General features: G+C 36.2%; 3 protein-coding genes and 1 pseudogene across 4 annotated transcripts in view; 1 reads left to right on the forward strand and 3 right to left on the reverse strand.

Moving 5' to 3' along the window:
• Positions 1-3,550: 3,550 nt before the first annotated feature.
• Positions 3,551-13,780, forward strand: LOC129262769 (uncharacterized). 2 transcript variants are annotated; one of them, XM_064100591.1, is made up of 3 exons: positions 3,551-3,835; positions 6,614-6,787; positions 10,966-13,780. In XM_064100591.1, the coding sequence occupies exons 2-3, from the start codon at positions 6,632-6,634 to the stop codon at positions 12,163-12,165; spliced, it is 1,356 nt and encodes a 451-aa protein (XP_063956661.1). In that variant the 5' UTR covers positions 3,551-3,835; positions 6,614-6,631; the 3' UTR covers positions 12,166-13,780. The 2 variants fall into 2 exon arrangements, with proteins under 2 accessions (XP_063956661.1, XP_054756758.2); XM_054900783.2 differs by having other exon boundaries at positions 3,728-3,831.
• Positions 13,781-17,226: 3,446 nt separating this feature from the next.
• Positions 17,227-38,415, reverse strand: LOC129263638 (b(0,+)-type amino acid transporter 1-like). Its single transcript, XM_064101290.1, has 12 exons — positions 38,242-38,415; positions 31,506-32,256; positions 29,710-29,955; positions 29,158-29,283; positions 28,450-28,555; positions 28,108-28,152; positions 27,622-27,745; positions 25,529-25,632; positions 24,484-24,580; positions 23,000-23,149; positions 21,703-21,871; positions 17,227-21,117 (listed from the first exon to the last, which is right to left on the reverse strand). Exons 2-12 carry the CDS (start codon positions 31,732-31,734, stop codon positions 21,032-21,034), a joined length of 1,482 nt encoding a protein of 493 aa, XP_063957360.1. The 5' UTR covers positions 31,735-32,256; positions 38,242-38,415; the 3' UTR covers positions 17,227-21,031.
• Positions 38,416-56,771: 18,356 nt separating this feature from the next.
• LOC135154368 (uncharacterized) lies at positions 56,772-64,222 on the reverse strand (annotated as a pseudogene).
• Positions 64,223-66,612: 2,390 nt separating this feature from the next.
• Positions 66,613-72,089, reverse strand: part of LOC135154369 (uncharacterized) — a 6,002-nt gene continuing 525 nt past the window's right edge. The window contains exons 2-5 of the mRNA XM_064100509.1: positions 71,554-71,682; positions 69,894-70,056; positions 69,503-69,545; positions 66,613-68,859 (exon numbers count right to left, since the gene is read on the reverse strand). Coding sequence (XP_063956579.1) covers positions 68,502-68,859; positions 69,503-69,545; positions 69,894-70,056; positions 71,554-71,682 — 693 coding nt within the window. The 3' untranslated portion in view covers positions 66,613-68,501. The remainder of the gene's footprint in view (positions 68,860-69,502; positions 69,546-69,893; positions 70,057-71,553; positions 71,683-72,089) is intronic.

Here is a 72,089-nt window from a genome sequence, read left to right on the forward strand (position 1 = left end):
AATAAACCAACATATACAGGGCCGTAGCTAGAGGGGTGGGGGGGGGGTATGGGGGGTGTGACATCCCCCCCAACATTCATGGCAGTCGGCAAAATCATGTACCAGTTGGCAAAATGGATGATAGGGGAGAAAAAGAAAGAGGGAAAGAAAGGAAGAGAAAAAAAGAAAGGAGAGAAGGGGAGAGAGAGAGAGAGAGAGAAAGAAAGAAAGAAAGAAAGAAAGGAAGGAAGAAAGAAAGAAAGAAAGAAAAAAAGGAAAGAAAAATAGAGGTATCAACTTCGAAGAAGGTTACGACTTATGGAGTAAAGACAACCAGTTGACAAATCCAAGTCCATGTAGCCAGGCTTAGAGCCCTACTAGTCAGCAAAATACAAAGGAAAAAAACAGATGGAGCTATAATAACGCACAAAGTAAGCCCCCGGTCCTCCCCTAATATAAACAAGCTTGTGAGTTTGCAAATTATACCACAATTATTGACGATTTAACATACACATTAGTTTTGTAAAATTAGAGGCAAGAGTACTGCCCCGTTTCAGAACTGAAAAGAACAGAACACAAGACTTAAAAAACTGGTAACTCTGCAGTTGGCAAATTCATGAAGACAAGTGTACAACTTGTAGGCTTGTCTACAAGTTTGCAGTTGGCAAAAAACACAAGTTATTATTGTTTTGTGTAGTGATATATACTTTTTTCATGACTATATACTTGAAATTACTGCCCCCTTTTAAGGCCGTAATATAACACATTTCCAGTCTGTGTTTACGTTCGCATTGGTGTGGACCGATATAGGTACCGGGCTGGTGTTAAATCAACACCGGCGTTTTTTTTGCAGTGCACAAATTCCTAAAGACAGTCCTTAAAATGTCCCTTTTTCTGATCTAATTATAACAAATTTTCAGTTCGCGCTTCGCGCTCGCATCACTTGATTAGTGAAATAGTAAATTCCTACAAACAAGCCATAGAATGCCCCTCTTCAGGTCTGAATTTCAAAAATTGTCAGCTCACGCTTCTCGCCCGCAATATTTCATTAGTAAAATACGTATCATGTTCATGATTACAATGACCACAAAAAGTGCTTCATGTGCTTAGGTGTAATTATAACAAAATCAGCAAGCGATTGGCGCTCGCATTAGATGACTATGATGAGATACGTACGCACTTCATGAATTCCAAAAGATAGTCCTTAAAATGTCCCTTTTTAGGGTCAAGTTATACAAAAAAAATCCGCTCGCGCTTCGCGCTCGCATTGTTTGTTTTGTGAGACAGGTACATATCATGATTACAAAACGTTGCTTATAATGTCCCTTTTAGGACTGAATATCAAACATTTTCAGCTCGCGCTTCGCGCTCGCATTATTTGATCACTAAGATACATATCCGTTTAATTGCATAGTCCTTAAAATGTCTCTATTAGGTCAGTATACCTGGCAATTGCGCGCGCTTCGCGCGCCCACTTAATGACTCAAAATTTTTGCTGGTCCCCCCCCCCATGCCGCGACCCACGTTACGCCAATGTTAGCAGTAAGCACTCTTGAAATTTTAGTTGAGACATCTTGCACAGAAGGTCAATACAAAATTAACAAATCTTTGATTTTGATATTATTAATGCATAGGGTATATCATTATACTGCAAGTTAGCAACTACGGCACACTAGCCTTTCTATTTTGATCCAAAATGTTTATTTTTACAGTGAAAATATCTTTGTATAATTTACCTTAAAGTATTCACCAAATGCCACTAATTTAAATCTAAAAATTCAAAATCTTTTGGCATGTGATTATTGTAGGGGGGGGGCACATCCCCCATCAGACTCCCCCCCCCCCCCCCCCTGTGCTCACGTTGGCGCTGTCACGCCAAATTTAGTTGGCAAATTTAGCTGGTACACCCCCCCCCCCCCAACAAAATGCTTCTGGCTACGGCCCTGAACATATATATTAGGGAGCTTCTAGCATGTTAAACCAACATGCAAACATGCTAAGAATCATAGCTATGCATGTTCCTATCAAATTCGTTCTTCTAAAGTCGTAATCTAGGCTGGAATTAATGATTAAAAATTGAAGTAGAATATATCATATTTGGAAGCTTCACGCCTGTTACATAAAAATGTCAAACATGGAGATAATCATAACTATGATTCACTTTAATTTGTTGCTATCAAATTCATGTTTTAAAGCAGTATTCAGGCTGGAAGTAATAATCGCAAATCGAATTAAATCGACGAAATCGCTCATAATTCCATTAAAATATCCATAAAATACATTTTAATGCATAATCAGCATTTAGCAGTATAGTTTTATGCATGAGGTCATCAATATGTAAAAGGTGTATTGGTGATCATTATCACCACTTTTCTTTGTTTAATTTTTCTTACATGAAAGCAAAATTATGTCATATCTTTATACCTTTCATGGATCCTATTTTCTCAAGTTATCAGTGTTGATTAATTACTAGTTAGTAATTTTCTATATCCATTCTTTCCTTACAATTGAGGAAGTCTCCTAGTATTTGAACACTATCATTCCACAACTCTTTATACCTCAGTCACATTTCTCCTACGGCGGCCGCTCGTTTGTTGTTATATTAAAACCACCTATATGTAGCTGGTAGGAAATGGGCCGTACGTCCGCCGTGTAGGTGAAGTGTGACTGGGGTATAACAGCCCGAATGTTCGTTATGCTTGGGTTGAAAAATACATGTTAAAACCTTTCATCGTGACAACAACATCGTGGATCTAGTTACAGTTACGATCTTATCCTATTTCGATATTAGTTTCTATGCTAGAGTTTTCAATGGTGAAAATGTCATAATCTCTGATTGTATGACAAAAAAACACGTTTAATTTCCATAAAATCTGATTGATGAGTATTTATATATTCATAACGCGATTTGCTAAATTCGTTTTAGGTTTCATATGTAAAGGGAGATTGTATCATGATTCCACTTGGAAAATAATGAAAGCAAAATAGCACACTTCATTTAACAATATTAACAGACATCGTGGCACCCTTGCAAGATACATGCAGCCTAGGAATAGTTCGTATATTTATTGAATACAGATATATTTCTGATAACATGAATAACCAAAGAAAATGTAATGTTGATTAATTTTCTATTTTATCCCTGTATGTTTTCTCTCTATTACTTCTACTTTATTCATCCCTCATGAAATATGATCATTTACCTTTTGCATGCTTTCATCATATCATTATGTTTCTACCCATTGTAATTAGTTCATCCTTGGCTATTGCATCTATGTCTCCATTTCCGTTCGCCTATTACGTATTAGTAATAACCTTGTATATTTCCCTATTCGCTATTCGATGCCTTCTTTCTTTGACTACAATAGCTATCCACTACCTCTCCCGGCGATTACACAGTCTCTAAAATCCCTTTGCATCTCATTTTCCCTTTATGACGTAATCACTTTAACATCTTCATATGCGACGCCCAGACTTGCCTTGCAGCGCTATTGCCACGCACGCACAACAAAACCCACACCCACACGCGCAATCTTTATCACATACACACACGCATAACCGAGCGTTGTGTGCCATACACGAAGCCACACACATAGTCATCATATTGGCGTCACGTATGCATTTATCTGCGCAAAAAGCTTTAGATCGGGGTATTTTGTTGGACGTTAAATGCATTGCCTGTTCGCTCTTGCTAGCATTATTCGACCCTGGGAAAGGCTTATACACGCTGGGTAAAAGAGGTAGAAGCGATATTTTGCTTAATTCGAAGCAACCAGGTCTGTCACTGTAGCATTTCACTGTGTGTCTACGGTAATTCACAGTTACTCCAAGCATCCATTCTTTACTCCGAAAGTAGGTAATTATTGTCACAATTTTCATTATTTCCTCTTTTGTAGTATCTAATAATTTTCATTTTTCACGTAAATTTTCTAATTAATGTTGATATTTTATTTTCTTTCACTATAACAAGTTCATTTTTCTGATTCTTATTCATTGTCGTGCCGTCGTATTTCGTACTCCTTTATGTCAGATGAGTTTGGTGTACAGTATATTTCAAAATTTTAATTATATTTCATAATTATTAATTTCACTTCCTTCCGGTGTTGTTTTTTTTTTTTGCATTTTTATCTGTATTAGCAATTATATCAGCATTACGAATTGGTTGGTTGGTTTTAACCTAAACAGCTGATATATGTTTATTTAATCGATCATAGCGCGCTGAATGTCAAATAACTCTTTCTCGTCGAAATCAATTAAATATCAAATTTTGTAGGAGTGTTTTTGTGTCGCAAATGCCCGAAAGTAAAGTGCCACATATATTCTAATAATGTATGGGCAACCTTAGGCATTAACCACTGCGCTATAATTACGTATTTGTAAGATTCGCATATCATTAATGATAATAATAAAAATAGCTGGATTCATAAAGCGTTTTTGCCTGAGGTTACAAAGCTCTGCTATTATTACCCCGGCTTTAGATCGAGCTACCATCACCGGCGCTCAGTGCATTCAAGGAAATAATCCTACCGGGTACCCTTTCACCTCACCTGGGTCGAGTGCAGCACAGTGTGATTACATTTCTTGCTGAAGGAAAACACGCTATGGCTAGGATTCGAACTCACGACCATCTGTTTAAAAGGCGAGATTTGATGATAATGCTGGCATATATACTCTGGTTTGATCAAGCGTGGACCAACTCGGCATGAGATTTCGAATAGAATAAATTAAATGTTTATCTTAATCTTGTTTAGATCTATTTCAGAAATTTAGAAAGTAATCCAATTTAAATGGATATCTGAAAACCTCATTTCGGTTAATAATACACACAAAAAACTAATTTGTTTGTTTTTGTTATTTGTCATCATCTTCGCTATCATCATTATCACAGTCGTCATCATCAACACTTAACAAAATTGAAGCATTATCATCATCACCATCATCATTATCATCACCATTATGACCATCACAACCTACACATCGTAATTTCAACATCATCATTACCATCGTCACCATTATCATCATCATCATCGTCATTATTATTATTATCATCACCGTCATCATCATCACCATCATCATTACCATCATCACCGTCATCATCATCATCGTCACATTAACGTCGTCATCATCGTCATTATCCTCACCGTCATCATCATCATCGTCATCATCATCGTCATCATCATCAACATCATCATCACCATCCGAGATAGAGTGAGAAGGTGAAATGATCTAGGATAAGCTAATACTCACCACTTGTCTTCTTCTGCCTGAGTTTGCTTCTATGCAATGAATCATTAACCTTACACTAGTGGATTACTTAATAACTAAATTATGAAAATATTGTGTTGCATTAGTGACTCAGCTAAAGCGAAATATCATATCTGTATAACGCTTGTAAAGGTATGTGTACGTAGATCTTGGGATGCATTGAATGCATGACTACTGGTGACTGTATTATCATTAAAACTAGTAATATAATTTTCATCACCATGTTGCGGTAGGTAAAACTAAAAGTTGCTGTAGAAGTAGTAATAGAAGTAGTAGCAGTAGTAGTAGTAGTAGTAGTAGTATGTAGTAGTAGTAGTATGTAGTAGTAGTAGTAGTAGTAGTAGTAGTAGTAGTAGTAGTAGTAGTAGTAGTAGTAATAGCAGTGGTAATAATACTATAATGACACTACTAATAGTTAAAAAAATGATAATAAAATGATGACAATAAAAATGATTCTAATGATAATAATACTTTTGCTACCACGACTGTATGTCATTTTCTATTGCATTTTAAATATTGCCTAATCTGCTACATGTTCATACCAAAAAACAATGTTACTTCCGTTTATTTTTGTGTATATGTGTATAGCCCTAATTCATATACACGCGCCAATAATCACCATGTGAATACTCGCCCTATACATGCTATATCCATGATATCAGACAGATATCTCTTCTCTTTTTTTTTCTCGAATATATCATATCCATGTGTATGTACTATAATTAATTACTTGACGTTGATTGATTCCAAGGCTTGCAACCTGTACCGACCTAACCAATGAATAACAATCCTTTCATCGCGTCTCTATTTTCAGGATTACTAATCATTTTAGAGAGAAATTTGGTTGATGAATTTTCAGCCCCTACCCCTCCCCATGAAACATAACTTGCTCTTCCTCTCTGAAATTATTTTCTCTATATTTCTCTCTTCTACCCCGCTCCCTTCCCGCCCCTTCCCGCCCCTTCTTCCTTTTATTGTAGCAGTTTGATATCAATAAAAATGAAATAAAACGAACAATCATGGCAATTTCTACTCATGTTTCACGGGACTGTTATCTTCTAAAAACCATCTCTATTCAGAACTGTTTTGGGAGGGAACCTCAACTTAGTTTTATTGCCTTTATAATTCCTTTTGTATTTCATCACACCCATTTACACTTTTTTTTCTTTACAAGGTAATGGGTATATTGATTTTGCCGATAACGTTATTACATATATCATAAATAAATTGTAAATTACAATATATATTCGAAATGCGATTGACCTTCTCTCTTAACAAACCTTTAAATAACGAACGAGTAAATTTGACATTGCACTTTACCTGTATATATCATCATGACTTCCATTTTATATCTCATTCAATATAATAGAACGCCCTAGCTGCTCCGATGTCAATGATGACGGAGGAGAAGACTGCTCGATATCTATCACAGATAGGAAGATGTAGCGACGAAGGCAGAGCAAACTTCGAGAGCCTGGTCGAGAGTATTACATCGGCTACCGAGGAGGACGTCGATAATGTTGAAAAAGAAGCGCGAGTTCAGGTTTGTATTCACCCCGGGTATCGACAGGGGTTTATTTCCAATTCGTCCACTTGCCAACTCCTCTACTATCATCATGATCATTTGGTCTACCATTAGTTCGTCCACTCACCATATGGTCTGATGTCATTCCGTCTAATGACTAGTTGGTCCATTAGTCATTTAGTCCATATATCATTTGGTTTAATAAAATTAAAGTGCTAAATGTGCAAAATGAAGGAAAAGATGAATGGGTATTAGACCAACTGTTTATTAGACGAAATGGTAATAGAAGAACTGGTGATTAGACGAAGTGATTATTGGACCGAATGGTTATTGGACCAAATGGTTGTTAGACGAAATGTTGATGGACGGAATGGCATTAGACTAAATGAAGGTAGACCATAAGGTGAGTGGACGAGTTGGCAGTGGACGTATTGGCAATTTACATTCACAGGGACGCTCTAGGCTCCGTCTTATTAAGAGTTAGGATTGATCCAATCAACCACAGCCATGGAAATCCAACAACGCCAGCATCTTAAATGAATGTCTGTTCAAAATGTTTTCTTTAATACAGATATAGATATGATTATATGTCCACATGTTTATTGTTGTCTGGATACTTCAGTATGCTCATTTTTGTTAACAAAGGACAATTTGCACATTTCCTGTATAAAACATTGACATTGATGGATTTTCATGTAGTTGATATTGATTGGATTAATCGATACTCTTTGTAAGACGGGATCCAGTTTTGTATTTCCCGGGTATTCAGCAATCATTGGAAGTAGTCGTTCATTCATGGTTGCACGCAGCGAAAAGTGTGGTATTCATTGGTTTAAATAAAGGACAAGGCAATTTACTTTGGTGTCAAATTTTATTAATAATAATAATAATAGGCATTTATATAGCGCCATCTATCTAGAAACATTTTATTCCGAGGAGCGTTGTTATTATTATTATGACCCCGGTTTTAGCTCGAGCTGCCTTTCAGCGCTCATGCATTAAATGAATTAATCCAGCCGGGCACCCATTCACCCCACCTGGGTCGAGTGCAGCACAATGTGGATAAATTTCTTGCTGAAGGAAATTACGCCATGGCTGGGATTCGAACCCACGACCCTCTGTTTCAAAGTCAGATGACTTATCCACTGGGCCACAACGCTCCATTAATAATATATTATCAAGAGCTATTTGATCACTAATGGTTGTCATAAGAACACCTCGAGCACGCATTTTGTTGTTGCTGATGTTGTTGTAAAAAAAAAACCATTGAAACTTGGGGGGGGGGGCTAACTGTTTTGGGGAGAAATTGCTCCCTCTGATTTTTCAAGGGAAAATTATAGATTAATTTTTTTATAAATCAATGAAAATATACAAAATTCATAGCATTTTCCCTTTCTTGATTGTTTACTTTATTTACGGATGGGTCCCCACCTGTTCCATCTCTTTTTCTTAATACTTTATGTTACACACACACACACACACCCTCACCCTCACACACATATATATATATATATTACATTAACCTAATTTATTTTTTTTCATTCACAACATCTTTGAATACAAGAGTTGCGAAAAAAGTTGCACATGTATAATATCAAATATATATCTAATTTAATATAGATCGTCCTTGCTATCTCAATTCGAACAGATAAGCGAAAAGGTACTAGAATCCTTAAAAACGAGAATTCCTGAAAGGTCACACGAAATTGAATTAATATTCCTCATAGTATAGTGCGAGATGGATCTTGATATGATTCATGAAGCTATTTCACTTGCCCACTGTAACAGAACTATCTATAAATGGCTATGGAGGTTAGAGGAAGAGGTTAGAGGAAGGGAGATAAAGAACTAGAATCGCAATAGAGGGATGAGTAGAGATGGTAATGAAGTTGCAGGCGGAGACAGGGAAAGAGCGGGAAGAAGAGAGTGACAAAGAGTGAGAGAGAGATAGAGAGAAAAGCGAAAGTGCTTTGCATATTTCATGTACATGATGTATATATCTTTATAGCAACGAATTCTCGGCGGTGCTATGATAGTTTGACATAAAAAATAGTGAGGATGTATTATTCTCAATTATGATTGCATTGTTAAAAATACTAGTAATAATAGAGAAAATACAGGATGTATTACAGACAGACGACATAATGACTATACAAACTAAACTTATTTATGCAGTGAGATGTAATGTAGAATTAGAAGTTAAATGCAAAACAAAGTAAAATCTAATAATTTTGGTAAATATAACGACGAACTATCGTGTTTTTACCTTGATTGCAGTGCATCTATCGGATAAAGCGTGTTTGTATTTGTAAATTAACGGCGAATTTTATGTTACGTGAGTTTTAAAATGGCGGGTTGTTTTAATATACAGTTATCCAGCTTTTTTTTTCATTTTCACAGCCCATCCTTAATACTTTAATTGTTTATACTGTTTGTGAGTCCCAGCTGCCATTAATAACTACTGTTTTTTTTTACAGTTTTATTTTTAACAGTATGGTTATTAAAAAGATTCTTTAAATAGATCTCATCGTCTCCATTATAAGGGAAATAGCAATCAGTAAACAGAAAATTGTTCATTATATATTTTGTAATATCCATAATCGATTTTCACATTTGCAGCTGGTTTTTCAATTACTAAAGGAAACTCATTCCGAAAGCCCGGATGCTCAGATAATGAGGAGTGATTATCATATGTGCTATCTTATCTCAAGGTTTCTAACCCCACACTCGACGTTTATCAAGATTTCATTTTTTAATTACATGGGACAAAATACGATGATTACAAATAAAGCAAAAGGCCATTACGAAATCGTTTTTAAAAACTCCATGGAACAATCATTCTATTGAAAAGGAAAAGGGGGGATCGATCGAATTGTTAAAAAAAATCGTAATAATTATTTACTGATGAACTGTCATACATTTGTGTATACATTATTTAGATATATTTCCTCTCTTTGTTTGTTTTTGTATATGATTTTCCATTCTGTTGTACAATAAATTATTATTTTTTTATTTCTTATAAATGAAGGGAAAACAAAATAAATGATAACGCCGAAGTTACTGGTCCTTAACTAGCATGACAAACGTAACATGAGATTGATTCAATTGACAAGAAAAATAGTATATGTCATCTTATATATGCGTAATATTGTAGGTTTGTTGGCGGAAATTGGAAATGATATGATATGAAATGAATCATCCATGCAATCAATAAAAAAAAAAGAAATCATTTATTATCGGTGATAATGTTAGTGATTTTATTGTGGGCTCTCTTGAACTCGATGAAAAGCGAAATATCATTGTGAGTATAGGTCCATGGTATGATCGTCACGACCATATACATGATGTATTAATTCTATTTCCTAGAATAAACACCTTCTTTGGGATGAAACCCATTTTGTTTTGTCTATTTTTTTTCCGGGGGGGGGGGGGGAATGGGGGCAATGACCAAGATGTGAAGTTGAGGATGTTAAAGGCCTGAATACAACGCCCGAACTTTGTTGGAGCGTTCCTTGAACGATAGAGAGGGGAGGGGGGCGAATTTCGACAGCGCTCGTCACCGCGCACGAAATGGGTGAAAAATATCGAAAACACGGGCGTTGCCTTAGCGGTGCCACGTTCGAGATTTTTGCGTTGGCCTATCGGACCCAAGTGTCCACGAACTTGCGTCTAGCGGTGCCAAACTTTTGGAGCGGTGGTGAACTTTGCCGGAGCGGAAATTGCCTGCTCCTCACCGCTCGCAATATTTTGTGCAGCTCAAAAGATTCGGAGCGGTAGGAGGGACCATCAGCGGTGGCTGATTGTACACAGTGTTAACGGGGGCCATCTTAACGGTGGTTAACGGTAACGAGCGGTGATGATTTTTTTTTCACCGCTCTAGGACCGCTCAAACAAAGTTCTAGCGATGTGACCAGGCCTTTAGTTCGATTTAAAAAATAAAACATTATAGATATTGAACAGTAGACGTCTAAGACATACCTCTTAATTATTCATTAAAAAAAATCCGCTTAATGAGTTCCATTTTCTTCCTATTTTCCTTTGCTCCGACTATTCTTTTTAAATCACAGTGACGGGTAAAGTAAATGTGGCTAATGTACAAGCCTCTCTTCTTTCATGCGCCACGTCTGACCTGTCGAGCACTTTATCATAGAGTGCGTAATATTATTTGATTTTTTTTCTTTCCTTTTTTTAAACAGGCAAGTCGAGCAAAACAAGAAGCAGATGATGCCATCAGAAAGATTTCGAAGGAAAGGGATCGCCACATCCGAGAAATCCACCAAAAGACCGAACAGAAGGAAAAACTGATTCGAGAACGAAAAGGGTCTTTGCTTGCCGAAATCAGCAGACTACGGGAAAGCTTCGAGAACACGATGAAAGAGAGACGCGGTCGCATTGAAGCACAGGTAAAGATGCGGTCAGGAGCTAAGGCCAGCCTTACAGCGGTCGAAGAAACCGAACCATGCGACACTCTGCAGAACGTCGCCAAGGATAGTCTTGATACGGTGCGCCTCGTCACAGCCTCGTGCAGGAAGATCAAATTCACCCGACAACAAAATGACTCGGAAGATCTCGTGGGGACACTCAATGGAGTACAACACTCGTGGGAGTTGCAGCGTAATATCCCAATACCCACAAACATATCTTACCCAGAACTCCTTGCAAAAACCAAAGGCAACAGCGGTGTAATCATGACGAACGAGGTTAGATCCGGGCTCTTTGAAATAAATACCGATACCGAACAAGCGCGCACGATCATTGCGGACGCGCAGTTCGATATTTGTGACTGTGCATGCGCGTACAATGACACACTCGTTGTAAGTGACTACAATAGTAAGACTATTCATATTTATGATTTGACTGGTGCATCGGTGAAATCAATAGGCATCCCGTCGGCCCGCGCTAGGGTAGCCGTGACAAAGGATGGCTTGGTGTTGGTCGGAGATGAACTCAACGGGAAAATCTATTTCCTGAATCCCAGGAACGGGAAAATCATCCGAACCTTACCCATCGACGGGAAGAAAATTAATGGAATATATTATATGAGCCGTGGCTGGATCGTAATACAAACCGGCATTACGGTAATCAGTGTATATGATGATTTAGGAGTCCTCAGGGAGACGATTCAGGACAGTACGTGGAGTGAGCTGCGATGCGCAGTGAGTCGTGACGTCATCTACATCATGTATAAAAAACAAGATGACCCAATCACGTACGTCGGAATGCGTTCTCCAAATTCAGGTCGCATCGAGGTGATCGTCCGATGCAAGATATCGAGGTTCCTGCTATCGGAATTCATTGTGACGTCCTCTGGAAATATCGCCATCAACGGTGATAATGAGATATTGGTATTTAACCAAGCACCGGGGTACGAAGCTGTTTTGAAGAGGTTAAAGTAGTATATTAAAAAAAAATGATAAACTTACAGTGGCAATATAATTCGGACCCGTTGCTTTATACGACTTTCTCTCTCTCTCTCTCTCTCTCTCTCTCTGTTTCCTCTCAATTTTTTACACGATTTCATTATTGTATTAAAGTTAATAGCCGCATAATATCTACCCACTAATCAGGTCTTATCGGATTTTTATGCGACAGGCACATGGGGCCCGTAACACAAAGCTTAGCAATGATCGTAGAACATTATTCTACGATCGATTGCATTGACTACAATGTACAGTCAATTGTGAGAATTGAGTTTACGATTAATAATTAATCTTTATTTTACTGCACCCTGGAAACCATCAACTTGTTGTAAACTACGGTCTACAACATTCATGTGCAATATCAAGCTTTGCAATGGAAATGTATGAGCAATATCGATTTAAAAGAGATATATTGAGATTATCGTGTTTTTTCATGTATATACCAGATGTGATGAGATTCAAAACATTTTGTATGCAATGCGATACAGGTGGGTGTTTCATAAAGCTGTTCATAAGTTAAGAGCGACTTTAAGAAAGACTGGTGATCCTTTCTAGTGGCAAATGGTAAATGCACCAAAAATGTTCATTGGCGACGTTTTATTACGTAAGAAAGGGTCACCGCTCGGTCATAAAGTCGCTCTTAGCTTACGGACAGCTTTATGAAACATCTACCCGGTCTGTAATGTTAAATTAGTTACAATTAATCTGTTTTTAAGTAGTCTTTCTCGTTTGTGTGACCTCAAAAAGGATAGGTTAATTTCAACAAATATCACTTAACCAGTATATCAACCCATACTCTATTAAATTCCACACTGCAAAAATACCGGTGCTAAAAAATACCAGCTCGGAATCTATATAGGAAAACAACAAAGAGGTGTTGAAACAGCACTACTTTAACACCAGGAATTATTTAAACAACACTAACGTGTTAAACCAATATCGACTTTATTCTTTACTGGTGTTGTTTCAACACTTCCCTGGTGTTTTCCTATATAGATTCCGGTCCGGTGTTAAAGCAACACATGTGTTTATACAGTGTAACCAGTAAATTAGTTGATTTGGGTCATTTCTTTCACATATTCACTTACAGACTGGTTACTTTGGCCAATCCTTTTTAAGAAATCATATTTATGAGTGATGCCAAAATCGCGTGTAAAAATTATGTGTTTTCCATATTGTGTGCAGTGAATAATCATGTCTATGTTATTGGGGCCGTCGTGGTCTAGTGGTTAAGGTTTTCAATCTTTCAATCCGTGGGACGTGGTTTCGACCTATAGGAAGTAATTCCTCAAAACGCTGCATAGCACCAAAATCTGTAGAAGGATACGTGGGCTATATGAATTCTGTATTAGGGCTATTCTATCATTGTTATTGGGGCTATTGTAAATTTATTTTATCAGGTTTGGGGTGTAATGCAATTGCTGATGGGTAAGGCTAATCAAAGTCATTTCATTTTTTTGGGAACAATTACAACAGTTCCAATGTTTTTTACTAAGAAATTTTAAGAAAATGTGTTGTATATTATTGGTTTGCCTGCGTGGTTATAAGCATGATAAGTAATCATTTTCATGTAAATAAAAGTAGTAGTAATGTCATATATCTTTATGTTTTTTCAAACTGTTTACTGTATAGACTACAGAGTCATTGTGTAGCAATTATGATATATTTCGTTTTTTCTATATCCTGGCGCCGGCCGTCCCTGTTAGATTTTATAAGTAATTTTGCCTGGTTTGTAGAGGAAAATTAGGTTAGAAGTAGAATCAGAATTCAGCAATGATGTTTAATCTTTGAATGTGATTCAAATGTTGTTATTTAAAATCATCTTTTTTTTTTTTTTTTTTTTTTTTTGGGGGGGGGGGGCATTTTACGTGTATATGATTTATTATCATGATTAGGCTCTACATCAGTAATCATGTTTATACAGGGAAAATCGTTTTGAAAAGGAAATTCGGCTTTTTCAGTCAAAATGCGTTTCGGGAAACATAATTTGTACTTTTCTAAAGAATTGTGTGGATTTCAAATGTGTAAGGTGTGGGTTTTTTGTTTTGTTTTATTTTGCATCATTTGTTTTCTCTCAATAGCGAGCCGCTAGTGTTTTCATACTCAAGGCGAAGCGGAGTTACTCCTGAGTAACTCCGGATAGAGTTGATATGCTTGTACTGCGGACCGACATTACACCCCCTTTCAAACTGGCAAGCTCCGCAGCGGTGTATCCGAAGTCGTTTCCGTGGTTGTGATGCGGCGGAGTCTCCCCCATGCGGAAATGAATGAAGTTACTCGCGATATAGGCGATACAGCACTTCCGGTGCGGACTAACTCCGTTTGTAACCCTCTTCACGAAGTGGGTTGAGTACGCCCGCTTTGGACCCGGATCGAAATAATCCTAAAATTTGCATACTGCCCTCCAAAGTGGAGTAACTCATTCTGGACCCTGGAGTAACTCCACTTCGTCTGTCAAATTGAAAGTGGTATGAGAGAGAGCCACAAGTTGAACCTTAACGAAACAAAAATTAACAGAGCAAGAACACACCTTTGGGTCCATTTCAAACATTTAAAAGTATTCCAAAAGTTCAAACACGGTAAAAGTTCCACATTTTTCCTCTCTTCTGCTGTACTTTTTTTTTACGGGTGGGTTTTTATGATACCATAATACTGTTTTTTGTGTCATGGAGTACCTTTCCCTATAGCTTCAAGCTCATGTTTGCGGCGCCATACATCAAGCTGTATCCTTATCTGTTTTCGTGAATTTTGAAGTGATGTGGTCTATAGATCCTATGCATGGTGAAGTCATAATTGAGTATATGAATATAAAAACAACAAAAAGCCCAAGTCAATAGGAGGTCATTTTGAGGAAATAAAAAAATGATATTATTATTTTTAATTTGGGCAATTAAAGTAATTTGGCCAAAATACATCAGAGAACATCCTAAAACAAATTTAAGTGTACATTTTTTTTATGAACATTAATATTCACTTTTCTTGTGGGCGGGGCCTTTTGTCTGGTGGACTTGTATCGTTTTTAGAATCATACGGACTTGGGTCATTCTTACATTTATATACATGGTAGACTTCTGCATGTGTATGTGTGTATTTGATTTTTGTCAGACGTGTATCAATCAGATATGATTATTTACGTCTGGGCCGACCTGTAGTAAGTAGTAGTAGAAGTAATAAGAGAGGGCGCTATGATATCAATGTACGAAAAGTCCAAATCCTGGACTTGATCTTTTTTTACACACATACCAGATTTTCCTCATTTATTAAAGGCATTTCTGAGATGATTTCAGAATTATCATTTATACACAAGTCATTGTAAAAGGAATTTTCCCCATATTTAACTAAATTTCGCCCCAATTTGGACTAGGGTCGTTTTTAATATCCGGATACTCAATTTCAAAGCGCCCTCCATCAGGGGCCCATTGCAGAAAGAGTTGCAATCAAACGCAACTCTAAAAATAAAGCGCAGTCTCAAATGCGCGCTGTTGATTGGTTGAAAATCGAGTTGCGCATGATTTTTAGAGTTGCGATTGATTGCAACTCTTTCTGCAACGGGCCCCAGATGACATAGCCATACGCGTAAACGGGGGAGTTGTCGGAGATGCGTCAGCTGCATATTATCACCAACGCAAGGAGGGCAATGGCTTCAAGCTCCAAGATGGCGGCGTGATGACTAATGACGTCATGTGTCTATTCACTTGATTCTGCCCATCAGCTTGTAATCAGAGTTACGTGTTCTAAACGAATATCAAACTGCAGAAATTACCGTCCATCAGCAAGACCGTGTTGACAACAGTTATAAACTGGTTAAAACGGTATGGTGTAATAGTGAATTAACTTATATAAGCACTTACTGGAATGCTCCCCAGGGAGTAGAAAGATGAATTATCAAATGCATACGTAAATCAGACCAATAACAGGTGCAATAAATTAATAACGTATATGTAAAGCTCGTAGATTTTTTTTATTCGTATGATTATAAATTTGAGGGTGAATGTATAGTTGAGAGATTTGTATTGCATTGTCAACATTTCTACCATTCTTAGTGAAGAATTGTAAGCCAATCAGCTCGACAAAGCTCGATGTCAACGCTTGTTTGATGCTTGTGTGTGTGTGTGTGTGTGTGCTTTTTTTAATTCTTATTATTTGAGGAAAAATAATAAAGTTCATATTAAACCTATGTGCAAACCCCCTCATTGATTGTATTTCATTTTGATTTAAAATTGTCCATGATTGATAAAACATGGTATGGCCTAATATTTATATTTACATTTCTAAATCTTCACATGCTTTTGTTAAATCTCCTTTCTTAAAAAAAGAAATGTTACTTTCCCATGCCCGATTCGAGGGGCTTTTCTTGGCTTTGATTGTTTTGCTTGCCTGTTTGTCTAGATCTCTCTCTCTCTCTCTCTCCCTCGGTCCAATAACCATTTGGTCCAATACTCACTTCGTCTAATCACCATTTTGTCTCATAACCAGGTTGTCTATAATCAATTTCAATGTCATTCGTTTCGCCCAATTAACACCTATTCCAATTAGACCAAATGGTATGGACTAAATTGATATTGGACCAACTGTGTATTAGACGAGATTGTGAGTGGAGGAAATGGCAATTAGATCATGTGGATAGTGGACGAACTGACGGTAGACCAAATTGAAGTAGACGAGCTGGTAATTAGACGAATGAGAATGAGACCATTTAAAAATAAACCCTCTCGGCTACCCCCCCCCCCCCTTTATCTCTTTATCATAATACACACTCACTCACTCACGGTATGCTTGGAAGACAAGGAGACGTGAAGTGGTACATGATGTGCGCGAAAAAAAGTTCTCTATTTCAATTCCCCCCCCCCTTTATTGTATCACGTTAATAATACCCTTTCAATCATCACCTTTCTTCTCTCTCTCTCTTATTTATGTACATGTATATCTGCCCCTCCCCCCCCCCCCATTCCGTCACTCATATCATCATGTTGTACACTATTATTACCACGTCCCATTGCATTCAAACATTTCTCGCTGAGCAGACCAATAAAAATATATTGTACTTTGTTGTCCGATTGACACAATTTTATTGTGAATCAAAATAATCTTTTGATTAAGGAGCACAATCAATGTGTACATTATATTTTACCATACACCAATTTATCGGCGATCACATCAAGTTTCTTGGAATAAATTCCCAACAATTATTGCTTTAACATACATTCACATGGAGTTACATGTATTCTTTCAATTAAATTGATATTGATTTAAATCAATTATAATCATTTCCATGTTTTACTGAATTACTTTTACAAAGGCATCCATCTCCCATCATTGATTACCACTTATTCGCATTAATGCAACAAAGACATTGTTATTGCACCAATTGACCAATATACAACCACAATACGAACATGGTTCACCCTTTAGGTACATACCCTGTTAAGGAAGGAAACACCTCGTACGATTCTATATTACATAAAACGACTGATCAATATGAATGACAAGACGTTAGTGATAATAAGTATATGCATCGGTTGTTTTTATGTGTATTATGTACTGCATTTTACATATCGCGGGATTACTTGGAAGTATAATAGTTATTCAGAAAATGCGAACTAGCCAATATCAACATCATATAAATAAGTATTTTAATGATTTGAGCATCCGTTGACAGTGTGTCTGCGGAACGCCGACATCACTATGAAAATGATAATAAAGAAACAACTCACAGTGATAACTCACAACACGGAGGAAAACGTAAACGCAGGCAAGGTATCGTTCTATTTACAGTTTTTGAGCGTTCCAGCTAGACCTATTTCCGGTCCAATTCAGTATCAGACTTGGGCCGATAACAAATACAGTTACACAGAATGAAACACAAAAACTTAGTTATTCAATATAATATAATATAACATAAACACGAATATTTTCAGACAAGGTGTTCATTAGTTACATTTTTTTAGTTTGATCTTTAAATTCAAGTTGCTGCATGACGCGTTCGAACTCACAGCTACCCATGAACAACAACATGACATATCAGACATCTTAGAGCCAGTATTACCCTTGTTGAGTTTAGCCTATAAATCGAGCGCCGCTCTTTTATTTAAGACACTCGTCGATTTGTCTTTAACAAGAACTGGTGGGTGTTTCATAAAGCTGTTCCTAAGTTAATAGTAACTTTAAGAACATGGTAATTATCATTTACCACAACAAAGGATCACCAGTCACTCTTATCTTAAGAACAGCTTTATGAAACGATCCCCTGAAATGCATTCTTAAACGATTACTAATACAGCTTAGATGAGAAGTTATATCATGCTTTCTTTTCCAAGGTAATTTCATCCTGATTAACAGTTTCATTTACATTTACAAAAAAAAATGGAAGACGGTTTAAGAGTGTTCAAAATAGACCAAGAGATCTTTGGCGCACCATACACCCCATAGCAGAGGCTGCAACATTCCATTATATTTTAGCTTTAGTACAGTTCAACACCCCACCATGGAGGCAAGCATAACAAATCATAATGGTTATCATTCATAAGACGATATTAAAATTTATACCATCTTATTTCCGACCTGTTAAATAAATCAAATAAAGCAACGCAATATATTGTTTCAATTTCTCACCCTGTGAAAGAAGCTGTGCACTTCTCATAACAAATGTATTCTTTGCTATATATATATTATAAATCTGTACGTCATTATCGCTTTCAGCGAAATCAATTTCAGGATAACAGTAGCTGAATATAAATAAACCGGAACAATTTTCACTTGAAACGCCCATCATTGTCATATGTACAAAATAATAAATTAAGCATTTCAGAACACCAAGCGATATATTTCAATTATGATTATCACATTATTATCAGACTGATCAAGACATAATATATGTCGAATACTTTCTTTTCAGTACGCCTCATATTTACATGCATTTATTACAGCCTCTGAAATGAATAAAACCATATTCCTTTAGATTCAGCGAAGAATACACGGAATGGATAACCAAAATGAAATAAATAAATATTACCTTCTTAAATATAAATTCATCTCCTTGAACACGTATAATTTGAGCTGCTTTTCAAATTACATTTACATTACATTACATATGTAGAAATGATATCATTTATATATATATCATTAAATAAATAAACCATTAGACGACTAGACAACCCAACAGAGTGGCCAGTTGAACTTAACAAAAAATGTGATGCAAATTAATGGAAAGAAAGAAAGCACTTTCGAAGTAGGAGAACATACCATTTCTTCAAGGGGGGTAGTATATGCTCACACATGCTTTCTCGTTTCAGGACACTAAACTTTGGTTTTCAGCGTAAAACATGCTAATATACTTATATTATATTATAATATAACTTAATCAACAACAAAATGGAAGTAACGAATTTACCAAGGACTCACATTGCTTTGATGTATTTGTCATATAATTCATTCAATAACTCAATAATTATCGCAATGACATGACTTAGTAACCCTGTTAGGAATTCAGGCGAAAAAGAATAAAGTAATCATGAACATTTCTTTGAATTAAACGGTGAAAAATATCATATTGCTTGATCACGCCATACCTTCAAATGGGACAATTATATACATTATCAAAATATATCTATTTCATCATTTAATATTTACAGGACGGAAAATGCTCAAAAATTAAGAACAGATTCACGGCACATAATTACACGGTGGTATTATCAAAGAACATCACTGCATACCTTCAGAAATCATGCAAGATTCCTTTGACAAAAGACAACACATTATCTTGTTCACTTTTTAGTTTATAATCATTCCATTACAGAGTGAACAAGAGGAGAAAGAGTGAATATATTCTTCACCCTCTCTATCACATGAAATTAAATTGTATTTTTGCCTCTCACAATCCTTTAAAACCGAAGGGGAAGCAGGAATATAGATTAGAAAGCGCTTCGATTATAAAGAGCGGAGAGGCAGCGGCGTGGATAGTTACCCTGTTCATCCATTTCCGCAACTATCTGCACCTCATCTTCAGATTCGGGGCAAGGTTATCTAAAAAAAAAAAACAACAAAAAAACGCGGCATTGTCCCTCTGATAGGCTGTAGAATACAAGCCCTGTGAGAAGTAGTGTCCATGTCCTTGCACGTATAAAACACAGGGCATTATTGTTGTGCACGAAATAAATCCCAGTTCAGATTGGAATCATCATGCCCTTCTTCGGAGAGGAGTGATATATTAGACCCTGTAAAAGGAACTCTCACCGTGATTGCACGTTTAGAAGTTCAATCACGCATTGTGTAGCTTCTGTAATGGTGCAAGGACGGTCAACAGTTTCACCAGGACTGAGTTCTGCACATTGCACCGTGTTATGGCTTCCACATGCAGAGATTGTTCTTCCCGTAGAATAGTGTTCATCAGAAAGGATGAAGAATCGAGTCACGAGGGGAAGAACATTCACAAGGAAACGGCCAAAGTAGACCCTATAATCCATACATGGAGAATCTCCATTTCAGTTTGTTCATGGAGCCGAGACTGCTTGCTGTAACTACCGAAGGCAAGTCATTGTTCTCTGATCGGCTCTTAACAACCTTGCAAATAATCATCTTTACGATTAGAAATTGTTTATCCATATCTTGTGAGTCGTATATATGATAAAACGTTCTGGACCCTAATTATCTGAGCTCCAATTCAGGATCACCGTAGGGCAATAGAAGGTAGGACTATCTAAAGGTTTAGATGAAGCTACCATGGCTACAAGATTGTGTAACCTGCGAACGTTGAAGTGTATGCTTCATACAATACAAATATTGTAATGTTTACTGATCGTGGAATTTGTCAATGTATTTGAGTGTTCATTGATTCTCTTTGGTTTCAGAGAGGTGTCTTCACTTCGTCTTTCTCTTTGTAGCTGGTAGGTATAACGAAGAACAATTTCTGCAGAAATCTTGTCAGGGAATCTGAGAATTCAAGAAATAGATGAAAGGGGGATGTCATATTTAGCATTCAAGTAGGCTTTTCATTTCAAATATGCCAACTAATAATGTTTGAGATTAGACGTTCAAAGTCTTACAAACAAAATCTAAATTAAAACGTTGAAAGGTTGAATGCGAATTGCAGTTCTGTCTCTGTTTACTTTGTTCCTTGTTCTTCCATCATTACCCCCCCCCCTCCCTCTCTGTCTCTCTCTTTCTCTCTCTCATACTGTCTCTCCCATCCCCATTCATTCCCAATCCCTTTTTTTGCTGTTGCTTTATTGGTTTGGTTCTGTTCATAATCGAGGGGACTCCAAGCTTCCTTTGTTGTATTTTCTTTACTAAAGTACAAGTATATTTCAATAAAATAGGCTATACTTAAATAATGACTCTGAAAGCTCCTGGAACAAAGTCACCAAAATTCGTGAACCCCACCAGAAAATGAACAAAATTAAAGTTTTCAAGTTCTGCCATGTTTAAGTTTGTTTCTCAACATTAAACACTCAGCATGAAGAGGTACATTGTCGGGTGGGGTTCACTAACTTTTTAGCACCACGGTATAATACTCACTCATTCCTCGGAGCTGCAGCTTATGCCAGACAAAGAGGAAGTAGACTGCAATGCCTGATATGATGAAGATGAAGGCATAGAGAAACTCCAGGGCAGGTGAGTTGATGATAGGAGCGAAGATAAGATACAGAGATGCGCAGAAGAACAGGATCGGAACTACCAACGGAACCTATGAAAGAATAGAGGAAAGGATGTTACACTTTGTTTTTAAGAAATTTAGTGGGTATTCCATGGACAGTGGTTGTCTTGACAAGTTGCCGGATCTGACAATTTTCCTTGATTGTGACTGAGAAGCACTTTTAAATGACTTTCATGAAACACACCAATGGACGGTCTCAAGCTATATATGCAAGAATATGTATACGTGTGTGTATACAACAAATTAATGTATAAACTTATGAATCTCATTGGCTGAGGGCAACTATTTCAATGTAAATCGGTCAGTGACAATTATAATTATAATGAAATGCCTCTAATGAAGTATCTCATGAAGTATCTTCAAAGAGAGAAATACAAATGACTACCAAAACGGGGCAGAATACCATACCTAACATAATTGGGAGATCTTCCTTGAGGTTAAATGTCAGAAAATAAATATTTTGTCTTATTTTGTTTCTCTCTGGGATAATCCAAGGTTGATTGTGATTGTCAAATTCATTAATTTGCTAAGCTATTACTTTAAAAAATGCTATTTTAAATGAAGAAATTAAGCATTTTTTAATCTAAAAAACACTAAATCATGATAATTAAAAAAATCACAGAATGACGAAATTGTAAATAGGCTCTTTCCAAAGAAAAATCTAACCAATGGAAATGTTAACATTGCTTCTTGTTTATTTATATTTACATTCTTTTTTGGATATTCATTTTCAGGCATGTTTTTCTTCAAAGACAAATGGTTACCATACATTTTGGAAATTTCGAGATGCATTATGATTTACATGACATACTACTTTTTATTTCCAGAAACATTAGGGTATCTTACACGTAGCAATCAATTCGTAGACGCTTACTATAACGCACATAATCTTTTATTAAAAGCCCTTCATAACGAAGCACCATTTGTCGAAAATCGGTGAATCAAAACAGCAGTGTCGTCATGGACTCTGGGCAAACAACATATTTGATATAATTTGCCCTGTTCGAATCTTCTTAAGAAGAAGATATGCTGTCCTGATCAACCAATATTCAACAATGACCTCTTTATGTGTCCATTGTGATTTGATGGGCATTTTCAATAGATTCTGAACGTTGCAGAAAGCATGTGTGAAGTGGATGCTAACATGCGCTGATATACCTTGATGGGACGTTCCCAGCTAGCATGTGTATATCTCATTATAATCAAAGCCAATACGGTAAGACTGTAGAAAAGCCAGACAGCGAAAGTAAAGTAGTTGAGGAGACCATCGAAATCCCCAATGCATATCAGAGCCATTGCAATCGCCGACTAATGTAAAAAAAGATAAAACAAATAATGTGTAAGTCATAAAGCACATTGTGAACAGTGAATGAATCAATAACATAAAATTATAAATCGTATTTTTATGATTTAAATATTACACGAAAATGTTATAAAAGATCATGGGCAGCATTGCAATTACATAGTTTAAGTTATGCTGAAGAGCATAAATGTAGCAAGCAATAATATAAGCAATTCCTATTTGAAAGAAAAAATGAATATAAATTCAAAGAATAATAAATTAAAACGTACATATGCATGCCAATTAATACTCAATGCTTTTTTTTTTACACAAATACCGATGAATAAATTAGTGTAGTGATAGGGCCATTCACATAAGTAGTAAATCATCGAGGAGTTTTGTGCGGGCTTTTCTGGATGAGAACATAAAAAAACCGTACAAAACTCCGCGATGGAGAACGCACGGAAACATTGCGAGTCATCTTGCGGTTTTTCTATCATCGCGAGTTTTCTCATGTGAATCCAATGATCCGAAACTCCACGATGTTTTGTTTCAATTTCGCGGGTCCATAAAGTTCGCGATGTTTTGCTCCAGTTTAAATTAAGAGGAAGAATGATTGCGATAAGCTCACGAAAGTCAAATTATCGCTGATGGTAATGATGATAATGACGATGATGGTAATGGCGATAATGATGGCAATGATAATTATGGCAATAATAATGATGACGATGATGATGGTGATGATGATTTTTGTAATGACGACGGCATAATGATAATCTTGACAACAGCTGTGACGACGGTAAAAATATTAAGTATGATTATGATATTAGAAAATAACAATCGATTTTATCATTAAGTTTAGCTATTATGAATAGGAGCAGAAGGAGAAGGAATAAAACGACATCCGAGGAAAACAGGAAGAGGACGGCGACGATTAGGAGGAAGAGGATCAGACAAGTGAGAAAAGGAAGTTTACTGGGAACCCCGGAAGAAGAGAATAGAAGAGATAGATATAATAAGATAAGATTGATAGGTAGAAAATGAGAAGGAATGGTTGATCAAGAAGATAAATATGACATGAAACACGGGTGAAAAGTGAAACCCTACACTGCAAAAAAAAAACGCCAGTGTTAATTTACACCAGCCTGGTATCTACATCGGTCCACACCAGAGACGTGTTGAAGCAACACCGGTTTTTGCGTTAGTCTAACACCAATTTGGCATTTAAGCAACACCTATTAGTGTTAAACCAATATCGATTTGACTCTTAAATGGTGTTGTTTCAACGCTTCTCTGGTGTGGGGCCCATAAAGATACCAGGCTGGTGTTCGTTTTTGCAGTGTATAGATGGATAACTTACCACCGACATAACGGCAGGTTGAGGGGTAAGCCTCTTAGCATGCACCATTCCTAAGATCTGGGCAACATGGCCTTCCCTTGCTGCTACGAAGGGTAACCTGTCCCAATCAAAATTCATATAAACTTTCTCATACATGAAATAATGTATAATCCATACTTTCATTTCATTTCTTGGTTTTTGCAACATTTTTCATAACAAAATTCTGGACAAGAAAATACATATCTGAAATTTGACATCAAGATAATGAACAATAGTTTGGTATATAAATCATTAAAATATATCATACATAAATTAACAATGTTAAGCGGTATTTTCTGTTAAACAATAAATAGGATGGTTGCAAGGGTCGTCACAAAAGCAAAGTTTGAAAACGTAACACCCCTGGAAAATAGCCCAAATAAATAATATCTGTCATGAAACGTGCAAGACTATTCTAGAAAGTGGTCTGTCTACTCTTGACATTGTTTATTTTTGTTATAATTGACTATTATTTCATTTTTTTATTACAGCCTTTAGGCTTGTATTTATGCATATTCCAACTGGAAGAGAGATTACATGCCGACTTGATATTAGTACGTCATTCATTTACGATAGTTGCGTATGACTTCCAAACAATAATTCTTCAAAATAATACTAGGATCGTGACACATTTTTTTTTACTTTCTGTACGCGATTCCATTAAAAAAATATGTGGGACCTTCCAAATATTATTTGTCTCTTCTTTTTATACAGATTTCATGGAAACTTTTGAGACTCTCAAATGATTATCTCAGTGGGTAGCCCTGTCAAGAACTGCATAAACTTGAGCAGTTCATGCAGTGACAGAAAAATTGAGAAAATGGGAGTCGGATTTGAAAATAGGGTCGTTTAAAGTAGGCCTATTATGAAATCGCCTTCGTACAACTCGTACATCATCCCTTTGGAACAAACAAATTCATCCTTGATACTCTATTAAAATGGTTGGGAAATACATGTCAAGTTAGTCAACCATGATATATATCAATAAATGTGTTATTATCATCAAGTAAATCTGCCCTCCACGTACCTGCCAGCTGTAAACAGGGTAGCGTTCGCTGCTCCAAAGGTCGACATACACACACCAAGCGGAACGATCCAAGCGAAAGATCCCATTGTGCGGTGTGCAAAAGTCTGTGAAGAGGACAATAACATGGATTTCAATTTATTTGAAGAGAATGCCCTGCACTATTTAATGCGGTGACTCTGAAATATGTACACAATAAGCTGTATATCGACATGATAATTAGTGTAAACTTGCACCGCATTCCGACGTCGCGTCCTGGAATAGCATTCCTTTATAAACACACACTTTTGCATTCCCTTGTCAAAATGGAATCACATTGTGTGGGGAAGCTTTGTTATGGAGACAAAAAGTGCAGTCTGGAAATGTGTATTCATTTCCTTTTCAATAAATTTGTAAATTAAGTCGATTTGGAGTTGAGGAAAAGGTAAATTATGACAAATAAGCAGAGACGGTGACTATTGTAGTTGCAGGTGTCGCCGAATAGAGAGAGACTCCCCAGAATAGCACTGTTAATGAATATAATTATGATGTGTATGTCAATACAGTGTACGGATAACATGACTTGACTAAACGAATTCACACTGAAGTATCACAATGCCAGCGAAAAAGTGTTCCCTTGACAAATTTTATTACTCTAGAAATACACTGCGCTTGTAATTTATGAAAATATATCAACAAACAACTATGCTCAACTTGTTTTAGGATTCTAGGATTTCCAATTATCTAAATTATTTGGGGCGTACCGTTTTGTCCTACTTTTGATATGTTGTTCAGAAACCTGGTATGTATGAAGATATCCCGTACTTTACTCATTTTTATTTTATTTTAGAAAGGTTTATTATTCATATAACAAAATAATTATTCTATTATACATATGATCATCCAATTTTCTCCTAATCACATAAATAAATTGAATAAAATGGTCGGGATGTTCATTTTACACCAGAGCGGACGCTATATATGAACACACCAGAGAAGTTTTAAAACAATACCATTTGGTTTTGGGCTTAAACCAGTTAAGGCCTGGTCACACCGCCCGAACTGTTTGGGAGCGTTCCTTGAACGGTAGGGAGAAAAGGCCGAATTTCGACAACCCTCCTCACCGCGCACAAAATGGAAACAAATACACGGGCGCTGCCTTAGCGGTGCATCGCTGAAGCTGGCGTTGCTTTAGCGAACGGTAGCCAGCGGTAGCTTGCGTTGGTTTAGCGATGACGCGAGCGTTGATAGATCGACGTTCTGCGCATGAGGGCGTTGGCTATGCAGGGGTTTAAAGTTGGTTTAGCGGTGACGCGAGCGTTGATAGAACGACGTTCTGCACATGAGGGTTTAAAGTTGGTTAAGCGGTATACCGCTTTTGACAACAGAGCTGAACGAATTTCTTGATAGAAGTTCTGATACATTCAAAATGAGCTCTTGATCAATTTCTCCCCGTATTCATAGCCAAATAGTGGTCCCGCTCCTCCACACCAACGACAGAACAAAGTTCATCACCGCAATGGATCTCTACTTCAACGCCTGACACCGTTTCAGCTATCCCGTGACCGCTCGTAAAACGCTTACAACCGCTCCATCAAAGTTTGGGCAACGTTTAATCACCGCCTGGCAAAGCTGGCGAAGCAGCGGTCGTCCAGCGTTCAAGATTTCTGCGTTGGCCTAGCGGACCCAAGCGTTCACGAAATAGCGTATAGCGGTGCCAAACTTTGACAGGGCGTTGTTGGAGCGGTGGTGAACTGTGCCGGAGCGGAAAATTGCCCGCTCCTCACCGCTCAAAATATTTTGTGCAGCTCAAAACTTTCAGAGCGGTAGGAGGGACCATCAGCGGTGGCTGATTGTACACAGTGTTAACGGGGGACAACTTCTGATAAACGGTGGTGAACGGTAACGAGCGGTGGTGAATTTTGTTCACCGCTCCAGGAACGCTCCAGCAAATTTCTGGCGGTATGTTCAGGCCTTTAAGGTGTTTATAGAATAGTATTGAAATATCATCACTTTGATTTCCAACTGCTGTTCCAACGCTTTTCTGGTGTGGTCATATATAGATTCCGGGCTTGTGTTAAATCAACACCGGAGTTTTTGCAGTGAAGTATACTTACGACAGCAACTGCTTTTGCTGCAAGCATCTCATCTGGAGTAATAACGGTGAAGTATGAGATATTCATGGCAATATATACAAGAGCGACGAAGGGGATGCCGACCAGCAAAGAAATCGGAAGATTTCTGAGGGGAAAAACATATCAATGGGTAATTTAAAGAATTCAGGCAAAAGGAAGGACAATTATGCAAGCAAATCGATAGTAGACCTATCCAACTCGTGGACCATTCTCCTTTAATAATATCAGAAATATATACTCTAAAATACGCTAATTTTACTGGGTGTTATATTAGAAAAAACATATCGCTTTGTATTTTATTTTACAGAGCAAGATAAATAATCAAACTATACCGCATTTTCTAAGTAGAGGTGGTGATTAAGACGTTTATCTCTAGTGGTTCTTTTCTTTATATATACTGTAAATTCGATGTAAGAACCTATGTTAAGCATAAATAAATATCTGAAGTTATAAACAATGAAAGCTTACCTTCGTGGGTTTTTAATCTCTTCAGTCAATGAATTTAGGAAACCCCTGAATCACACAAACAAAAAAGAAACAATGAAAACAAAATAAAACAAATATTGAGTAATAAGCTCCTACTATTGCAAATTACCAGAAAATACTGTACATGTTTGTATTCGTTCATAAAATCTTTTAGGTTAAAGTTATTTGGATATTAAACATCACGTTTTGCGCAATGTTTCTTGATTCAAAAGTAGTTACAGCAAGGAATAAAAGTACTAGTCACTTTATAAAAAAATTAAAAATGATACTATGCACTGCTAGCCGTTCATTATCATTATTATTCACTTTTTTGTGGTTACTTACCATCCTTCATACGCCCAAAGTCCTTGATAAAAGGCTAAGGCATAAGACAGTCCATTGGGCGAACTATTCATGAACGACGTTTTGGGTGTAATGAACTCCGTATTGCCTGGTTATGAAATATTTTAGAGAAAAATAAAAGGAGAGACGGTGAAAAAATATATTCTTATTGTACTACATATGCATCGTCACCATTGGGCTCGATTTTAAAGCAATTCATATTCTATGCATCTATATGGAAGAAAGTCCATAATAAATCATAATCTTTTATTAATATGCCAACAGATTGGCTTTTGACGTGTTCAACTGATTCTGAGGTTTTTGGAACAGAGCATAATTCAACGACCTATGCTTATTTTTCGCTCATGAATTTTGCATGATTTCCATACTGATATAAGCCACCTAATTAATGCATTATGATGACCACCTGCAAAAATAATATCGCATTTTCCATACAATTACTAACAGATGTCATACAAGAAAACAAATACCAAGATCCGACAACATAAATAAGATGGAATTTCATAAAAACAAAACAAATGACAATTTATTGGATAAATAATGTTGCGTTATTTTCAAAAGAATAACGGTCTTCGTATCGACGACTGTGGTACTCACTCTATCTCCCTCTAGTAGCTTTAATTAACGAAACATAAATACGAACATACTCTACATGAGTAGCCTATACGAAACGTAATTATGAACACATACCTTTTCCAATGTTGATAAAGCCAATGACAATGATGATTGCACACACAAGCAGCTTTGCAATGGTAAACCAGATCTGGATTTGATTGGCTGCTTTCACACTGTAGCAATTTATGAAGGTCAGGATCACTGTAAAGTTCAATGTGAATAGGACCGAAGTTAGGCATAGTACACAAGCTTTGGATTCGTCACTGCTTTCTAAATAGTATGGTGTAGCTTTTAATGTAATGACGGAAGTATTTAAATGCAATTGGAAATGTTTTATGTGATAAAAATCAATACTACATTTTGATTAATTTCATTTTTCTCCTTAACCTTCTCACCCCATCCCCATACCTCCCCTCTCTCTATCTGCTCCATGCCTCATCTTGGGCACTATATCTATCCCTCTCCATCTTTTAGCTTCATCACTCACCTCCCTCTCTTTCCATTCATCTGTCTATCTCCCCCTCTCGGGCTATCCATCTCAACCACACCCTAAATCTATATCTCAAAATTAAATGTGTGCTAAATCTATCAATCTAAAAACTATAGATGAAAATGATAACTACTCACATAGCGCCATCATCGCGAATATCCTTGCAACCAGGTCGTTGTCATAGCAATCGCTATTTGTGATGTACTCCGCGGTGTAGGTTCCCATGATGAGGCAGACGATGGCAACGGTTGATGGGCGTATCACCAGGATAAAAGTCCAGGAGAAAAGGAAGGCCGGTAGAGCACCCATGCACTCCAGGAGATAGGCGTACTCTCCGCCCGATTTAGGGATCATTGTGCCCAGCTCAGCGTAGCAAAGGGAACCTTGGATGATATGGGGCAAACCATGATTATAATACTACTAATAACGATATAATGACGATGATGATATAATAACAGTGATCACACATGTATTAAGATTAATGATAATAATGATAACGACAATTAATAATAACAGTAAAATACTACTATTATTACTACTTCTACTACTACTACTACAACTACAGTAATAATAAATATCAAAATAATACAAATAATTATTAATAATAATAGTAGAATTAGTAGTAGTAGTAGTAGTAGTAGTAGTAGTAGTAGTAACGACAGTAATGGTAATAAAAATGATGTAATAATAATAAATTATATTGCATAGCACAATGTTGAGTTTGATCGAGTGTGAATATATTTATTTAACATTTTCGAATGGTTATTTTATCGGGAAGGGGGTGGGGAATCGGTAAGGATTCGTAAGGCCAGTGAGGGGCGCCGAAGCATGAGAATCACTGTGTGATTAGAGCAGGATAATGGCAGTAGCTTATCTAGGGGCGGGGGCGGGGGGGGTAGGGTTTAAACCCCCACCTCGTACACAAGGAGTATGGGATCAAACTCCCACACGACTACCTTAAGCCCCTTTCAGTGGTGCGACTGCTTACGACCGTTGCGATTCTGCGCAACATATATTGTGACCAAGTGATCGCAAACGATCGCACGAACAATTGTGAAACAGTGAAAGCCCCTTTACTTGTCGCGCAATCAGACGAGTTGGGGATCTACGGGGGGGGGGGGACGCTTAACACTTGTCAAACCCCCTATTGGCAAAATGCTGGATCCGCCACTGAATGGACGGGCGTTACGGAAAACACCAAGGAAATGTTGAAACAACACCAGTCTATAATAAAGTCAATTATTTAACACCGGCTTTACAGGTGGAAGTCGAATTACTATGAAGTGCAAACTAAATAAATTGGAATACGGCGAGAAAATAAAATCTCTCCCGAGAACGAGGAAGAGAGATCTCAATATATACAGCAACATTGAAAAGGAAGATGATAGGGGAATACAATAACGTGAATGAATGCGGAAATTGTAGTATTGGTTGGTCAGAACGGAGCAGGAATGGAGTGAAAACAATAACATAATCGGCCGTGAGAGGCTAAATGTGGGCAGGGACTTGTGAGCAGTTCATAAGCTTGTATTGAAACGTCCTCATTGATGTCGTAATGGTATGTCCAACGAAAAGCAAGATTGAACTTTTGATAAAAAATGGTTAATTTGTTAATCCCCCCCCCCTCCCTCCCAAATAATAAAATCAATAATATATTATGAACATTATTATAGTTTAAAAACAAACATGCTTAATATTATAGCTGATTGAGTATTAGAAATTAAACTTTGGTGTTTAATATTTTTAACAGTTTTAAAATAATAACTCTGATTTTTGATATTCACTTTTCGCTTATTATTAGCAAGTTTGAAAAAAATTATGACAGCCCCTCGCATTATTCAGCTACCATTTATTCCAGACCTATGATAAAAAAGATTCATAAATTTCCCAATTTTAGGATTGAAACTTACGAATATGAAGGGCACGCACTTACCTCCAAGAGCTAGGAAACCGCAGAGAAGCCAGATGACAAGACTCATTCCGACGCTTTCGGTTTCCCGAAGAATGCCGACTGGGGATACGAAGATTCCCGAACCGATCATCGCCCCAACGACAAAGCAGATACCGCCGAACAGTCCTACTTCGCGCTTGAGTTTGATCTCGCCGTCCATTCTACCAGAGTCGTAATCGATGCTGTGTGCTTTTGACTTTGACTTCGCCATCTCACCGACGTCAACGATGTCCTTTGAAGAAATTATCTCCTTTTGACCGTGTTTTCGGAATGCTTTGCCCAAATATTCGATAGTTTCAAACCGGAAATAATCAGTTTTCTTAGATTTATATTAATGCAGGTAAATAATATGTAGGCCTATATCCATAGCACAGTAAAGTATTTTTGTTTTATTCCAGTTGGCTATAGTCCAATAACTTAATATCAATAATAATGGTATCTTTGGCTCGTTTCGCAGAAAAGGGAAATCTCACGTTGTTGTAGGAACTAGCGGTTATTAGGCGTTCCTTAGTTCAGATTACTTACTCGATGCTTTCGTTGATTGATATCACCTTCTTAATTACTTTCCGGGAAAACCCCTGTAAATTTGGCTTTTGCGCATCGTAAGTTGTTACAGTCGAGTAAGAAATAATGATTTCCGCAATGAATGGTTTGGAATATCTTCAGTCACTCTCAGTTTTGAAAGCTACAGACATGTAGAGTAGATAACATTTTGCCAGGCAGACAGACCGACCTGAAAAGAGAAAGGAGTGAGACATAATTGAATAAATTATACATGTAAGAACTTACAGAAAGGTACCATAATTGCTTCAAAATTATATTTTGTTAAAGACTGACATAACCTTTTTTGTTTCTGCTATTTAAATAGACAAAGCGCAATTGATTTGTCAAATTCAAGAAAAGCAAATTTACATTATTTGACAAACTCCTGTCTGCATTAATTCGGGAATAAAAGACCATAAGCAAATGAACATGATTTGAGGGATAAAAAGAAGGTGTCCCCTTTATTGTCAAGAAGTTAAAACGAAGGGGCAAATTTGAATGGGGGAATGAAAATACAAATTACATGCACCTTATTCCTGACTTAAGAAACAAGATGAGAAACGACGATATCACGTTTATGTCCCCTTTTTTCAATCGCCTTTTTTTAAATATACTGGCGCCGTCCGTAATTGTACCATTAAAGACAAGAGGAAACAATATGTCACATGCGTTATAGAATATCCCTCTAAAATTACCAAGCAGACGGGTTTCTTAATCATAAATCTCCAAGTTTGCGTTTGGTTAGCCGAAAACACAATCGCGGTCTCTGAATCATTCATTTTTAAACATGTCATGACCAAGAAAAGAGAGAATATGGAAGAAAAAGAAAGAGAGGAGGGTGATTATTATGTCGAAATCTATCATAAACTTGGATTTTTGTAAAAAAAGAAAAAAAAATTTCGCTCACTTCGTTCACTCACAACTTAAAAAAATGCACAATACGACAAATGTGGCCCCCTCAAAAATGTTGACTCATTACACCGTTATACACTGCAGTGTTGTATGGTTTTCTTTCAACAGGTCAAGTCCTCAGGAGCAAACATATTTGAATAAATCTTTACCACTGAAGGTCTTTAACTTATGATGCCAGGAGTTTACATGTATGACACACACCTTCGGGTGCCATAACATCAGCGGAAAATATTAATATTATTTAACATAAGGGATTAATCCAAGATAGGAAGTATGGTGAGTGTGCGTGATGGTCTGAGAGAGATAGAGAGAGTGTGTGCGTGTGCGCGCGCTTCTATCTACATTGTAACTAAAGGCTGTACAAGAGATTTCACTAGAAATGTGTGAACAGGTGAGGGGGGGGGGGTAAGTAAGGGTGCTGGGGCCGTTGCGGATTTGGCAAGATTTTCGGAGATGAACATTGGCAGGACATCATCGAAATCTCAAACAAGCAGATCTAGAAATCACATAGTTTAGAGTGTACAATATAAAATTATTAACATTCATTATATTAGTAACATTACGATAACAGAAAGTCTGAATTGTAGTAATAATGTTTACACAATATACAAATAAAAATATTACTATAATTAAACAATTAGAAGTTCCATCGGAATATGCACTTCACAGAAGAAATATGAGTAGAAAAAGAGAAAAAAAACAAAGGAATGGCAGATCCATGTAGAATAGAGAGTCGGGAGGGTGATCTGAGAAGAGAGTGTCAAGAGAACAGGGGGGGGGGGGCAAAGAAATAGAAACAAAATGGGGAACCAAGAGAATATATATATATATATATATATATATATATATATATAAAGAGGGAATTAGACAAATGCGGATTATCTTCTACATAACTATACAGAATGCTCTGTTAAATTTTATTTTACTGATGTAAATGATGTAGGCATTGCCCGTGTTATAAAATGGTTTGTTTGGGTCTGTGTTAGGGCGTGCCTGGGCGGTGGGAGTGTGTTTGAAGGTCTATGACAGGCCTGGTCTATGGAATAGTGTGTTAACTGTGTTTGTATATTACTGTGTGTGGGGTGCAGTATGTGTGCGTGTGTGAGTAAAAGAAAAAAGAGAGAGTGACTGAGATGATGATGGTGAGGTGACAAAGAGGAAAAAGAAAGGGAAGGGAGCTTGGGAAATATTAATCATTGTCGAAGAACTGGGCCCCGTCTTACAAAGAGTTGTGATTGATTCTGATCAACCACAACTATGGACGGCCAGCAATGTCAAACTCAAATGCAAATTTATTCAAAATATTTTCTACGTATGATGTATATTCATGCATTCATCATTCTCATGAAGATTTAGTGTGATTTTTTTGTTTATTAAGGAGATTGTGCAAAATTGTTTGCGTGTGCGGATGGATTTCCATACGATTGAGATTGATTGGGTCAATACTAACTCTTTGTAAGACGGGGTCCAGATTTACTGCAAGATTAAGCAAATGACGTAGATATACATTTAAACATGAACGTGGACAATGCGTATATTTCCCCTCCCGCCCTCGAAGTTGGCAGTTTGCCAGCATTCTGATCAAATTATGAAGTATTAACACAGCCGGCCAGACTTCCTATAAAACTGTACATTGCAACATTGTTATCTACACACTTGGGGGAAAAGAGGATGAACATTTTATTTTACATGTTTGCATTATTTCGGGTTTCAGCTTAGTAACTATTCCTATTCCATGTGTTTTCTTTAAATAAATAGTTTTCTGTTTTATTTTTTCGAAAGAGACTAGAAAGAGAGCATATGGGACATGTGGGAGTGGCGTAAATGGGGTGGACGCTTTAGCATTAATATAACAAGTTTTTAAAAATCAACAAAAAGAGAGAAAAATACAAAAAGTAAGTTGAGCATAAAAAAAACTTAACTCACTTTATATAACGCTATGCCAATTCTAGATTACTGTTGTATTGTCTGGTGGATAAATTCAAAGAAGTTACCGAAAGATTGAATAAGTTACAGAAAAGAGCCGCAAAAATTATTTTAAGCGCCGATTTCTTTTAACCCTTCGAAATCTATTTGCCCTCTTGGGCTGGAAACGATTTGAGAATATAGTTCGTTTTTAGCTCATCCGACCTGAAGGACCAGATGAGCTTATGCCGTGGCGCGGCGTCCGTCCACAATTTCAAAATGCTTCATCTTCGCCATTTCAAGTCCGATTTCAATTATGTTGCTTTATATGATAGCACTAGGTGGGGGATTCAAAACTTCTACACATAATTTTGAAATTCATTAAATATGCTAATTTATGCGCATTTTTCTAAATTCTCAAAAAAAACTTATTCTTATTTGTAGACCGATTTTGAATTTTTTTTCTTCCATCTGGTAGAACTTCATGAGGTTCATCCAAACTTCTACGTACAGAATTTTGAAATTTTCAGTGGAAAATTATTTATGCTAATTTATGCGAAATTTATTCATATCATAAATCACAGAAAATGCCTCTTGTTCTTTATTTGTTGACCGATTTTGATTTTTTTTTTTCTTCAATCTGGTAGAGCTGCATGAGGTTCACCACACTTGTACACAAAAATTTGAAATTTTGTCTAGAAAATTATTTATGCCAATTTATGCAAAATTTATTCATAAATCACAAAAAAATGTTTTTTCTTCTTCATTTGTTGATCAATTTCAATTTTGTTTGCTTTATATGATAGCTCGAGGTGGTGATACAAAATTTGAACACAGAATTTTGAAACTCATTAAATATGCTAATTTATTCATATACTTTCAAACTCACAGAAAATACTTGTTTATTTATTTGTTGATTATTTATGTTCCATCTGAGAGCTACATGAGGTTCACGAAGGTACTACACAGAGTTAAGAAATGTTGATGAAAAAAATTATTTATGCTTAATTTATATGAAATTTATTCATAGATCACACAAAAATGCTTCTATGTCATTTCTTCATCAATTTCAATTCTATATCCTCAATTTATGTCACCAATATAATTCACTACAGTGTCAACTGGGCTGAAATTAAAATTGTGTTAAATTTCGTTGCGACATGCCGGATGTGCTAGTTTAGATTTATTTCAGTGTTCAAATGAATGAAATTAATTGATCTAACACGTTTATCTAATTCATTCAATTTTATGAAAGATATTCATTCATACTACAAATTGTTTAGTAACCTTTTCCAGACTAAGTGGGCAAATAGATTTACGAAGGGGTAAAAAAATCGGCACTTGAAATAATTTTTGCGGTTCTTTTCCGTAACTTTCAATCTTTCAGTCATCTTTGAATTTACACCCCACTAACCCCATACCAGGGTGCTACATTTAAACACTTGCCCGATTGCCCAGAGCAAGTAAAAGTTAGAGTCAGGCAAGTGTTTTGAAGTAAAGACCAAAACTACTTGCCCGAATTGGGCAAAAAAAAAATTCACAGTAGAATAACCAAAATTAGGGTCGACATGATATATTGACCCTAATTTTGGTCATGGCAGGCAAGATAAAATCACTCATTTAAAATAAATGCAATAACGAAGTAGATCTGCTCATGTCAAACAAGAGAAAAAGGGTCAATGGTTTATAAAACCGCAAAACTCTCTTTTGAAGAGTTTTAAAACTTTTTTTTCAATGATATTTTCGGGCAAATGAATAGGCTTTTGGGCAAGTATATTCCAACTATTAAAAAGTTACGTAGCACCCTGCCCCATACAAGGCAACAATAATCTAGAATTGGCATAACGTTATATAAAGTGAGTTAAGATTTTGTGTATGCTCAAATTAAGTCGCACTTCCCCAAATGTCTTATTGAATCATTCAAACACTCTTTTTATCATCAAGCTGTCTCACTGTAAAATAGTCTTTAACCTGAACCTCAAAACATGAACTCTCTCTCAGTTTTTTTAAAGAAATATTTAAAAGATAACCTTTTATAAGTCCAAATGCAGCTAAATTTTCAAATGTTAAATATCTCTGATGTCCATTTCGATATGTCCTATTAAAAAATGTATACTCCCCTATTTCTGTGCCCTAATTCATTACAGTACTATTTATCTCTGACTTCAAATATTATGTTGTAGTGTATGTATATTATATTTTCATGAAAACTGTACTGTCTATGATAAATAATTTTTTTTTTTTTTTTCAATATGCAGCCATTTGTATGATGATTGGGCATCCTGTTGAAGGACTGTTATCAACTTAAAAAAAAATAATTAATAGATTATTCATATAAATAATTTTGAATAATCGAAAAGATGTCATACAAAAGTCTTATTTTTCATACTATAACCCTTTTGGAATTTTATTTTGTAAACTTCTCGAGTGAATGAAGTGAGATTACAGTTTATCAGGAAAGTAAATACCTTTTTGACAGTCTCGAATATGAATCCCCCTTCTTTTGTTTTCTGTCTGTATCTCCATCTCTCTCTCTCTCCTCTTTATTTCTTTACGTTTGTCTATGTCTACCTTTCTCTTTCTCTCTCTTTCTTTCATCCGCTCATTTTTTTTTTCAATTGTGTTGCTGCTTGTTTATGTTTAACAAAATTATTTTTTTTTTAATGAAAGAGAAGTAGGTCTATTTGATCGTAGTGTTTAAAGGTTTTGTTTCTTTTTGCAATTGTGTTGCTTCTTGTTTTTGTTTAACAAAATTAATATTTTTTTCTAAAAATGAAAGAGAGAAGTAGGTCAATTATCATTTGTATCTCTAATTAAACACATTTGATCCTAGTGTTTAAATGGGAAATCATTAGGCCTATATTTATCATAATAAATCATCAAGAAACGTATTTTTACCACATGCCAAAAAGTGACAAATTGAGTGCATACAGGTCAAACTACTACTTTTTAGTTTACTTTACCAAAAAATGCACCCAAATAGAATTATAGAAACAATGAGTATGATAATGATAAAGACAAATATTAATCGTTGACTGTTTCAACACAGCTCAGCCTGCATCCTAAAATTGATTATTTAATAGCATGTATATATAGTAAAAAAAATATTCCTTGATAATTTTCGGCCACATAAATGTTTTTATCAATTGAAATATCCGATGGATATAGGTATAATATAAAGTTTTACCCGCTTTTTGCCGCGCGTCAGCATATCACATGATCTTATCGATTTGAGACTGATACCGGTATATGGTAATTATTATATACCGGCTTCTAGTTCTCGTTTCAAAACATTGCTTTTTCTTTATTATTAGAACCGAATTATTTACAAAATATATTTCTAATTCTCTTGACTCACCTCTTGTTATCCCGTAAATATCAGATCAGAAATGAAAAAGGTGTGGTTGTGTCCAAAAAAACGGATGAAACTGATGAAATACCGTCAATGAAATGCTAGCTCGAACTATTACACTTGTGTTTGTAAACAGAGAGAGCAACGTGGTTGCGAAGATGCCGGGTCGTAGTAAACTGCAAGTTGCCAAATATGGGATGCTGACGAAGGCCGAATGAAGCCGGTGAGTTGTGACTGGTTCAAACCGGTTCCATTGACGAAGGCGGGAGTGGAAACTTAGTCTACATCAGAAGACACTTATCTTGTAACTATTGCAACAGCATTCATGTTTATGGATATTGATTCATGAAACTGACATGAAACCAATATCTAATCATTTGCTTATTATTGCATTCATTATTATAAATATTAAAGTGATAACATGCCATATTGTACCAAAAGCTCAATGATAAGGATCATAATGCTACCGAAAGAACAAATAGGGTATAGGTAATAAAGACTAGCATGCATAGTAAATCGCAAAAGTTCACAGACGGCGATCCAGTAAAATGGGATTGGCATTCGTAGCGGCAGCTTTATGATCTCGATGGTATGTCTGTGCTCCAGATATGGAATTTATATTACAGGTATGATTGATCATTTAAATCATATTGGTAGACGATGGTGGATTGAGGCTTATGTATTACATAAATTACTTTTTTTAAAAAGCTAAAAATAAGTTGAAGCTCGCACTATATTGTCAACGCTGTAAATGGATTTTTCACAGGGGGGGGGGGGGGGCAAAACCGTCCGCCAAAAAAATTGACAAGCAAAAAAAAAAAAAAAAAAAAAGGTCTTCAATCACAAATGAAGGATTTCGTACCAGAAAAAAAAATTGACAAGCCAAAAAAAAAAAAAAAAAAAAAAAAAAAAGGTCTTCAAGCTCGTCAGGGGGGGGGGGGGGGGGCAGGGATACGTCTTTTGCATGGGTTGTGGCTCGTCAGGGGGGGCAGACTGCACCCTCTGCCCCCCCCCCCCCCCCCCGTAGGTACGCTAGTGGCTGTAATATACATTTCGTTGACAGTATGCGAGCATAGTATAATGCGTCGGGTTTATTGATTTCTATATACAAACTCCACCCCCTCCCTTCGCGTGCAGACAATTACGTAATAGCTTGTTGAGTGTTTTGACTGACATCTTGAATGGGTCCTTGATGAATTTCTGAAAAGGCAACGAGACTAAAAGGATCGATGTATTATGGTTTAAAAATAGACATTCGCAGTGAGGCCAAGTGACCAAGTGAACGGTTAGGGGCTTACTTTTCGAATCACTCGCATGTGTCGGTGGCTATCTATCATTTATTGTTACAAATTGGCGCATAATACTGTTTGGGTAAAAAAAAATAGTTATTCCGCATAGCCTTGGAAATTAAGTTTCCGGTAATATATTCAAACAGTAGAGAGACATTTTTTAGACGTCGATCTGCTTTACCAAAAAACATAAATGAAATAATGTTTTCGTTAGTCTTACAAAGGCTTAAGACCATGGCGCGTGCGGTATTTACAATAATCAGTTTTCTGTAATAATTGTTCAGACTAAAAACAAAGTTCGAAAGGCGGATTGTTGGAAATGTATGCTATCACCCCCCCCCCCCCGACCTTGTCGATAAGATATGGATCCAATCATCTACCCTTCGATATTTGTTAAAGGGATGGTCCAGGCTGGAGATATTTATATCTCAATAAATAGAGTAAAATTCACTCAGCAAATTGCTGAAAATTTGATCAAAATCGGATCTCAAATAACGAAGTTATTGAATTTTAAAGATTTGCATTATTCCGGTGAAACAGTTCTAGGCATGTCTTTATGAATGTTCATTAGGTGGGCTGATGATGTCATATCCCAACTTGTTCTTTTGTATTTCATTATATGAAATTAGGTTTATTTAAAAAACTAACACAATTTGATTGACAACTGATTAGTGCATTAGTTATTTATTGCCGCAACTTATTTCATCATAATGGAGACACATCAATTACACATGTATGAAAAAATGAAACATTTATGATTTCATGTAATTACATAACAAAAAGAAAAGTGGAGATGTGACATCATCAGCCCACCGAATGAATATCTACGACGAAGTGCATATAACTGTTTTCACAAAATACTGATACAATTTAAAATTCAATAACTTTGTTATCCGATTTTGAAGAATTTTTTTAGCATTTTGCTCTGTGAATTTTACTCTATTTATTTAGATCCGAATATTTTCAGCCCGGACCATCCCTTTAACATCCTTCCTGGAAAAATCACAGTGTCCCACAGTGTGTTCACATTGTGTTACACTGTGTGAAATCACATTCACACGGCTGAATTTAAGCGTTAACAATGTATCACATTTTCACAAATTTCGACCGTGTGAACGGTGACACTGTCGAGGTGTGCACTTTGCATAAATAAATTCACACTTTAAACAAATTGAGCATTTTAACAGTGTGAATCACCCTTCACATAGTCGACCATGTGAACACATTATGTGACCCTTCATTTTGGGATTTTTCTGCAGGGTTATCGGTTATTGTGCTGTGCTGCACTCAACCCAGGTGAGGTAAATGGGTAATGCGTCAAAAAGCTGTGCGCATGAGAATCGGTAGACTAGCTTAGCCGGGATAATATAGGAGCGCTTTGAGCACCTAGCAAGGTGGATAAGTGCGCTTTACAAATCCTTTATCATTTATTCATTCAAAGCCGGGGTATTCCGGCCTGAAGATAATAGGATTTGAACAGATAGAGGAAAATCAAACAAACGAAACATTGAAAACTTGATCAAAATCAGACAACGAATAACAGTAATGACATTTTAAAATTTTCCATTATTCCGGTGAAACAGTTCTAGCCATGTCTTCATGAATATTCAATGAGCAAAATGAAGATGTTTTATCCCCCATTGTTATTTGTATTTTATTATATGAAATTAGGTGTTAAGTGATATAAGTGATATAAGTTTATCCAAACCATGCAATCAAGTGATATAATACAAATATTTAGTACAAAGGTTGGCAAAGAGAATATAACATGAAAGGTTTGGGACCCCATAGAAGCAGAGCTTGTCTTGTTTCCCCCAAGAACTAAAATGTTGGATTGACAACTGATTTAGATATGCATTACTGCAACTTATTTTATTATATGGGAGACATTATTTCCACATGTATGAATTAATAGAATAATTACGATTTCATTTAATGTCATAAGAAAAATGAAAGTGGAGCTGTGACATTATCAGTTCACAAAATGATACGTGCATAATTATAACGTATACGCAATTTAGATCAAAATGAAATGTAAAGTGACTTTGCAAGATTTATTCTGTATAGGGTCTTTGCTAATATTATTTTGTTTATTTTTACATTTTTATTACTTTGTTTTAAATCAACCTTTGCAAAGATGACATTCCCCTTCAAGTCTAGACCATGCATGCCACATCCATCTATTGATGGGCATTAATGAAATAATTTCCGGTATAGTGTAATAAAAAGTTCGATTACTTTTTATTATATCATTACTTTCTTTGCATACTAGTGATTTAGTTGTCATTGAAAGAATATGAATAAATGAATAATAAACCAGACTGCAAATGTATAGTTACTGTAACGACACACGCAGGGGCGTCGATCAATTTTTCAGATTGGGGGGGGGGGGCGAAATCATTAACGTTCCAAAGGCGCTCGATCGTACATAACACCCACCCACACACACACACATACACATATATATATATATTATATATACACACACACACACACACACACACACATATATATATATATATATATATATATATGTATATATCTATATATATGTATGACTCATGAGACACAGACACGTATTTCACTACACAGATAGTACGAGTGCCGAGAGTGAGCTCAAATTTCTTTATATTCTGAGCTGAAAACTTGATATTCTAAGCATTTTTGGTACCAAGGATTAAGATTTGTATCTAAAAGAGAATAGATGCGAGCGCGAAGCGCGAGCTGAAAATTTTGATATTTCGATCTGAAAAAATGACAGTTTACTGGACGTTTTTGATAAAGAACAAGCTATATATCCAAGAAAAGATGATTGCAAATTGAAGCAGTTCTTTTGAGGCTTAGAACTGAAAATGGGACATTTACATTCACCAATTTAATCATGAAAAGTATGGGTTTTTGCTACAGAAATGATGCGAGCGCGAAGCGCGAGCTGAAAATTTTTATATTCCAATCTGAAAAGCGGACATTTTGAGCACGATTTTAAATAAAGAACGAGTTGTGTATCTCAATCTCGCTTGCTGAACATTACAATCTTGTTTTTTTTTAATGCATATCCGGAAGTATTGGGGGGGCAAAATGATATGTTTGCCCCCCCAATATTTTCATTGGTGGGGCGATCGCCCCCCCCCCCTGCCCCCCCCAGGATCGACGCCTCTGGACACACGGACTTTTCCATGTATATTCCGCGCCAAAAATAGATTAATGCTATACGTTAATTGAAAATAAGGGCGCAAAAGACAGGTATTTGCATCTATAATACAACCTCACTGTGTCTATGTTTGCAGGTGGTATATTACATGATATCATGTTGCAGTTTAAACAGCCCTTGACTAAGTATATTATTAAATATTAGTGGAGAACGTTTCCGAATACCGGGTTAATGATTAGTGTATATTGAATACCCGCATATTGATTTATAAAGGGCTACTCGAGGCTGAAAATAATATGATTTGAGCAGATAAAGAAACAAAAATCAGGCCAAAAATAAATTTAAAAAACCACTGGAAATTCATCAAAATCAAACAAGAGAAAATTACAATTTTGCATGATTTCGGTGTAGCAGTTCTATGCATGTATTCATAGATATGAAATGAGCAAGTTAGTGGCGTCATATTGCAATTTTTTTTTTTTTTTTTAATTCTACCATATTGAATCTTATTTTATTCTCAAATTTCGTCCACCAAGAATAGAGTGGGGGATAAAATGACAACAGAGATTCTACTACCGATTATTTTGTTACAAGGGAGACGTATCATACACACGTTTATGACAAGATTTCATGTAATAAGAAAATGGAAAGTGGGGACACGCCATATCCTACCTAATTTATATTCATGGCCGCGTGCATGCGTATAGCTGTTTCCGCAAAATATTACTGAAATTTCAAGAACTAATTTCTTTATTATTTGTTATCAGATGTTTTAAAGAAATGTTCAGTGTTTTGCTGTGTTAATTTTACTGTAATTTATATATATATATATATATATATATATATATATATATATATGAGGTGAATGAAAAAGGAATAAATTGAACATGATCGGAAAAGGTGGTGCCGCTGTCTGATATCAAATGATTTGCAATTTATACCTCTTGAGATTCAACCATATTGTAAGCACTGGCGTACAGATGGGGGAGGGGCTTGGAGGGATCTTGCCCCCTCAAACAAATAATAATAAATCATAACCAAGAGAAAAAGAGAGAAGGGTAAAATGTTGTACCATCTTTTTAATATTATGTCAAAATCTATCACAAAATTTGATTTTTGTAATAAAAACATCGAATTTTTGTCTTGCAAGATTGATTTTGGTTTAGATTTTACGCGATGCGCCATATTCTTTCATGTTCATTTTATTTGCTTGGAATTTAGATCTGTTGTATTCCCTTTCATCGTGGCGAGTGTGTTAATACGGATATAATTTCTTTATGGCGATCACATAAAATGCGATAATGGGGTATTTGACCGTGATTGGACCATGGACCTAGAGTAGGTCAATGATTGGACTAACTTCTTTTGACATGTTTTGAAAATTGGAGCAGTTCTTTAGAGCAGTGCAGTGCCCCGCCTCCTCCGTATATCATGTATGTCTTGGCATGGGCAGACCAGGATTAAAGGCAGCAAAAGCGTGTTCTAAAACATGTCAAAATTAACATGTCGCGCTATTCACCCCTTTATGATCACCATAGTCCTACTATTACATATATCTATTGCTATTCAGCCTCACTACTGTGATTAGTTACCTCTACAGACAGTACAAGGCTCCCGAATGGGTGAAACGTGCGGTTTCCAAAGTGAGGGCAAAATACTGGTCCATAGAATAAGGCCCATTATGTGTGTGTGTGTTTGGGGGGGGGGGTGTCTGTGATTGTAATCGTTTTCCAATCGTTAGTTTCTTTTTCTAGCTAAAGAATATATTTTAAAAGACGCATGCGTGCTTCAGATTTTGTAGGGGAAGGCGGGGTAAGTTGTGACACTTTTTGTTTTTTGTATGTTAGAATTGATATGATTAATAATCTTGCAGAAATAAGTACCTTGCCTTATAATCTAATTCTCCTGAAATATGTTTCACCTATATTTACCTTTCTACCCCCATACTGAAAGTCACTATCAGCCAAACAAACTATGTAGAAAATGTATGGGGGAAGAATCAGCATGTCATTTTTTTTTATTTAAAGTATTTTCACTTGCTAATTCGCTATATAACTACTAACATCCTCTAAGATAAACACAACAGTCATGTAAATTTGCTCCTTTCTGATTGCATATATCGATGGCTTGTTAAGGTTTGTTTGTTTTTTATATACATTACCATAAGAAATGCCATGGCTCAACCTGCCCATGTTGGCTGGCTCAACTTACCCCAGTCCTAACTTAATATGATAATTTCATATCCACACATTTCTTATGCATCCATTATGTAAAAAACTATGACAAGAATGAAGATCCATACCTGGACTAACAATGTTGTTCGCATGTCTTTATTGTATTTAAAGACGTGTGCGTGTATAAAGCACTTATCAATTTCACACCCTTTTTTACTTTTTTGGCTGAAATCTGTATTTTTCCCTCCAAAAAGTACTTTTTGTTTCAAAGTTGAAAACAATGTGGTGGGGGTAGGGGTTATGCAATGGGTCATCAATACATGGCACCACCACAATGTCTGACTCATTCATTATTGGCCTGAGGGTGGTGGCTCAACTTGCCCCTATGCTCAACTTATAGTCCGGTCAATCTAGCTAGAATAGGGGGTAACCCACCACTTATTGCAACACGAGATATTCCACTGAAATGCTTTCCAGGAAGGTCCCCTAAACAACATACTAAAAGTCCCAAGAAATCCAAGCATTGGAAATTTATGAAATTTGCATATTATGCAAATTAGCCATGACATTTAGAAAAAGAAGGGAAATAATCCAAAGATTACAAATTAAATGTCCAAAACAATTTAATTTGAATGGAAATTCATGATAAATACCAAAATTCAATGCCTTTAATCAAAAGTGCAAAAATGTCTACCTCATTTGCATATTATGCAAATAAGTATCCTTATATGGAAAAAATGTCAAGATATTGTGATTTTTCTCATATAGACTGCTAAAAAAAATTTCATTAATGTTGACATTAATATGCTACTATATCACTAAGCATGAGAATTCATCCCAATGCCTGAAAATTAATTTGCATATTATGCAAATTAGCCATAAAATAAATAGAAAATGAGGAAATTTATCCAAAGATTACAAATTAAATGTCCACAGCAAGTAAATTTGTACAAAAGTTCATGATGAATAAATAAGTTCAATGTCTTTATTAAAAAAAACTAGCAAATCTGCCTCATTTGCATATTATGCAAATAAGTATCCTTATATGGCAAATGTCAAGAAAATTTGATTTTTATCACATTGACTGCAGTGAAAACGTTTCAGTTTTTCAAATTAATATACTGCTATCACTAAGCATTCAAATATATCCTTATTATGATTTATATTCAAGGAAAAATACTGGAAATATGTTTTTCGCTTCCTAAGCCGCGTTGTTAGTCTGACAAGATGATGGGATTGGCAAGAACAAAAGCACAGTATTTGAATTGGTGTGTAGTCTGTAAGAGTTGACAACCCTTTCTTATATGGATGGGAACGACTTAGACTTTCTTGAAATTTCAGCGTATAAACATGATAAAGGGAGGCCAGGAAAAGCAAACTTATGGCAGGTAAGATCTGATGAGTAGTCTCATTAAGAAGTGTAGCAGAGATTCCGTCTGGCCTAGTAGCTTCATGCAGGTTGTTTTCTTTAACAATTTCTTCAGTAGTCTGGCTACACCTGCTTGACTAAACAATATGTTATCTTGCCATATCTGGGTCAGGGCTGGGTCCCAGGACTTGTAGATCAGCGTCATCATCATCATCATCAGTGGTGAATATTAAGACTAAAAATCTTTGCCTTCCTTTAATAATGCTATTCTAATGTAGTCATAGCTATTGATATTAAGGGCTCCCAACATGTTAATTGTTACAGCCTGGATCATTGTCAATCCCGTCAACAAATTATGTATTATAGGCTTTTCTACAAAGTACAAACCCTCTAATTGTCCTCTTTAATGCATTGTAGCAATTCTGAGCTTTACCTTACTGATGCTTTTGGAGCTCTAAAATGTGCAAGCCTTCCTAGCCTTTCTCTAAAACTCTTGACATCTTCCAACACAACTTATGTCCATTTTCTCATTGAGGCAACTTGTGTCGGAAGAAGACATGGTTAACGGTGTGTTCTTTTTAAAGTCCTCTTGATTGGCATTCAGTCTCCTATGCTCGACTTGTCGGATTTCAGTACTGAGAGTTGTATGATTGTCCAAAGTACATCTGCATGACACTATTAAAGTCAGCATTCCTCCAGATAATTACTAAAAGGTTTATTCCTCTGGATAACCTCACAGTATACCCATGAGTAACACATTGTGGCAAATAAATCCTGGAAGTAGTACACACTGTCTAATCAATGTTAGATGGTATTTGATTGTGATGTTCAGGGTGTTCCATTATGTTGTGTCCTCTTGTTGGAAAGGCAATAATCTGGCTTATAACCTCCATCTTGTTTGTTCATTGTCTCACTGAGGAATTTCTGTGTACCATAAATATCAGGAAATTAATATTATTATTTGCATACGACTTACTTAGAAACTAGAGCTTTAATATTTGGAGATGGTTGCCATAGGAGATTTATCAAAGAGGAAAGAAAAGAAAATGGATGCTTCATCATGAAGCAGCAACTGGATTCAGCAAGAACGTCTAACTGTCTAATCACGATTCCTGTATCTGAGAAAGATGCCTATAATGCACTTTAATTAAGCCTTCATCATGAATTTATGAATGGCCTTCATGTCGCTCGTATAGGCAAATGTCCATTGCTACTCTTATTAAGCATGCCCAGAGATCTTGTGATCCAAGCAAGTACTCATATTCACCACCAAGACAAGTGATGATGATGAAGATGATGATGGGTTCTTGTAAAGCGCCGGTATCCGCCTCAGCTGGGCGCTCATGGCGCTTGCTCAAAAATAGGAAATATCTCACAAATTTCAATGTCTTCAAACAGTGCTTAGGGTCATCATTCAGTTCAAGTACCGTCCTAGAAATGCTCCAATTGAGTTATTATTGGGATAATGTTGGAGTGGGGAACAGAAGGTCTTCAGGTAAGACTCAAAAGTTGATTGGGTCTCTGCTCTCCTGATAAATTGGGAAGGCTACAGTATTCCACAGCTTTGGTCCAGAGATGTAGAAGGCTCTGTCACCCTAGGTTGTGTGGCTGAGAGATTCCCTCAGCAATGCTTGATCTGCTGATCTGAGACTGTGTGTTGGTCTATGCTGAGATAAGAGCTCTGATATGTAGGGTGGAGATTTATCATTAAGCGCTTTAAATACAAGGACCCCAAGTTTATAAGCTAAGTGGTGTGCTACAAGGACCAAATAATCGAAGCTAATGGGCTTTTATTTATACGGGTGTGACATCTTGTGCTGATCACTTGGCAATCCAGGAACTTGCTAGCGTGGACTATACTCGCAAGAAACGCAAAGTCTCTACAACGTCAAGAAGAGAGCAAGACTTGGATGGAAATAATGAAGCATTCAAGCAGTGGGATCCATGTAGAATGGACTCATCATTGTACAATATGAGTGGGGTAACTGCTCGTGACAAAAGTCAATATCAACCAAGCAAAAAGTGTAGGGAATGTCATCATGGTTAATACACATAATCTACCTGGAATTTTAGAGGAAAGTATCACGTATGTTTTTTCTTGAATATTTATAACATGTCGGATGCTTATTTGCATAATATGTAAATTACACTTCAGATATTAAGCTGATTATTAATTTATTTGCCATTCTTAGTGATCACATCATATTGATCTAGACTGTAATGTTTTCATAACTGGTTTTGGGAGAAAAATCAAAATTTCTGGATTTTTTTCCATATGAAGATGCTCATATAATATATGCAAATGAGGTAGATTTATTTAAGATTTTTTATTTAAAAAATAAATAAATTTGTTAAACTTATCATGGGCTTCAGTTCAATTTGTATTGTTTTCTGCACTTGATTTCCAATATTTGGATTATTTTCCTTATTTGTAATTTATTATGGCTAATTTGAATAAAATGCAAATTTTATGATTTTCCTATATGCTTGTATATTTAAGGACTTTTAATATGGTGTTTAGGAAACCTTCCTGTAAGGTATTGCCATATTCCAATTTCAATAGATAATCTACTTGCAATTTATGAGGGATGTATCAACAGTGAGTTTTCTTGAATATTTATAACATGTTAGATACTTTTATTTGCATAATATGCAAATTACACTACATACACTAAGCTGAATACAAATGTATTCAACGTCCTTAGTGATAGCAGCATGTAATTTTCAACATTAATGAAATTTCCAAGCAGTTAATGAGAGAAAAATCACAATACCTTGACATTTTTCCATATAAGGATGCTTATTTGCATATTATGCAAATGAGGTAGATTTTTTTGCACTTTTGACAAAAAACATTTAATACAGTTATTTATCATGAATTTTCGCTCAAATTGAGTTGTTTTGGACACTCAATTTGTAATCTTTGGGCTATTTTCCTTATTTTTCTAACTTTTTATGGCTAATTTGCATAATATGCAAATTTCATAAATTTCCACTGCTTGGATTTCTTGGGACTTTTAGTATGTTGTTTAGGGGACCTTCCTTGAAAGCATTGCAGTGGAATATCTCGTGTTGCAATTAGTGGTGGGTCAAACCCTATATTGACTGGACTATTACCCCGCCTTCCCCTATTCATCATGTTCCGCTTAAAAATGGGAACTTGTAGAGCTTATATTTCTTATTGGGCATTTGGGATCTGCTCGAACACTGACGCCATTTTTTTTATCGTAACGTATCTATTAGTAGATGGATTTTCAACAAACTTTTTTCCAATATTTTAATTCTACTTCTGTTTTTATTTAAACCACCTAATTGCCGTGATAAACATCCCTTCAGAAAATAAAATGTGACAGATGTTTTATTTGTCTCACGCGTTTTTCCACTTAAATGCCAAATTGAAACAATTTCAGTTAAAAAAAAAATTGTTTTGGAATTGGGGATAACCATGATGGTTAGTGCTCGAGTAGAATCAGCAAAGCATTAAAAAAACATGGAGGTATGGTTGTAGCGGAGTCCTGAGTAAAAACTACAAACAAATGATCAAATAACAAGAAATGTGACTTGTTTTGTTATGAAATTATCGTATAACGAACTCTGGACTCTGGTCTACTGGAAGTGTAAACAATTGATTTTGTTTATTTGACAGACTGACGCCGGGTTTGCTTCATTTTACGTGACAAAGTTGATCAATAGATACATTAACATGATTGATAAAGAACTTATCATACCTATTTCATATTTTTTTTGAAATTTTAGAGCGTTCTTTTCCCCATCTTTAAGGCTTTATGCCAGTGACTGATTCATGTCACATGTAATGAGAAATGTTACCAATTATGTTTGGATGCTGTTGTGTGGTCATTTCTAACAGAGACGGGGGAGGGGGTGGGGTTCAAGTGCGCCTAACAAACGATGAATTATGCAATGACGTAGTAGAGCGCTTGGTAAAATCTATAGAAACGTTTATGTGGAATACTTGTCTTATTTTTCATGAAAGCCACTTTCGCACATCCATACACAACGACACACATCGATGAAACAGTACACCGCATCCAATTATGATTCTCAAGGCAAAATTAAAAACGATATCATCCCACAATTTGCTTTCCCGTCATTCCACAAACCAAATCAAATCTGACAAACCACACACAAGGAAATGCACAAACACGCACACCCTCACACACCTCTACAATCCACGCACATCATCTGTGATACTGTGACGCCATGGTACCAATCAATATGGAATTTATACTCGTATTTTTCGAGGTCATTAAAATAAGGTGATACAGTTATGATTCCAGCAATCAGGTGAATGTTTCTGCGCTCTTCAGTTTCAAACGTGAAAATAGGTTCCCCTCTGTGTATTATCTCATTTAAACAACTTTTATGATCGCTTGAAGAAAAACAAATCAATATTGTGATTTTTTCTGCGTGTGTTTAGATTCCATAAATTGTGTGAAATCAGAACACCACCCTTTGTATTATTGTCATTATTACTACTATCATTATTATTATTATCATTATAACTTTTTCTTTTCCTTTGGGGCTGTTTTTTTTTTTTTTTGGGGGGGGGGGGGTACTTCAAGTGTGTTGTCATTGAATCTGATAAAATGGGCCATTTGTTATTTGGTCATTGAAATAGAGGAAGCTATCCTCACTGTCGGTTTGTCTTTAAAACCACATTTAACTGGTATTGATTTTGTGTTGCTGGTAATGATTTTGAATCTCAAACCAAATTGTAAACATTACAATTATATTATAAATATCGCATGCTTCTAAACATGCTGAACGTGACTAGATTTTCTTTCACAGCTAAAATCTCCTCCGTCTGTAGTTAAATACAATGAATCAGTAAGAATGACCCCCCCCCCCCCCCCCACCCGCGGAACATTTGTGCATCTTGTCACGTAGGCCTTCCACAAAATGGCGAAAGAAAAAACATATAAGAATGGTCTAAGAGCAAATGTATTCACAATCATGGTTTATTCGAACGATAAACACATTCGCACCTCGATCAACATAATTTTATAGACCAAGAATTTCCTGCGTTACTTTGAAACCATGCGTGCCCTAAGTAAACATTTCCCCCAAATCAGAGGATAGAGTATCCTCGTTCAATCGAGTCCTAAACACCGAGACTATACGCTCATGAATGTGAACGTCTCTGTTGACGACAGTTGCAGGCGCTGTGACGTCATAGCTACCTAAGATGACACCGCGAAACCTCCCAGTGGCGCCTCGATTTAGACATCGTTCAAGTTCGACAAACTTTCCATCGTAGCTTCTGGTGTTGTGATTGTGGACATCATGGCGTAAACTCGGCATTTCTTAGTCCTCAGGCGAGAGGACAAGAGCAATCTGACGTCAATTATCTAATTAATAATGGTTGAAGCGTTTTATAACTTGAAAGTGATAGATAACTCCTATTTCATATGTGCAAGGGAGAGATTAATATGATGTGATATTCATAGGATACGATAACACGCTTTATACTAGACTGATGTGTAGGCCATACTTACTGATCAAGTATTTGCTTTTATTTCATGCAAAATGTTGAAGATTCAAATTCATTTTCAAATTAGTATTTACCAGTTTCCACATAAAATTGTGCAAAATGATTACATGTGATGCATTCATTTCAGTATCATAATTGAAAAAACCGTAAGTGTATATAAAAACTGATAAATGAATATTAAAATGTAAGACGCAATTCGATGTGAAAAGAATATTTATGTAATGGGCTATGGGAATAGTAAATGTGGTAAAGGAATCCCTGAAAAGTTTTACTTGCACATACCATGGTGCAAGATGTGAAACCCCTTAATACAAACGTAATTATTATTTGTTTAATATTATTTGTTTGGATATTGAACATAATATACCTAACGAATTTTCATGATAATAAAACTAAACGATAATGATCATGATATATAATGCCAATAACAATGGCGACACTAGGCCAAATTTATACCTTTTATATGATTTTTGCTAAGTGATAATATTCTCATTGTCATTTTTTGCGGGTACTACGCCATCTTTGCTCCTGAATTAATTCGTTGTTAATTTATCGGGGTGTTTGTGTTGATTTGATTGTTTTTGTTATTGAAGGCCGTGCGTGCTAAATTAGAGGGAATCGCGAGGTTAGTATCAAACGATATATTTTGAAGGTTGTTAAATCAATCTATAGCCTAATTCATATTTTTTTTTCTCTTTCAGTGATTTTTTTTTCATAACTTCATATACATATAACAAACATAATCATTATACATTATACATGTTTTATACAAAATACAAAATGAAATAAAATACAAAACAAAGCATAATAAACAAGGAAAACAAAAAAAAAGATCATTAAACATAATGGTTCAGTCACTGATATACATCTTGAGACATGTACGCTTTTGACCCCCCCCCCCCCCACACACACACACACACACGCACACACAAAATCACGATCAAGAAAAAAATAGGAAAGGAAAAATGTATGGGTTAATTTTTTGCTCGAACGGTTCGCGTTCTAGGAATCCACTAGAGCAATTTTGCCAATGACCGGCGCGAAATTAAGACTGTCCCGCCCTTTCACACGGTAAAAAAAAATCGTAATTTGAATGATGATTCCAGTGAAAAATAAGGCTAATGACGAAATTTTAGCACGTGTGATACCAAACTAGAACATGATTCGAATCACGAACAACGATGATTCAAAATTCACGCGTGAAAAGGCCCCATGACACTCAATATGTGACCCCGTTTGTGGCACATAACGCCACTGGTTAAAAATTAACATTGTCATATCATAAGCACCACTTAAGAAACATAAAGGACTAAATTTACTAAACATAAAGGACATATGTAGAAGTGCATGATGAAATAACAATGAAAAGGCGGTTACCATTCTGTGTATACATGTCATGTACATACAAAGAAAGTGCGAAAATATGTCACCAACGTGTTATTGTTCACGCTCGGTACTCCGCGGGAAACCTACGCGTTCAATCTGGACTCCTGCATGGGTGTGTGAGGGGAGTGTACAAGGCAGCTAAGATCTGTTTGGCTTTTTGCCAGTCTTTACTTCGTAGTCGGTCGTCCACGCATTTATCATCGCACTGACTTCCCCCGTTCAAAAATTAAATATGCAGGCGGTAGGCTCACAAATCGTTATACCACGATATGGATTGTAGGTCATGTGGCAAGGGACGCGGAACGGTTTTCAAAGTGACGGGGGGGGGGGGCTTGCCATGCAAAAAATCACAATCCTATTGTAATTTTTACGTTTTTGTATACGGTTTTGGAAAAAAAAGAGGGGGGGGGGGGCTGAAGCCCGAAAATATGACATGAACTGAGCCCACCTAAGAAATATCCATGGAGATAATAAATAACCGGTTTCACAAAATATTGCTAAAAATTGAAATTTAATAACTTCATTATTTGCTATCAGATTTTTGGAAGGGTTAATATTCTGCTTTGTGAATTACCCGATTAACATCTCTAGTTTTGATGTACTGTTCATTGCAACTAATATCAGTGAATTAACGCAAAATCTATCGTGGATTGACTTTTAATGAGCTACGATTTAACAAGTGAGTGAATGTGGTCTGTAATCCTCGTATATGCCCACGAGAACGTTTTCCCCAACGAACGTAGAAGGCGCGAACGTCACTGCGCTATTCATTCACATTGATCATGTTGATACAGAAGAAAGAGAAAGTTGAAAATTGTCATATAATACCATTAGAATCCGATGTATCATGAAATATCAAATTCATTGAAAGTGATTTGTCATTGAATAAAGGACCGGACACAGTAAAAACTGTGGTGTTAACCGGTGTACATAGAGGATCACACCAGTTGTTTTACTCCGGTGTAAAATTGGTGGTGTTAGTTTTACACCCAAAGGTGTTATTACAACACCTTTGGTTGTTACATTTACACTCTTTGGTGTTATGTTCAATCTCTAAGGTGTAATTTTAACACCTCAGAGTGTGGTCTTCTATTAACACCAACTGGTGTCAGTCTTAACACCACAGTTTTTACAGTGTATTAACAAATAAACCATCATTTTAAATCTATTCTTTAAATCTGGGTTGTTCTTGTAAACTTGTCGAGTCAACAGCATTACCAAAAGAATATCAACCAAGTAAACTGACTATCAACATGATCAAAATAATATAGCTATGAAAATTAATCGTCTAATTTTTCTATGTATAGGTATGACTTCAATGTTTTAGGTATATTTGTTTATAGCCATCTTTTATTAATTAAAAAAGGTGGAAATCATAATAATACGCCAATTTTGAACCTAAACGAACATGATACAGCATATACAGTGCAACAGAAAATGAATTTCTTAGATTTTCGGACTAACGAACTTTCGGATTAACGAACCTTATTTCGCTTTCGGACCAACGAACCTTCGGATTAAAGAACCTTATTTCGTTTTCGGATTAACGTGCCTTCGGAATGACGAGCCTTATTTTGTTTTCAGATTGAGGAACGTTCGGAATAACGCCACAAATGTTCGGTTTAACGGACTTTTTTTTCTTTTTCGGATTAAGGAACATCGAGGTATAGGAAATTTCATGATCTCGTAACTCGTCGTGTCTACATCTTTTAGAGTTGATCAGATGACATGATCATGCATCCAAGATCTTGTCATCCGACCATCTCCTCCACTGAGGAAGTAGACTTGGCGAGATCAAAGCTATTGTCATTTGATCATCTCTCCCATTGGATGTAGACATGACGAGACCCAAGATCTTGGATCCATGGTAACTCGTCATATCTACATCTTTTAGAGAGAGATGATCAGATGACATGATCATGGATCCAAGATCTTGTCATCCGATCATCTCTCCCACGAGATGCAGATGATGAGATCCAAGATATTGTCATCTCATTATCTCTCCCACAGGGTGAAGAAGAAAATGGAAGAGTGAATAATTTGAAAGTATGTTTCACACTGGTGTTATCTAAAACGAGTAAGCACCTTGGAAGTGTAGGGTTATTTTTTAAGTACGATAAAATTATTTTGTCGATATGTTATCAATTTGTCAAAATGCAGAATAGCAGAAATGAGAGGTGAAATCGTAGGGATTCTTAAACAAGAATAAGGTAGTTTTGTTGTTAAAATAAAAGTTTGTATTTTCCTGGCATCTTTTTATTATGAATCCGACAAATCGAAACACTCAGTGAACTTTTAAACCTTTTCTTCAGCGGTAGCGTCCCTTTCATCACAGTGGGATTGACTCATGTTTTGTGTATGTCTGGTTTATTAATAAGTTCGTTCGGTTTAATATGAAGCACTGAATGTTCTATATAAACTTATTTGTTTTTTTTTTTCTTTTTTAAGATGTCCGTAAGCCAGTTTGACTCTTAAAAAAATCAGAAAATATTACAAAGAACATGCTACAAATACAGGAATCTCAAATTGTATATTTCCCAATGTAAAAAAAAGCAGCTTATTATTGAGATACATATAACACGTTATTTACTGTGAGTATGAATAGACTAAACAGAGTTAAAGCTTACATTATTGTTTAAGCTTCTCCATTCTACATATAACAACTTATGAAAAAAAAAATCTTGGAGAACTTGTTTTAATTACTACATTCACTCGAATCACTATGTTTTTTGTATGATCTAAAAAGACTCCTATAACCTCATGTAATTTCATTGTCATAAGTATACTTAGACAAATAAAATCTTGAAGTAACTTAAAACAACTTCAAGAGCACAAAAGCAAATAAATTCAAACAACACCGAAAATACAACTGAAAACAACTTCATACAAGTTGTACACCAATGTCAAAAGTTTATACAGACAAATTCGACAATAAAGTACGTGCATTTGTAAACAAAATGAAATCGACATCATTTTTATTTATTGTAACTATATACAGGCTAGTTATCGGAGGAACTTTCACAAACTTAAATTGCATGAAAGTCATGCTGTATTTGCTTTTCTATCTAAATATTAATATACCAATGTATTTTCACAATTGATTATCAATAGACAGATGTATTTGGTTTTGATTATCGACTGTCAACTTCTTCTTTAATGTATAACATACATGTGGGATGCATTATGAAAAACGTATAACTATATAATACACTGTATACACGGTATCACATGAATAATAATGAGCAAATTAGACGATGCACGACTGTACATGTAAGTCCCTTCAACGTCTCTGTTACTATTTTTAACAAATTATTTTAACTTAATTACCATGATACTGTTATGGTGTGGATTTTACAAATTAGAAGGAGTGCTCCTGTGGACATATATACTTTTGAGAAATGCTTGATCATGCATAAAATGGATATTTCATCCTCCTCTTCTTTTTTATATAAAATGACTTCATGGAATTTCTTGAAAATATTTGAAGTTTATAGCTTCCTGATATGGTACCATTAAATTATTAAGAATATATTGAAAATTTTCAATGAAATATTTGCAAAGAAACAAGAGGTTTGAAAACGAACCGTTTTCGGTAAGATTGCCGTTTGCGCCGATACATCAATGTTATTCACATGTTTTTTTTTTTTTTTTTTTTATCAAAACCTTATAAATGTAAGATGACCTTCAACATGTTCAAATTTATATTAAATGCACTTACAAAAACGCATACGTACAGCTTCAAACAAGTATATTACAATAAACTGCTAAGGTAATATACATCCAGCTGACAAGAAATTACTGGAAAGCTTAAGAAACAGGACCAAAATTATTACTTACAAAAAAATCGCAAATATGTATTTACAAACATAGGAAATCACATATAATTGTATCATACACGGTTAGTTTATAAGAGAATGGTGCTTGGTTTTTTAGATGATCGTCAGTGCATTATTTTATATTTTATTTTGCGTCAGGGGTGGCGGAAATTATTATTATTTTTTTTTTTTGGGGGGGGCAAAGCCATAAAAGGGCACTAATATCGGATATTTTCACCATGAGAATATCATCTCCGTTAGAGAGTTTTGTGTTTTGTAGTGATTACATTGAGCAAAGCCCTTTTTCAAGTGATTTCTGATTGATAAAATATAGATTAGTGCTTTGGTTGTCCACGAGCAAGCGTAGCGAAGGAGAGGTTTGGAGAAAAAAGAATTAGTAAGAAGTTGTGATACTTGCTTTTTTATTATCGCGCAAATTACTGTTAAAAGGGAATTTTAGCGAGATGTTGCGAGCGCGAATCGCGAGCTTACACTTTTGGACATTTCATGTACTACAAGACCTGAAAACTCAACATTCTGAACAGTTTATATGATACATATCTCACCGATCGAATAATGCAAGCGCGAAGCGCGGGCTGAACATTTATAATATTCCAAACTCAAACTGGCCGTTCTTAACACTTTTTGTAACCAAGACAGAATTAGTACTTGACTAAACAATAGTTGATGGGAGCGCGAAGTGCGAGCTGAAAATTTGTGATATCCCAAGCTAAACACACTTTTTGTAACCAAGAACAGATTGAGTAGGTTACTTACTAAACAATAATTGATGCGAGCGCAAAGCGCGAGTCAACATAAAAAACATAAAAAAATTTCTAGCCTGAAATAAATTGTGTTTTACTTTGAAAAAGGTGTTTTATATTGGAAATGGGCACATTTCATTTAGAAAATAGGGCACTTTCCATTAAAAAAAAACATTTTTCCTACCTTGATTCTTATTGAGCAAGTGCCCCTACTGCCCTCCGGTTCCGTCGCCCCTTTTTTGCGCATATATGGCCGCCGACATACATACCTTTTTTAATCTAAAACGATCTTTTGAACTGTAGCTCTGATAACAGTGGCTTTGTTTACACAGGTCAAACAAGTGGAAAAGCATGATAGTGATATACATAAATGCATGGTAATTTTTTTATTACATCGTTATTTTTTTCATTTTGATCGTCAATTTAGTTTTGACATAGAATATAGAAACTTTAAGCCGATTTAGACTTTACTCGGAAAATAGGGCTTGCCGCCTAACAGAATCTTGATTTTATTATTCCTAAAATTATGCCGACCTTCAAATAAAATAATTTTGCTTCTTTGGCATGTCGCATTTAATGCGAAATTCGATATATTAAAAAAATGTGTCGCATAGGACCACAGATTGTGACCCGGGCTTAAGTTTCGTGAAAAAGGATTTCAGCGACATGACTTAACCCAGCCTCCCCGAGAGCGAGTCGAAGTTTCCCGACCTGCTCATTCGGTCGGACACACCGTCTCCAGTTCTCAATCATCTCCCTAAGACCCGATCTTGAGACACTCCTAGCCGAAGAGTCAGCTCTGACCAAGTATTTCTCCACCGTTGAGTAAGAGAAACCAAGTTTGTAGCCAAGTTCCCGAGCATCCTTGATCTCACATACCAAATCGGACAGGACATGTAGCATGTTGTTGGATACAAACCTCTTTCGGTCTCGTCTGCAAGAGAGGAGAGGGGTGAGGGAACATACTAACAATTATAATCTTGACCGTGTCCACATGAGTAGCAAAGATTACGAGGGAAATTGCAGTTGACATATGTTTTCTTTAACCATTACTTTTAAATCACATACCAAAGGTCACCATAAACAAAATCTACCAAGGACAAAAATAAAAAAAATGAAGATTGAAATATGTATTTTTTTTATTATAGAATAACGAGCGAATAAAAGTTGAGGAGTCCTTTACCATTTATACATTTAAGGTGAGCACCAACTTAAAAGAAGAATAATCTAGAACTGACACAAGAAACATTGAAAGCCAGCGTTCCGAATGTTCGCACTGTCTCCGAGAGGTAGGAATAGAGCGTTTATGCACTTACCTGATAGGAACTCCATAATCTGGTTCAACTGTTTTAATAGAATAAACGTAGAAAACATAAACTTACACGATAATTTAGATTTAAGAAATATATATGCACAGTAATTATGTAAATTGCTAGGTCACAAAGACATACCTGTCATGAGCGCATTCGGGAATATACAATTTATTTGTTATTCTTAACATGTCTCTGCTATTTAAAAGCAAAACACTATGCCCAGATTCTGCGGGTGATATGCTAGGGTTTCAAACACAATGAGTCGGGCCAGCATTGGCGTAGTTAGGCATCAACACTAGCAAACATTACATATGCCATGTTTGTAAATTTGGTAAAGATGGTTTGTCAGACGTAACAAGAATAATAATTTTAAGGTACAGAGTTCTAGTCCCGTCTTCAATTGGTTTAGCAAACATTGACGATGTAAGAGTTTATTCTAGGTAGGGGCTTCACCAGTTTCCCTAATTTATTTCGCATCTCAATTCAATAAATAAGTTGTGCGCTCTTGTAAACTGATAATTATCACTTGCATTTCAACCTGAGGGACGTGGGTTTTATTCCCAGCCGTGACATATTTTTTTTAGCAGGAAATTTACCCACATTCTGCTGCACCCAACCAAAGTGATATGGAAAATTCCCTGAATGCTTCAGCGCCTATATTAGAGCACATCTTTGACGTAATAATAGCAGCGCTTTTTATTCTCAGGAAAAAAAAACGCTTAATAATTTTAGCGATTATTATTAGTAATAGTGAATTTGCTTCGTTTTTAGTTTGATATTATTACAAACCATGATTATTTAACAAATGTTGCTACCTTGTTTGATGATTGTAATGTGTTGTTCTGATAGTATTGTACCCTGTTCAATGCGGAGACATACACTCATCTTTTCATTCGCAGAGGGCGCTAGTAGATCGAATGTGAAGGTATTGCATCCTCCAGCTAGAAGGTGACGAGCATGAACCTTTATGGAGAATATAATGAAATATTAATGACACAAAAGTCAATGAAATGATGTCACCGTAATGTAGACTTAGTCTTTCATTCCAATGACATAAATGAGTGATTTTTAAGCCCGGGGGGGGGGGGAGACACTTCAATTGACGCAACTATAGGGTCTCGAAAAGCACCCTAAACAAGTATTTTCCATATTCTGAAAATGCACCCCTTAACAAGTATTGGCGCGTAAAACCCTGCCCTTAACAAGCATTGGAAACAAAACAATACCCTTGGCAAGTATTCCCTGAATTGAACCCCTAAACAAGTAAAGCGATATTTTAATTATGTCACAGACGTCGGTCGCCGGTTTTATCTTTACCTACATCATTGGGTTTAGTCCGGCCCTACCTCCCACACCTCGCGCAAATCGGACTCTAAACACGTAGTATTGACTGTTTGGGCAGTAGCTCTCCTAGCGAAATAAATATCCTTTTTTCATTATTTTAGGGTTTTTGACACCCTTACTACGTTACGTACGTAACGTGCCCTATCTTGAAAAGACAACATTTTTACGTGCTATTTTTGTCGCGCATGGTATTCACTCGTCAGTGTAAGTGCCCCTCGGGTTTTGACCAAAAAAAATAATAATTGCGCGACTTTTTTTCAAACAGGGGCAGGTGGACGATAAAGTACCAAAAAGAATAGTTCATTTCATCACACTAACTCTGCTTTTTTAAAAGCATCGTCACAACGTATTTGTGTGTGGTGGGGGCATACGAATAATAAATAAAGACATGCCCACACTCATCAAATGCATAGCCGCACACCCACGCAACGACATCCTAATTTACACGCACAAAAGTACGCAAACCGTGCACAAATAAATTAATTTAACGGAAATTATGGGTGCGTTGTTATGCGCTCCCTCACATTTTACAACGTAACTATCACAAAACATGAACAAAAATTCATCAGGAAATGAATCCTGTGGGAACTGCTTAGACAGGCATAAACTATAAGGTGCTTACTGTATACTGGAGCTGCTCTGATTCGGTCATACACCAAAGCTTTATATCATTATCCGCTGAGTCAAGATTAAAGTTGATCACCGTTGTCTCGTGGTATGTCCCTTCTGATACTAGAGTTTCATGACGTTTGCTGAGTTCCTGAAAAAAAAATTGAAAACGAAACATGAATAAAACAAACCTATGATGTGACGTCGGAGGCAGGTATGAGATCAACTTTGCCCCGTATATGGAAAAAAACAATCAAAATGAAAAAAAAATGGGGACAAAAAATAAGCTTTCAATAAATAATGAATACTGTCGGTTCCCATTCGGATACATTTTAGAATATCATCATCGACATAAGATATAACGATACATGTGTTGGTTGGCTAGTGGAATAGTTGGCACATCTCAGCCAAAGCGGATGGGGCAATTAACAAGTATAGGTAAATAATAAAGAATTAGATCTGTCCAACACTTTTTTGTTTTTGAATCCTTACATTCAGTAATTCTTTAAATCCATGATTTTTGGGTAGCAACAAGGTTGACTTTTTTCGTTCTAGAACTGTAGTAATTTGATGTAGGCATATATTTGATTATTATAATTCAATATAAAAGAATGTTCATATATACATACTGTGAGGTAACCATTGTAGGGATGAGCTACACGAGCACGGAGTGTTGGTTTATTGGAAGAGTAACTATGAGACACCTCACATGCAAATTGAACGTTGTGAATATCTCTTGATGACATTGCACACATTTGAACGTGACGCGTGGAGAAGGCAATCTTGTCTTCCGAAATCTGGAAACTTCTTGATGTTTCAGGGGAGAAAGTCCTGTGACCAAATTCTCCTATAAAGAATAAAGGAAGAAAGAGGAAAAGAAAAGCTGAACCCGATATAAACGTGCATGAATATTTTAATTAGAAAGGATAATCGATATATTTACCGGGTCCTAATTTGGTGTAAAGTTTAATGCACATCTCTCCCGTGTCCCAATCACACTGGTCTGGAGTAAAATTGTAGCAGGTTTGATGAGTTCTTCAGAAATGGAACATTGGATGACAGGTGTTATGAGAACCTCTCCATTTTCTATGGGGATCTTCGATGAACTTCGCCTTTGGGGATCGCTCCAGGAGGAATGGATATTCTGATGTCAGGTTCGTCAAGTTTTAGCTCACCAACATGGTGATCAATCATACTGTGCCAAAGCGGATTTAGAAAGCCTGGGTGGTGTTCCATTCCTACCAATAGAAAACAAACGGGTCAATGTCAAACAGAGGCTATGAAACGAACATGCGAAGGAACACACAGCTTTTGTCAACATGAGTTTACCTTTATTATTTAAACATTTCAATGAATTGACTTACCTGTTGCTACGTGTCTAACAGCATCGTTAAAATTAAAAGCTTGAAGAATCTCAAGCAACCTCAACCTTGTTCCTCCTTGTTTGACCCATCTCTGAAGCATTTGCAAGATCGCCAGACGTATCAAGTCAGGTTCAAAGGTCACAAATGATGACATCACTTGAAGAATTTCAGAAGCTGATAGATCGAGGCTTTTGGCGAGGTACATGAGATCTTGGGTTGTGCATGTGTCTCTAGAGATTTCATCAAGACCTTATAAGTTGAAACACGAAAGGCGAGTTTAACTGGCTGTCAATCACAGACAGTTCCTTGTGTGTTTCCAAGAATCTTAGTTTTTTTCTTGCCAATTCTTCATTATTAAAACGGAAAAAAAGGAAATGTTGTTTGGGCATTACAAAGTTTTTATTACAAATTTTGGAAACGATCGCACTTTTTTTTGTATTAAGGACAACGTTCTCCTCCCACAGGAGAAAGAAAAACGAGAAAAAAAAATAAGAAAAACAAAACAGTATGATGATATTAATTTTTTATTAAAGTGTTCGCTTTTTCTTGCTTATTTCTTTTATATCACAATACTCGTTCATAATCACCCTAAACGCTGTTTCGTCATATAAACTGTCTAGAAAACATGTACGTTGCCTTAACTAAATCAGATGTTGCTGTTGCTTTCCTAGAGTTGCAACGATGTTATATTTCCCCCTTGGGTATTTTTACCAGAGATGTATACATGTACATTTTCGATATTTCGATGTTCTTGTTACGACCGCTTATTCAAAGTTCTTTCTACCACACTACAAAAAAAAACCATAAAACCTGCACTGGGGTCCTTGATGTTATAATCCCGAAATATCTTCGTCAGTTTATCTTCCCTCTCCGTGCTTTCTAAACGTTTGCCCCAACTGTGTACGAGTTGCCTTGCTAGTTTATTCATTGCTGCAGTGTTAGACGGAGCCATGTCCATGCGTAGAGCTTTACACAGATCCAACGCCAAAAACGTACTTTTTATGGGCAGAGCTACGTGGCATTGTTCTTCAATATTCGATGAGCCACCACAAAGGTCTACATCATCTCCTTTGTCCTCATCATCTATGATATTAATTGTTTAAATAAAATTATATAACATTATATCAAACACAGCGATGGGATCATTCATTAATCAGTTTTCATATTATGTTCCACTCCTACATGTATCTCATGGTCTTTGTTAGTTAATTCTTCTTCATTTCATCCTTGGAAGTACAAGCTATGATAAGTATTCCACATGCTGAGTCACCCCCCCCCCCTCCTTTTTGACTGTCCCGCTCGTGTAAAAATAAGTGTAAGAATATGTCCAGATACCTGACTCTGCATGTGTGATGACTTCAAAGGCTTCTGGAACTTCACATTTCATTTTGTCTGTACTTTGTTCAGCTGAGGTAGTAGAACCAACTTCCAGTTCTTCTTCCTCGACATTTATATTTATTTTATTTATTTATTTATTATTTATTCGGCACTTCAAACATATTTAAGATAATTTACAAAGCAATATCGAACATTACATAAAATGACATAAAAATCATACAGGTACGTGCAATATTTGATAGCAGTTTGTCCAGTGCATCAGTTGGTGGCCAGGGAAGAGGAGAGCAAACTTAATCACTGTGACCTAATGGTCCCTCCGCCCAACCAACCGATGCACTGGATATACTGGTAAAATTTGCATGAAAATAATCGCATCAGAAAATGAATAGGGATTATCAAACTGAAAATGATTGCACTAAATGTAAATGTAGATGTCCAATTTCAACTAAATGTTATATATCTTCTTGCTCTTCTTCTTCTTCTCCCCCTTCTCCTCCTCCTCCTTCTTCTTCCTCGCCATATCCATCTTGTTCTTCATCTTCTTCTTTTTGTGTTCCATCTTCAGTTTCCCTCCCTGGTCTCTCACCTACACCAGTTTTAAATTTAACGGTATAGTCAAAATATGTAATGTTATTATTTGCACTAACATCATTGCATTTTTTTTTAAGAGAGCAAACCCAGTTGCAATGGCCGTGCAAGGTGTGATATGATTTTCTCTTCATAAGGAAAATGCTGTCTGTGTCCATCAAATTCGACCCCTAAGGAAATATACATGAAATCTTGCGTGACAATTGAGAGATTTAGTATAACTCATCACCAATAAAAAAAAATCTTAGAAACATTCGTATTGCAGATGGCATGACTGAAAATCCAAAAGTAAAAATAATATCGTTTACATGTAATAGTTTTACCATAGAAATCGTTTATCCATAATTTTTTTTGTAAATAGTTGATAATCTGTCCAGATTTTGGGTTGTTGTAGGCCTCGACCACGTCGACAATTATTTTCTTTTTAAGACAGAATATATTATAAACTGATGCAAGCTGTTCAAATATAATAAATGTTCTAAATGTTGTTGTTTTCATTATAAATCAATCGTTTACAATTTTATTCAAAAATTATTCTTTAGACTTTGGCAGAGCTTTTTATCTTATAGCAATAAATGCTAACCATTCCAGTCTTGTGCTATGGAAACATCTTTCACCGACTCCCAAACAATGTTTAATGTCTCTTCAGCTTTATCGAATGATGTCTGGGATGCCTTCCAGCTCGAGAGCATTTGGATGTTAGCATCTTTTCTATTGAACAATGTCCGATGTTCGATGTGCTGTAACTCCGTTTTGTCAAATCCTAGTTTATCGCCGACCTCATAGAACTGCTCTGCGCTGATATGACGGGCGAATACCAGTAGTGTGGTGTCGGTAATCTCTCTGTGTCAAAGGAGGGTTTTCATAATAAAGTTTTTTTGAAAATGAAAATCTGACTGGAATTAGCTTTGATGTAAAGGGTATTCTTTGATTTTTATGAACAAAGTAGATTGCCAATATTGGGAAAAACCTGAGCAGATAAATCAAAGGTTATCGAAAATGAATAGGTTAAAATTTAGGTTATTCCTGTTGTTATCTGTTAACCTAGCAGCGGCTTTTAGGCTTTTCTACTGTTTACTTAACAATTTGCATACAATAATACTGAATGACTGGAATCTTTTACTCATAACCCTTTGCGTGCGGACCAGCGAAACCGGATACCTCTCTCTGCGGCGGAGCCGTTTTGGTACATTGCTGGTATTTGGATCTGTGGTGGTGTTTTTCTAAATATTTGCTAATTGCGCCAAACTGAAGTATTTTCAGGATTTTTAGTAAATGTAAAGATGAAAGATCAGACATTTTTCTTTCTAGAAATGAAGGTTTCGCTTCTCAAATCAACAGAATAGTTAAGAAATTCACTAGGAAATATTCGTGTTATTTTGTCAAATCTTCGCCTTTTCCCCAAGTCAATAGGCACTGTGTACAAAAATGCGTAAGGGTAATCAGCACGCGCGGACAGGTCGGGTTCGATCGATACCGCTTTGTTGTCTGCTCTAGCGCTTTTGTCATTGCCTATTGTCACGCTTCTCATGAATGGTCTCTTTAGCCCCTTGTATAGAGATCATTTGCAAAGTGTATAATTACGGCGATAATCCGTTTTGGGTGAAATCACAGAATACCAAATACCTTTATTTTCCAGAATGAATAAAAAATGGTAAATATTCCTTTGCAAGTACAATGATGATGCTGCGCAACGAAAGTCCGAAACTAATCTGTGATTTGTGGCTTCTGGGCTTCAAGACAGTGGCCTCAATGTTTCACTAAAAATCGCCTTTGGTTTCTTCTTTTCATGAATTATTGTTTGTAATAAAAATAATTTTGTTCCTGAAGATTGCATATCAGTTTTCGATCTGTTTTCCTGTTGCAATCTCAAAGAGTGAAAGGGATAAATGTGACTCGAATAGTGGATCTGAAATCATACCTCCCAACGCTCTCCTCGTCTCGTTCTACGTTTCATTTTTTTCTATCTCCCTTTTCCCTCCAAAAATAACCATGCTACCGATTACTGTTCGTCACAATGAGAGAAAGTAAATTATTTCTATCTATTGAAATTGTAGCATCTAAATTAAAGATATTTTATTTTGTTCTTTCATTTTATTCATTTTTTAACCGTTCTGGGATTTTCACAACCGAAAACAAAAGTAATAAATAAATCATGAAAGATTTATATCCCCTTTTGTCTCTATCTTTTAATCGTTCAATCAAATAGTACAGAGGCGTATAATTTCCCTAAATGACTCTTCTTTCATCCTTATATGCATCATCACCCAGGGGAAGCACTTTTATGCAATATGAATCACAGACCAATGTCATAAGCACCTGTGTTGTCGGTATTTGAAACATTTTTTCTTCTTTTATTTTAGATACGGTATGTTGGTCGAAAAAAAAGGTATTCATAAAAACTTTTTGTATTGCTAAGTACGAAGAGCATTCAATAGGTAATCCTGCCGATAAACATTAATCTTCCTTTTGTTCGGGGCGTTGACCATCTGTATCCTGCTCTTTTCGGAAGGAATTTGTTTGAGTGGCCGCCCAGACATTCTTTTGTTTGGGTAGTGCCGATATCATGAACTACATGGACGTTTCCCTTTTGAAAAGAGCATAAGATAAATGGTGTGCTTAACTGCTTTCTTCTCTCTTTTTTTCAGAAAAGTAGACAAAAATAATGAGAAGATGGATGATGGGGAGGGAAAAAGTTCAAAAGTGCACCGAGATAAGCTCAAAGTACTAAGACATTACAAGCCTTTTGTTTTTTCTGAAACTTTTTGTTTTTCTGAAAATACAATCGATCGATGAAACCAAGGAGATATCATTCTATCTAGAGTGATATCTCCTTGATGAAACAAATAAGACGAGAATGGTGAATAAACGCGTAGCTTATTACGAGACGATCTTGCAGAAACGATTTTTTTTATCTATCACAACGATATGGATCAAATCACCTGATCAGAACAAATCACGTGATCAGGTCTAGTGCGCGCGCGTACGTGCACGTCACAAAATTTTTCCTCCCCGTCTGACTCCAACGAAAAATTCGGGTAAATTTGAAATGATTTCCTATTTTGGGAATTTTTCCCCACGTAGCTGTATATTTGTTTCATTTGGTCATCGAAATAGGTTTATAAAGGAAATAGTGGCAGAGGTTCTAGTACATAACAATTACGAAAAAGCTGAAAAACTTCATCGAATTAAACCAAACAAATATCGGCTTCTGTAGAAGCCCGTCGTAGCTAAGTAAATGACTCGCTGGGCTTCTGTGGAAGCCCGTCGCACGCAAAGGGCTCATAATTATACATTTGATATCCACTTTAAGTTGAATAGACGTTCAAGACAATAGGGATAAATGTAAAGTGAGCATAAGCAAGTGCTAACTGGATCTTTACTGCCTATTTAGGCAAATGCAACCAACAACTTACTCAGTAGCTCTGATATCTTTGAAGGATGTTAAAACCAAGTCAAGCACCGGATGAGAAACAAACGAAAATGAAATTTATGTTAGAATGTAACATTGGAAGAGGATTATGAAGTACACATTACATGAAAGTTTATTACAACACAGTTATTAAGGATGAGATAGTCAAAAACTGTTATTCTTGAAAAAATCGCGTCATGTTTCATATTAAAATCGTAATTTTCTTTCTTTTAACGGGATAATTTTTGCACAGAATTAGACCACGGTCTAAGTTAAACCGGAGTTCAGAAACCGGGCCTATGTATATATTTCTGCCTTTTTCAATTTCTCCCTTTTCCCATTCTTGAAAAAAATACAATACTGGAGCTTATCTAAGAATGATTCATTTTTGTATTCACTTTTTAATGAAATAACTTCAAGTGCAGTGCGTCCCAGAAAAAAAAAGAAAAGCGCTATTCAGTGTAAATATTTCTTACTATAATCATGAATTTGCTTCATGAAAGGTTCATGAATAGCAAAATATTCTTCTCTTCTTTCATTTGAGACCAATCTCAAAGTTCATAATGCATGCATGACTCAGTTAGAACAAGAGAAATGGTGCTACCAAATTTCCATTTGCGCAAAGAAATTACGATCTTTTAAGGGAAATTTACTATCACTTCTTTCCAATGTTCTAACTCAGTCATTCGTGCATTATAAAAATTGAGACGGGTTTCAGATGAAAGAGGTGAAGCATATATTGGTATTGATGTACATCTCATGAGGCAAAATTAGTATCATGATGTCAAAGAGTTACACTGTTTTACAATCTCCTTTTCGGGGACGCACTGTATTTCAATTAAATCCTACGGTCTTTCTTCTCACACCAAGGCGGCTTTAATAGTTGTATATACAATTTGAAAGCAAAACCTGAAAGATATATTTGTCCTGCTGATGAATCCAACGATTCCATGAGTAAGATAAGCTTGCTCTTTGCTTCATGAACAGTTGGTTGCCTCTCTCTCCATGTTAGAAGCATGTCATAGATGGCCTGTTGTCTGTCCTTGAATCTCCTGTACTCAATGCAATCCAACTCAGCAATGGTGAAACCAAGAGCTATGCCCAAATCATAGAACTGGTTGACGGTCTTTGTTTGGGCTATTGTAAGGACATCAGCGTCTGACTGGAAATCACTATTCTTGGCTTCCTCCACTGCCCTACAAAGTTGATACAAGTATTGTTGTACCGCTAAATATCCACATAAATCACTGTTAATGTAGCATGCCACTACTAATCTGGTGAAATCCCTTTAATAATATAATAAAATAAAAATTATTTAGGATTTTTATAGCGCACGTATCCACCTTGCTAAGTGCTCAAGGCGCTCCTATATTACCCCGGCTATGCTAGTCTACCGATTCTGGTGCGCACAGCCTTTTGAGGAATTACTTCCTGCCGGTACCCATGTCTTACTGAAGGAAAACACGCCATAGCTAGGATTCGAACCCACGACCCTCTGTGTGAAAGGCGAGAGTCAGAACCACTAGACCACGACGCGCCCATAATGGGATTGTTATACCCATAATGCATATTTTCCCCCTTTTAGCACTTATCTCTGAGTGTTTGGACAAAATATAATTTAGAGTTTTATTCAGGTATATTCCTTACAAAAAATGACCTGATCATTGTGATCTCATATTGAATAAAGCAAGATTATGAATTTTATGTCTTTCTCCTTAGTTTGCATTTCAAGCAAGTTCATTTTGTCTCCAAGTCCATGCATTTTATTTTCCAAACTCAATATCTACTTCCAACCTATGAATGAAAAACAAAGTCATTATGATGAATCATGACACTTACCTATTAAATGATAGGGTTTCAGGAAGAAGGCAGTCAGGCCCACCTGGTAAAATGGTAGTTAGTTGGTTAATAAAATTTAAATGATAAAAAAAGGAAATTGAAGTCTATCGATTAAACATTAAGTCTAAAAAGAAAATGTACTTTGTCTTACTCCTAAAGGTTTATGCATTTCACCCGTTGCTCAGTACTTAAAAGATTAATGAAAGTCTTGAAGTGAAAGATAGATAAAATAGATAAAATAATGATATTTCATATATTGAAGTATCGAATATGAATATACAATTTAGAAAACTATTGTTAATGGAATTTTTCATCTCCCCAATATTTCTTTTTCAGCTTTATTATCTTATCTTTCTTAAAGTCCGAAAGAACATAATTACGAGAAAATTACTTGTGTATCTGATGACAAAGCTGATAGATTGTGACATCCCAAACTTTCCAGCCTGTGTTATCCTTATGGTGATTACTGTGAAGTGTTCATCGTCCCCATTAGAAGGAATTGCAAATATTAAACTTTGACTCATCTTATTACGAATATCCTTCAGGGAAAGGACCTGTCACAAAGATATGAATAAGGATAAAATTATGAGCTTGCTGCTAGTTTTAAACTGGAATCAAGTGAAATATACAAAGTCATACAATTGCAAATTTTGCAGAATACACAATGAATTCATTTTCAATAATGAAACCAAATATTTATAAAATAGCTTTACAACGTTTTGTTTACAGCAGTTCTTACACGCCCAATGCATAGCAGAGCTTTGACTGTTTCGAAGATAACGAGTTTGTTGAGTATTTTATGATATAGTAATGTTTATCCCTGTTATTTGATAAACTCTCCGTCCTTCATTGTAAATATTTATTATTATATCCCTTACTTAATATTGTGGATTTGAGAGTGTTCACAAGTAAAATGATTAGTTTTACGACAAAAAACAAAAAAAAAAACCAAAAAACGTTTACCATGAAATAGTTCATTTCCCTTGCTGACGTCACACATAGTCATTTTTTTCCCCGAGTAACCTTGATACATTTAATTTCGATCCCCACCCCCGCCCCTCGATTTGCGAACTGTGCGACGCAAAGCGGTATGGCTAACAGAGCTGCGACGCGAAGCAGTATAGCTAACAGAGGTAGATAGCTGACCGCGTACCGGTAGTCTCCACTGCATGCCACGGTAACGTTTCGGCGAGCTGCGTAGGGTATGTACTGATAAAGTGCGCTTGCTCTTGCAGTAACTGCCATATTTTGATCGAGAGTTTTGGGTCGCTTTATTCTCTAACTTCATGCAGGGTAATTAATTTGTGAAGAAGCATAACAAGCCAACAAGGTGAGTCAGTTAAGATCCTATGTAACTATATTTAGCCGGCTAGTACGTCGTAATTTGGCGTGAATGAAACTGCAGCAGGAGCGCAGCGCAGCGTATCCGTCATTAACCGGAGACGGGTAGAAGCCGCTCACAGCCTACCCAGAAGCTGGTTAGCAATAGCTCATGCGTTAGGTCGAGACCGTCTGTTTTTGTTCTCCTTTTTTTTTCTTATGTCAGGACCATCAAACGGGTTAGCCTACAAGAGTTCTCACTTAAAGAAGGGATATAAAACAAACATATCACGCATTCCCTTCGAAAGCATACTGGGAATGATTGGTTTTCGGTTGGAATGGCAATATTAACATTTTAATAGTAATTGTAATAGTAATTGCCAGACCAGCCTCTGATAAATATTTCCTCACTATACTTTCTCAAAGCCTGATATATTTGTATAGTATCAGTCAATGGTAATTTTTTGTTAGCCAATATACCTCACGCAATATGAGTCGGCTAATAATTGATTAGAATCCATATCATCGTCTTATAAAACACAGTAATGAATAATTAATGGGTTGGGTGTTTCACAGAGACTCAAGAATGAGTAGTGCGCGTCCGCTTGGCATGATCTGACCAATGGGGTCATGCCTCTTATACCACAAACAACTAGGCATTTAAGCGCCACTCTAGGTCATACTTTAATCTTTGTGAAACACCCCCCCCCCTCCCCCGGGTCTGATAATACCTTTCTTTCATATTGCTTTTCCTCATGATAGCACGTCACTTTTACGTCACCAGATTTGGTTTCAATTGTGAATGGAACAGAGCGATGCCCCTCTCTCAATGATTGTTGTTTTGTCTCCTCTTGTATATCCTATTAAAAATAAAAGCAATATAACCGTATAAATATATAACCAGATAAAACAACATAAATTTGAGATATGTTGAAGTCTGAATGATTCCTTTTCATAACTATAAATCAGGGGCGGATCCAGGATTTTCCAGGGGGGGGGGCGGCATACTTTCCCGAGCAAAAATATAATAAGCAAAAAAAACAAAATTCCACAGAAAATAAGGACACTTCGTTCATGAGAAAAGGTTTTCAACAAAACATAAGTGCATCTATGTACATTTCGTCCACGAAAAATAATTGACAAGCAAAAAGAAACAAGAAATCTCTTGACTTTTAAAGGGGGGGGGGGTCATACTTCTGTTTTAACGGCATTTATACATTTAAAAAAAATCTTATTTTGCCTCTCAAAGGGGAGGGGGGCATGGGCC

This window comes from Lytechinus pictus, chromosome 6 (genome assembly GCF_037042905.1).
Source record: "Lytechinus pictus isolate F3 Inbred chromosome 6, Lp3.0, whole genome shotgun sequence".
Lineage (NCBI taxonomy): Eukaryota > Metazoa > Echinodermata > Echinoidea > Temnopleuroida > Toxopneustidae > Lytechinus > Lytechinus pictus.

Excerpts from the sequence above, each read along its gene's own strand:
- LOC129262769 (XM_064100591.1), top strand. The coding sequence starts at position 6,632 with ATGTCAATGATGACGGAGGAGAAGACTGCTCGATATCTATCACAGATA. Across the intron at positions 6,788-10,965 it reads AAAAAGAAGCGCGAGTTCAG|GCAAGTCGAGCAAAACAAGA; the intron begins GTTTGTATTCAC and ends TTTTTTAAACAG.
- LOC129263638 (XM_064101290.1), bottom strand. The coding sequence starts at position 31,734 with ATGGCGAAGTCAAAGTCAAAAGCACACAGCATCGATTACGACTCTGGT. Across the intron at positions 25,633-27,621 it reads CAGCAAAAGCAGTTGCTGTC|ACTTTTGCACACCGCACAAT; the intron begins GTAAGTATACTT and ends TCCTCTTCACAG. Across the intron at positions 23,150-24,483 it reads AACCTGCCGTTATGTCGGTG|TCGGCGATTGCAATGGCTCT; the intron begins GTAAGTTATCCA and ends TTTTTACATTAG.